At 42.8% G+C, this 72089-nt stretch overlaps 1 protein-coding gene and 1 non-coding gene across 3 annotated transcripts; both read right to left on the minus strand.

Moving 5' to 3' along the window:
- Positions 1–23251: 23251 nt before the first annotated feature.
- Positions 23252–49978, minus strand: map9 (microtubule-associated protein 9). Of its 2 annotated transcripts, none has more exons than XM_071406949.1 (14): positions 49803–49978; positions 49430–49506; positions 38607–38691; positions 37861–38421; positions 37433–37659; positions 35910–36021; positions 34257–34324; positions 33762–33832; positions 29638–29800; positions 27730–27819; positions 27263–27424; positions 25078–25223; positions 24588–24723; positions 23252–23502 (listed from the first exon to the last, which is right to left on the minus strand). In XM_071406949.1, exons 2-14 carry the CDS (start codon positions 49502–49504, stop codon positions 23383–23385), a joined length of 2016 nt encoding a protein of 671 aa, XP_071263050.1. In that variant the 5' UTR covers positions 49505–49506; positions 49803–49978; the 3' UTR covers positions 23252–23382. The 2 variants fall into 2 exon arrangements, with proteins under 2 accessions (XP_071263050.1, XP_071263051.1); XM_071406950.1 differs by lacking the exon at positions 49803–49978 and adding an exon at positions 49636–49761.
- On the minus strand, positions 24984–25059 carry trnaa-agc (transfer RNA alanine (anticodon AGC)). Its single transcript has one exon. It is a non-coding gene; the product is annotated as a tRNA-Ala (tRNA).
- Positions 49979–72089: the final 22111 nt, after the last annotated feature.

Below are 72089 nucleotides of genomic sequence, written 5' to 3' on the forward strand. Positions count from 1 at the left end.
CATATTCATAAAGTGTCTTAGGATAAGAGTGGTGATCTAGAATCAGTTTTGCTGTACAGATTAAATAGATAAAATGACGTGGACCAGGGGAACCTGATCCGAGATCAGCTCTCCCACTTTATGAATATGACCCATTTGTCCTTACTTTAGGGATTAGGAAATGTCGGCTGGATGGCATCAGGGTGTATTCAGGTGTTCCAAATGTAAGTCGTCACCGAAAATGTGTTGTGCTAGGGTGAATGTAAATCTGTCACTCAGGACAAGGACAGTGATGCTCATGAATGTGGTAAAAGCAATTTTGCTTGATATGTTATATTATTGTAAATAGGTTTTATTTGATTCAATATGATTTTGAAATATTACCATGGCTGAAAGTGTTAAATGCTGCCTGTGCAGCCCCAAATCATAAGAACATTTGAAGACAATAGACAAGAACTGTGCAGCTCAAAAGCGTAACGTTTTATTATTTTTACAAGTTATAAACATGACATTTCAGCCATCAATGGCCTAAATATTCTACTAAATCTAAATAAACATTTTGATTGTGACAATTGAATTTAACCAAGTGGCAATTTGGGATTTAAACAAACAACAAAGCGGTCATCCGACCATTCTTTTTGGTAAACAGCTGAGGGATAGGACTAGAGCAATTCCACTTTCAAATTCATAGACTGAGCTATGGATGCAAGGACTGACCATCCATGAGATCAAAATGATAACCATGTTTTGAAGCCATAGAGTTTGTTTACAAATATACTGAACAAAAATATAAATGCAACATGTAATGTATTGGTCTCATTTTTCATGAGCTGAAATAAAAGACCCCAGAAATGTTTCATATGCACAAAAAGCTTATATCTCTCAAATTTTGTTCAAAAATAACATCCCTGTTAGTGAGCATTCTCCTTTGCCAAGATAATCAATCCATTCACCTGACAGGTGTGGCATATCAAGAAGCTGATAAAAACAGCATGATCATTACACAGGTGCAACTTGTGCTGGGGACAATATTAGGCCACTCTAAAATGGGCAGTTTTGTCACACAACACAATGCCACAGATGTCTCAAGTTGAGGGAGTGTGCAATTGGCATGCTGACTGCAGGAATGTCCAACAGAGCTGTTGCCTGAGAACTTAATGTTAATTTCTCTACCATAAGCCGCCTCCAACATCGTTTTAGAGAATTTGGCAGTAGATTCAACCGACCTATCAACCGCAGACCACTTGTAACCACTTCACCTGTGGGATCATTTGAGGATATTTTGTCTGTAAAAAAGCCTTTTTGTGGCTGAAAAACTCATTCTGATTGGCTGGGCCTGGCTCCCCAGTGGGTGGGCCTATGCTCTCCCAGGCCCACTCATGGCTGCACCCCTGCCCAGTCGTGAAATCCATAGATTAGTGCCTAATTAATTCATTTCAATTGACTGATTTCCTTTTATGAACAGTAACTCAGTAAAATCTTTGAAATTGTTGCATGTTGCGTTTATATTTTTGTTCAATATACATATTTTTTATTTTATTAAATTTTTTACAAACAATGGCTTATATTTTGGGTTCTAAAGTTGAACTAAGCTCAGTTGAAGTAAGTTCGAGGCAAATTAAAAAAGAAGTCAATATATCAGAAATGTGAAAGTCCTAAAATGGATGTTACAATACCATATTTCCCCTTACAACAAACAAAAACAATCCATGGGAAGGGGATGTAATTGCACACTCCTTTCTAGACTTAAAAACGGATTTAATTGGTCCTCAACACGACCCCAAAAAATCTGCATTGCCATAGTAATGGTTAAAAGGTTATTCCGAGTTGAATTTAAATGTTTACCAAAGTTTGCTTGCTAAATCCCCTATCCTGCTTCGTGACGTACTTCTCTGGAGCGGGAAATTCTGAGTTGATTTGAGCTCTGACTAAAGTAAGCTTGGTAACTCATTAATCTTGCTTTCTGGAATAACCCTTTGCTTTCTCCCTAGTGTGGGTCCCCATATGTCTTTTCAGATGGTGATTCTGACTGAAGCCTGTTCCACAATCAGGGCAGCGGAATGATTTCTCCCCTGTGTGAATCCTTATGTGCCTTTTTAGTTCACCATTGGAAATGAATTGTTTGTCACATTCATGACAGTGGTATGACTTGTCCCGTATGTGGATCTTTAAGTGGGCTTTCATATTGCTAGCAGTGCTAAATCCTTTGCCACAATCACGGCACTGGTATAGCTTCTCTTCTGTGGGGCTCCTAATGTGTCTCTTTAGATGGTCACTCCGGTGGAATCCTTTGTCACAATCAGGGCAGGGGTATGGAGGTTTCTCCCCTGTGTGGCTCCTCATGTGTACTTGTAGATATCCAAACTGAGTGTAGCTTTTGCCACAATCAGAGCATTGGTATTGTTTCTCATCTGTGTGGATCCTCATGTGCACAGACATATCATATTCCATAGTGAAACATTTACTACAAACCTGACAAGAAAACCTAGCTCCGGCGTGAGCTTGGTGGTGATCTATCATACTTTGTTGTGACTGAAAACGCATTCCACACACACCACAAAGATGTTCTTGATCTTTTACATGAGTTTGCACATGTTTCATTAATGAACCCATATAAAGAAAAGACTTGCCACACACCTTACAACAAGAAACAGCAGCATTACTTTGACTGGGTGATTTCACGTTAGATAACTCTATAGATTTTCTAACCTTAGTATTGATACAGGAATGTTGGATTTTTACAATCCGTTTTCTCTTTGATTAAAACCTAAATGAGATCCTGCATTTTTAATACTACGGACACTTTCAGAGTTCTCACTCTGATCCTCAGAACAGTCTGGATTTACTCCAGAGAGGGTCTGAGAATCACTGGTTGGTTCGCATTCTCTGTAGTCTTCTCCATCCGGGTTCTGTTTTGATCTGTTCAATTGTAGTATTGGGCAGAGTGTCACCCTCTCGGTTCCCTTCCTTTGGGGCTTGATAGAGATGTGAGGGCTGAGTTGGGTCCTCATCACAGTCACTTTTCACGGGGACAGGAGTTAATATGAACTCTATGGTATGTGAGTTCTGCTCTTCCTCTTGACAGGGCCCGAGTTCCCCCTGTTCCTCTTTTATCTGTGTGGGCTCTGTGTCTTCCTGCCCCAGGCTGGGGCTCTTCTCCTGCTCACGGTGCTGCAGCTCAGGGGGTACCTCCACTTCAGACAGAGAGGGTGAACTGCTGGAGGTCTGGAGGAAAGGATTAAACAAAACCTCAATGCTGACATGAGGGGTATGCCTACAAGTTAGAGCTACAATCTGGGATTTAGGAATCTGTTTATGGTCATTTTAATTATTGATATACACTGCTAACCATATGTATTTGGACAGCGAAGTTAAACATCTAATTTGGGCTATAAATGGCATGTTTTCTTTGGAAGCACTGGTTCTCCCAACTTAAAAAGTTAGGAGCACAACATAACATTGAGGGCCACCAGAAAAAGAGGATTCTTTAAATAAATTGAGATATAGCCTATATTGGGCATAAATGAACTTGAGCTACTTCTGAAGCACATGTTGTGGCCTAGAAACTAACTACCCTGTAAAGATATGTTTATTATAAAAAGCAAACATTTTGAATATTAGGTTTCTACATGGTTAGGGCCCTATAAAATAAATACTTTTTTGCCCAATTCCATTTTCTCAGTTTTGTTTTTCTAGGTTTCCGATTCTCTCAATCACACTTTTTTCATAGAAAAACAACAAAAGTGAATGTTCAAAGTCCACAACTATGCCATATCAGGAGACCACTTTTGATGTTTGTGAAAAAGTTCAGTTCACATACGCTCGAACCGCGCACACTCACAGTAGCAGCATTCCTGTGCGTTGCCTCTCCAGAAAGTTGCAGGAAATACAAATCACTGATTCATTCTGTTCATGTCTTATGATATACTTGGACAAATTCATTCATCTTTTGAACTGTTTGGGCTGGAAACAATCCGTTTTCTATGTAGCCTATTAATGGTGCAACCATAACGCTAACGAAGCTGTGCTGAGTTTCTTCTCTGAGGCACTCGGAAGCAACCGTACAGCAAAGCCGAATCATTACAACAATAATAATCTGGGTGATTTTTTCCTAGGCGCACTGGTCCTCCCAAATAAAAATGTCAGGTGGCACGGCAAAATATTAAGGAGCATATGCAACCAAAATGGTTGCTCATTAGAGCCCTAATAATACATGCATAATTAACCAACTGCCGTCCACTCCCAGCGGAGAAAGGCACAGAATCCTTACATTCTAACATGGCATCATTTAGTGCACAAGATCGGCACACTCATTCCTGTCTCATGTAGTGAACGCACGCTCCGAAGCAACAGGGATTGCCTGGCTGCATGCACATACCATTAGTTATTTTGATAACAGTGAAAATACACTAAACAAAAACATAAACGCAGCACCTAAAGTGGTGGTCCTGTGTTTCATGAGTTGAAATAATATATCCCAGAAATGTTCCATACGCACAAAGCTTATTTCTCTAAAATGTGCACAAATTTGTTAACATCCCTGTTAGTGAGCATTTATCCTTCGCCAAGGATAATCAATCCACTTGACATGTGTGGCATATAAAGAAGCTGATTAAACAGCAGTGTGTATAGTCAGTGTGTATATATAGCTAGCTATTAGTAGATCTAGATTCACAAACCTATTCTACATAGTTTTATTTCTCCTTACCCGATCATTCTCGTCCTGGTACTCCACGACCATTCTCAGCTGCACCAAACATCTCCAAAGTAGCAGCCTTTAAATGTCAATTTAAAAATACATGCAATAACTGTAGTTTAGACATTTCTTTCAGTGGTCTCGTTCACGAGGAAAGAATTGCAGTCACAAAATAATAGTGATGGGTCGTTCACGAACGAGTCGGCTCTAAGAGCCGGCTATTGTAGGTGAACGTTGGGAGCCGGCTCGAATATCAGAGGAGCCAAATCTATTTATAAAAAGATAACAAAAATAAGATATGAATAATCAAAATATTTAAATTAATATAATTAACTAATTCAAAGAACGAAAAAATAAATAATAATAATATAGGCCTAAATGCTCAAGCGCACACATTCGTTCTGACTGTCTGCTCAGACTAACAGCCTCACCTGTTGTTCCTGTCAATCAGAAATGCAGTGTCAACCAATGAACCAAAGATGCGTTGAGGGAGGCCTGAGCCAGCTCACTCACAGTCACACACTTAGCAGCCGAGGAGAGAGAGGAAATGAATTGGAAGCGCAGTAGCATTTGGATGAATTTTAGTCACGTAGACAATGTTAGAGCACAGTGTAGAATTTGCCAAAACAAAATCTCATATAAAGCCGGTTCTACGAACAACCTACACCGGCATATGCGAACTGTGCACCCAACTTTGAAGCTAGCTGTAGCGGAGCTTCGAGAAACTAGCGGGCCTGCTAGTGATAGTGTTGGAGCCAGCACCTCCACACGTGGAGCTGTATCCACTCAGTCAAGTAGGCCTACTCCGCGACCCACAGCAACGCAGTCTGACAAAATGGCACCGGAAGAAATGGCAGCAGTTTTACCGGCGCCCAACCAATTGTGCTAATATGTGTTTTTTTGTGCTCTATTTGTAACTTATTTTGTACATAATGTTTCTGCAACCGTATTTTACGGCAAAAAATAGCTTCTGGATATCAGGACAGCGATCACTCACCTCGGATTAGACTAAGATTATTTCTTCAAAAAGCAAGAAGCACAAGACATTCTCCAATTCTTCTCAGTTCACATTCTTCTCAGTTCACTGGTCACGATATCAACACCAACCCGTAGCACGCGCTCCAGCAGGTATATCTCACTGATCATCCCAAAAGGCAACACCTCATTTGACCGCCTTTCCTTCCAGTTCTCTGCTGCCTGTGACTGGAACGAATTGCAAAAATAGTTGGAGACTTTTATTTCCCTCGCCAACTTTAAACATATGCTATCTGAGCAGCTAACCGATCGCTGCAGCTGTACATAGTCCATCTGTAAACAGCCCACCCAATTTACCTACCTCATCCCCTTACTGTTTTTATTTATTTACTTTTCTGCTCTTTTGCACACCAGTATCTCTTCTTGCTCATGATCATCTGATGATTTATCACTCCAGTGTTAATCTGCTAAATTGTAATTATTCGCTCCTATGGCCTATTTATTGCCTACCTCATGCCTTTTGCACACAATGTATATAGACTCATTTAGTTTTTTTTAATACTGTGTTATTGACTTGTTTATTGTTTACTCCATGTGTAACTCTGTGTTGTTGTCTGTTCACACTGCTATGCTTTATCTTGGCCAGGTCGCAGTTGTAAATGAGAACTTGTTCTCAACTAGCCTACCTGGTTAAATAAAGGTGAAATAAAAAAAATAAAAAGAAGAACAATTGTAGAAATAGGCAGGATTCATGATTTGACTTATGACTTTGTGGCTGTGGTAACTAGTGACGACAGGACAGGGATTTTTTTATCCTCCAGAATAAGAGTCCCTTTTTGGAAACTGAAAATGAATAAAAAAAGGCACAATTCTGGGAAAAATTTTACAATTATCTACCATATACTAGATCAAACACAATTATTTCTAAAACAAGCGTTTCAAAAAGTAATTGTGTGATTTTAATATGGCTAACAATGTTTTGTGTGGGGGGGGGGGGGGTGAGCAGAACATTTTAGTGGCCCCAATGTGACAGTGGAGAGGAAAAAAATATGTTTTAGAGTTAATTTCCTGCAATTCTACACATTTTGAAAGACCACATTGTAACACAGGCGACTCCTGACCACTGCAATGCCTTGGGGCTGGTGTGAATATGCCCACAAATTTTCCATTACGTTCTGAAGCTTACAAACCAAAAGAGAATGTATGGAACATTCAGTCCCTGTCCCATACATTCTCTACTGGTAATGGTTTGTAAGCTGCAGTAAACTGAACATAAAATAGAGACTAAAGTATAATATCAATAATATCAGTTTGAACATTCTCTCATCACCTTGAGAGAGATTCCAAAACAAACTACCAGGAAACTGTTTCTAATAACCTGAAAACATGAATAGACTGAACAGCAGACCTGTAATTATCATTACTTTACAATTGAAAGGGGCAATCAGGGATTGAAAGAGCAACAAATCTGCCACCCCACCACTTTTGTTGGTAAACAGCTAAGGGATGGGGCTGCTGGGCTGAAGAAATGTAACCACTCTCAAATTCAAATACTGAGCTATGAATGCAAGTACTGACCATCCAGGAGATCAACATCATAGTTTTAGCCATGTTTTGATGAAAGCTATACAATGTATGGTTAAATTACAGCATTCACGGCGGAGCTAGCATGTTGGAGTGAACGGCGGTGTGTGAGAGGCTCCTGCAACTTTTTTGCGAAATAATCTTACTTAACCTACTTTATGATACTTTTTACAACAAACGTTTCTTTCTAATACAACATTGTAACTTTCTGTGTAAAAATGCCGAGTAATAAGCGACCAAAGGACAATAAATCCACATCGGAGGCCTACTCCACACCAAACAACGAGACAGACATGGCGGAAGGCACAGGCAACAACGTGACACTTACAGAACTTACCCGGGCTTTGGGAGTACTACGTGTTGCTTTAGCTGAGGATCTTAAGGCTACTATTGCTGAACTGGACACCAAAATCGAGAGCACCATTCGAACGGTCGCTTCGCAGGGCCAGAGTATTGTGGACCTTGAGAAAGCTTCTGAATTCAACGCTGGTAGGATCGACGAGTTAGAGAAGCTATGCTCGTCACTGCAGGATAGGGTGCAGAGGCTTTCTGTGAAAGTGGTCGACCTGGAGGGCCGTTCCAGACGTAATAACCTTCGCGTTGTTGGTCTGGCAGAGGGGGTTGAGGCGGGCTCTCACCGACTTCTTCGCCAAGCTATTGAAGGATGCAATGGGATCGGATGTTTTGGCTTCGGACCCCCAGCTGGACCGTGCACATCGCGCCCTTGTCCCAGTGCCTGGACCGGGCCAACGTCCTCGCCCAGTAATCATCTGTTGTCACAGTTTCAAGACCAAGGATCTTATCCTGCGCGAGGCCCGAATGAGGGGCAACCTGTTACATAAAGGGCACCCCTTCCGTGTCTATGATGATTATGCGCCCGATGTGGCAAAGCACCGCGGCGGCTACAGAGATGTCATGACCAAACTCTACAAACTCCATCTTCGCCCAGCCTTGCTCTTCCCTGCAAGACTCAGAATTACCCCGCCTTCCGGTGAGAAGATTTGGCTCTCCTCGGTTTTGGACGCAGAGAAGTTTATCCGGGAACATACGCCAATCCCCCGTACAGGTTAGAGTGCCTTGTCATTGTGTGTTAGGGTCTGCTCATGGAATCGAATCCATACTATACCATAACGGGTGAAACCGTATTGAACGGTCTCAACAAGGGCTACCGAACATGTAAGATGCTGTGGAGGGCGGTCAGAGCTCTCAGTTAAAGTCACTTTCATTCTGGCTGTGTTCAGAGCGATGCCTATTTGGGATGCCTTCCAGGTTTGATCATTGACACTTTCGGATGAATATACTTATATTCCCCCATTTTTTTGTTTTGTTTCGTTATTTATTTTTCAATTCTTACATTTATTGTTATTACAATACCATTTATTTATTGCTTGCAGGGGACTGGGGGTGATGGTTGGGAAGGGGCAGACACAGACACCTGGATAGCAAGTTGATGTTTTGTGCCGTTCTGCCTTTGTTTTAGCCGAGGGCCGCTCTCCCGATTAGATCCCCACCAGCCCTCTGTAGTGTCTGTGTAGGTGTGCGTACATATAATTATTATTTATACTTTATAATTATTTTCTCTTAGCATTTTACTATTATGTATGTGTATATTTTAAATTAGTGTAGATTATTATTCTGGGGCATGAATGTTTGTGTATGTATATGTATGTATGTGTATATATGCATATGTATATATGTATGGGTGTGTGTGTGTATATGTATATATTAAAAAATATATATATACTTTTATATGTATTTTTTGGGGGGGGTGTGTGTGTGTATGTATGTGTGTGTATATGTATGTATGTATGTGTGTATATGTATATATATGTGTATATATGTGTATATATATACAGTGGGGAGAACAAGTATTTGATACACTGCCGATTTTGCAGGTTTTCCTACTTACAAAGCATGTAGAGGTCTGTAATTTTTATCATAGGTACACTTCAACTGTGAGAGACGGAATCTAAAACAAAAATCCAGAAAATCACATTGTATGATTTTTAAGTAATTAATTTGCATTTTATTGCATGACATAAGTATTTGATACATCAGAAAAGCAGAACTTAATATTTGGTACAGAAACCTTTGTTTGCAATTACAGAGATCATATGTTTCCTGTAGTTCTTGACCAGGTTTGCACACACTGCAGCAGGGATTTTGGCCCACTCCTCCATACAGACCTTCTCCAGATCCTTCGGGTTTCGGGGCTGTCGCTGGGCAATATGGACTTTCAGCTCCCTCCAAAGATTTTCTATTGGGTTCAGGTCTGGAGACTGGCTAGGCCACTCCAGGACCTTGAGATGCTCCTTAAGGAGCCACTCCTTAGTTGCCCTGGCTGTGTGTTTCGGGTCGTTGTCATGCTGGAAGACCCAGCCACGACCCATCTTCAATGCTCTTACTGAGGGAAGGAGGTTGTTGGCCAAGATCTCGCGATACATGGCCCCATCCATCCTCCCCTCAATACGGTGCAGTCGTCCTGTCCCCTTTGCAGAAAAGCATCCCCAAAGAATGATGTTTCCACCTCCATGCTTCACGGTTGGGATGGTGTTCTTAGAGTTGTACTCATCCTTCTTCTTCCTCCAAACACGGCGAGTGGAGTTTAGACCAAAAAGCTCTATTTTTGTCTCATCAGACCACATGACCTTCTCCCATTCCTCCTCTGGATCATCCAGATGGTCATTGGCAAACTTCAGACGGGCTTGGACATGCGCTGGCTTGAGCAGGGGGACCTTGCGTGCGCTGCAGGATTTTAATCCATGACGGCGTAGTGTGTTACTAATGGTTTTCTTTGAGACTGTGGTCCCAGCTCTCTTCAGGTCATTGACCAGGTCCTGCCGTGTAGTTCTGGGCTGATCCCTCACCTTCCTCATGATCATTGATGCCCCACGAGGTGAGATCTTGCATGGAGCCCCAGACCGAGGGTGATTGACCGTCAACTTCAACTTCTTCCATTTTCTAATAATTGCGCCAACAGTTGTTGCCTTCTCACCAAGCTGCTTGCCTATTGTCCTGTAGCCCATCCCAGCCTTGTGCAGGTCTACAATTTTATCCCTGATGTCCTTACACAGCTCTCTGGTCTTGGCCATTGTGGAGAGGTTGGAGTCTGTTTGATTGAGTGTGTGGACAGGTGTCTTTTATACAGGTAACGAGTTCAAACAGGTGCAGTTAATACAGGTAATGAGTGGAGAACAGGAGGGCTTCTTAAAGAAAAACTAACAGGTCTGTGAGAGCCGGAATTCTTACTGGTTGGTAGGTGATCAAATACTTATGTCATGCAATAAAATGCAAATAATTTCCTTAAAAATCATACAATGTGATTTCCTGGATTTTTGTTTTAGATTCCGTCTCTCACAGTTGAAGTGTACCTATGATAAAAATTACAGACCTCTACATGCTTTGTAAGTAGGAAAACCTGCAAAATCGGCAGTGTATCAAATACTTGTTCTCCCCACTGTATATATATATAACCTTTTTATTTATTTATTTTCTGATTGGGGTGTACGTTTAATTTAGAAAAATTCTTGTTTCCGATCTAACCCACAATATGTAAATGTACTGCTGTCTATGTCGGTTGCTGATGGTTCATGTTTAGACCGGCATTGCTTAGCAATATAATCTTGTGATGCTATATCTTGCTTATCTCAGGGATTGACCCAAGATGACGCTTAAGTGTGCAATATGTTTAAGTTGCAACTTATTCTCTTTAGGTTTATTAGATGCTAATTGAACACTTTAATCGCGGGAGCCTCCTCAGTTCATATGTTAGTAGAAGTTCTAGGATAGTGAGAGGTGAACGTATAGTTGGGATTTTATTTTTGTTTTACCTCTTGTTCGAGGTCGCGCCGTGCTTTTTTGGCATCGGCCAGACAATGTGTTTATTATTTTTCTTTTTCTATTTTTTTCTCTCCTATTTGTTTATGCCTGTTAAAGGTGGGTTGATCGGGGGGGTAAATAGTGGGGAAAGTAGGGGAACAGGGTGGGAAGTAAAGGTGCTTGCAGGGGGGGAGGGGCTGGTTGGATACTGCTCGGGTGTAGCTGCTACATATGCTGATCGTGATGGTTTGGTGCGCTTTCTTACCTTTTTATTGAGTTACATGTTATGCAGGCCACCATAGGACCTACAAATGAGAGGGGGGCGGGGCTCACATTCACTTCCTGGAATGTCAAGGGTTTAAACGAACCAATTAAGAGAGGCAAGGTCCTAGCCCACTTGAAAGCACTCTCGTCTGATATTATATTTTTTGCAAGAAACCCATCTGAAAAATAATTCTCATAGCAGACTTAAATGTAGGTGGGTGGGGCAAGTGTATCACTCTAACTTCTCTGCCAAAACGAGAGGCACAGCGATTCTGGTACGGAAAGGAATTCCCTTTCTACATAAAACCACTATTGTGGATAAAGAGGGTCGTTATGTGATCGTAATAGGAGAGATCCACTCTACTTCTGTAACTCTACTAAATATCTATGGGCCAAACATTGATAACCCCTCTTTTTTCAAAAGAGTCCTTGCCCTGATTCCAGATATCTCCCATACTAACCTGATCATTGGAGGGGACCTTAACTGTGTGCTAGACCAATATTTGGACAGATCCTCTACCCGGCGAACCCCCACCTCCTATTCAAGTGAATTCTTGAATACCTACATAAATAATTCTAACTTATTTGATATATGGAGGATCACTAACCCTACGGGTAGGGAATACTCCTTTTACTCTCATGTTCACAATGTTTATACTCGAATTGACTACTTTTTGGTTGATGCTAAACTACTCCCCTATACCTGTAATGTGAGGTATCATGATATTATAATCTCGGACCACAGTCCACTCACCTTCTCCCTGAGATTGGGTGACATCGTACCAAACGAGAGGGTCTGGAGGTTGAATCCTCAGCTCCTCACAGAACCAACATTCTGTGAACATCTTCAAGACCAAATTACATTTTTCTTTGATACCAACGACAACACAGAGACTTCCCCAGCATTATTGTGGGAAACACTTAAGGCTTATTTGAGAGGCTGTATCATCTCCTATCAGACTGCCAGGAGTAGCCAAAACAGGGGAAAATTGGTAGAACTGGAGGGACAAATTCACTTACTGGATAGGGAGAATGCTAGACATCCATCTATGGAGAAACATAAAAATATTACCTCTTTAAAATTTGAATATAATCAGATTCTCTCAGCTAAAATTGCTAAATCTTTTCTCTACGCCAAGCAAAATTATTTTGAGTTTGGTGACAAACCACACAAATTACTCGCCAGACAACTTCGAAAAAATGTGAGTGACCGAATGATTCACAAAGTTAAATCTGCATCTGGGGAATTACTCTCTTCCCCCAAAGACATCAATGACAGATTCCGTCAGTTTTATGAGACTCTATATACATCTAAAGCAGATCCTAACCCCTTAATTATGCAAAACTTTTTGGAGGACTGTAATCTTCCTGCCCTGAACCAGGAAGATTCTAACTTCCTGAATAAGGAAATATCTCTTGAAGAAATTCGAGAAACAATTAAATCTCTAAAGAGTGGCAAGACCCCGGGCCCAGATGGATACCCTAGTGAATTCTATAAAACATTCAGCAACATGCTCTCTCCCTACCTGCACAAAATGTTGGTTCAGGCCAAGGAGGATGGAGCTCTCCCATCTACTTTGGATGAAGCATTCATTAGAGTTATACATAAGAAGGGTAAAGATCCGGAAGAGGTAGGGTCATACAGACCAATATCCCTCCTTAATACAGACCAAAAGATTTTAGCAAAAACCCTGGCTAACAGGCTTAGCACTTTAATTGGCAAATTGGTCCATTCGGACCAGACCGGCTTTATCCCGAACAGAAACTCATTCTTCAATCTCAGGCGCCTCTTCAACATTATGTATTCTCAGAGGTTACCAAACGTGGACCTTGCCGTTATATCTCTTGATGCCGAGAAGGCTTTTGACCAAGTTGAGTGGTCCTATCTATTCAAAGTCCTACATAAATTTAATATTGGAGATGGGTTCATAAATTGGATCCAGCTTTTATATAGGAACCCCTGTGCGAGAATACTCACTAACCAATCATTGTCGCCCCGATTTAACCTTTACAGAGGGACAAGGCAGGGTTGTGCGCTGACGCCTATGCTCTTCGCCCTAATCATTGAACCTCTCGCTCAGGCGATTAGATCTGATGCAGCAATACACGGCTATAATACTAAAGATACTCTAAATAAGATTTCCCTATATGCAGATGACATTCTCCTCTATGTAACAGAACCCCAAGCTAGTATTCCAGCTATTCTTGATGTGATTAATTTGTTTGGTACCTTCTCGGGATACAGAATAAATTGGAACAAGAGTGAATTAATGCCCATACGGTTACAAAACACCTCCTGGCTGAATAAATTGGAAACAATTTCAATTTTTCTTCCAGTTCTTCCAGTTAATTAAGAAATCTTCAGAAAAATTTACCTATCTAGTAATTATAGTTACCAAACAATACTCCTTACTATTTAAAGAGAATTTCCCCTCTCTGATGCAAAAACTCAAGACAAACATACAATTTTGGAGAACTCTCCCAATTTCTCTGCTCGGAAGAATTAATGCCGTTAAAATGGTCTTCCTCCCACAACTGCTCTACCTATACCAGAACATCCCAGTATTCATACCTAAATCCTTTCATAAACAACTGGACTCAATTATCAATCCTTTCATCTGGGATTATAAAACACACAGGATAGGTAAAAAACACCTCTGCAAATCCAAAATGGAAGGAGGATTGTCTCTCCCAAATTTTATATTTTATTACTGGGCCGCTAACTTCCGCGCTGTTACGTTTTTGCTGGATGACGCACGAAGGAGTGTCACCCCTTCTCTATTGGTGCTGTGATTTTGTCGCCTGTCAATCTGGAGAGGTCACTTTATCGTAACAATCCTATTATACATAGCACAGTCCGAATCTGGAAGCAAATTAAAACCCACTTTGAGCTTAGACCAATGTCATTCATGCTCCCTGTTGCCAGGAACCCCTCCTTTGCCCCCTCTAACCTTGATAACACCTTTGAGCAATGGGGAGAGTTGGGGATAAGTACCATAGGGGATTTATATATAGAAGGGACCTTTGCTTCCTTTGAGTTGCTGAGGGAAACTTATAATCTTCCCAGAAGTAACTTTTTCAGATACCTACAAATCAGAGACTATGTTAGAAAACACTCCCAAAATTTGGGAACGCTAATGTTCCATGTTTGACGGATGCATAAAAGCATCCCCCACCTCAGACAAACTGATATCTCGTTTATATGATGCTTTTCAATCTGTTAGCACACCTTCTACAGATGCCATTAAGGCAAAATGGGAGGAAGAACTAGGGACTGACATTTCGGTGGCAGACTGGGAAGATAGCTTGGAGTATATCCACACCTGCTCCATTAACTCCAGACATCGTCTCATACAATTCAAGGTATTACACAGATTACACTATTCCAAAACCAAACTGCATAGGATATTTCCTGATACATCCCCTATGTGTGATAAATGTCAGGCTGCACAGGGTACACTACTTCACTGCTTTGCCCTATGCTCTAGCTTGTATGGTTACTGGTGTGGAATTTTTAGGATCCTCTCTGAAGTTCTGGAGACTTCAATTGACCCAGACCCGCTTCTAATAATCCTGGGAGTGTCTGATTCCCTAAACGGATTAACCAACCCTCAAAAACAACTCATCTCTTACAGTCTCATTTCGGCAAAAAAACAAATCTTGTTGTTTTGGAAAAAGAGGAAAGCGCCCACTACCAAATTATGGCTCAGCGAATTGGCAAACACTGTACACTTAGAAAGAATTAGATATATTCTGAACAATAAATTATCAACATTTGATCAAATCTGGCAGCCTTTCCTCTCTTACTTGGACCATTCGGCGCTGTGAATTTGTACTTTTTAACGCACTCTCAATTGTAATATTTTAATCCACCTTTGGGCAGCATGTGCTGGCACCGCCACCCGAGCAGTCGGGAGGGGAATAAGGGGAAGGGATAAGGGGGGGGAATAAGTGGGTTGTTTTGTACCCAGAACTCTGGGTCTTTTTGTTTCTGTCTGCTCTTTTATGTTTAGATAAGAATTGTATACCTGTCTTATACCTATACACCATTCTTGTGTGTGCTCAAGAAAAAATATTTGAACAAAATTACAGCATTCACAATGGAGTAAAACATGCTTATATTTGATGGGGTAAGACAATAGCATTTTTAGTTATATAAAATAAAAATGGCTATATACACATATCATTAATATATACATATATTATGTATATATATAATCATAAATTGAATAGTCCAAAAATGGTTGTACCACTCCCAGATTAATTAACCATTACCTCATAATTTAACTTAAATCAAACTGTTTTTAGGCTTACATAGAACATTAAAAGTTGCTTTGCTTTCCATCCTGCCTCTTCATTACCATCTTCGGACAGAAGATATGTCCTCATTTTCTTTTTTTCTCCTGTTTTGATCTTTTTGTCTTCCTTCGTGGACATTATTCACATGCCTCAGTAGGAAGCTTTTGAATTAATATTTTACCGCAGCAGTTATTCATCCCCTGTGTGAGTCTGTATATGTTTAGTTAGGGGCCACTTCCGAATGAATATTTTACCACAATTACCACAGCTAAATGGATTCTCTCCTGTGTGAGTCAGTATACTGTGTGCCTGTTAAAGGACAACTTGAGAGTACATTTTTTCCCAGTCTCCACAACTATACTGAACAAAAATGTAACCGCAACATGCAACAATTTCCCTGAGTTATAGTTCATAAGGAAATCAGTCAATTTAAATGATTTCAATAGGCCCTAATCTCTGGATTTCACATGACTGGGCAGGGGCACAGCCATGGGTGGGCCTGGGAGGGCATTGCCCCACCCACTTTGGTGACTGGCCCACCCACTGGGGAGCAAGGCCCAGCCAATCAGAATTAGTTTTACCCACAAAAAGGCTTTATTACAGACAGAAATACACATTCAATTATCTGGCAACAGCTCTGGTGTACATTCCTGCAGTCAGCATGATAATTGCATGCCAATTGTACGCTCCCAACTTGAGACATCTGTGTGACAAATCTGCACATTTTAGAGTGGCCTTTTATTGTCCCCAGCACAAGGTGCACCTGTGTAATGATCATGACATGAGTCAGGTGTCAGGTCAGGTGGAAGGATGATCTTGGCAAAGGAGAAATACTCACTAACAACATTTGAGAGAGAAGCTTTTTGTGCTTATGTAACATTTCTGTGACCCTTTACTTCAGCTCATGAAACATGGCACCAACACTTTACATGTTGCGTTTATATTTTTGGGCTGTAGAAAATGGTTTTCCTCTTTTATGAGTCTGTATATGCTTCGTTAGGTCCCACTTATAACTGGAGCTTTTCCCACAGTCACAAAAGCTAAATGATTTCTCTCCTGTGTGAGTCAGTTTATGCAAGTTTAAGGTCTGCTTGCGACTGAAGCTCTCCCCGCAGTCACCACAGCTAAATGACTTCTCCACTGTGTGAATCCTCATGTATCTGGACAAATCTCCTTTGCATTTGAAGGTTTGCCAAAAACCGTACAGGTGCTTGGTTTCCCACCGTGACAGTCAGACATGGGCCTTCAATTTACAGGTTGAGTTGTAGCGCTTTTTTGCATAAGCGACAATCGGCAGGTATTCTGGGGGGGGCAGATGTTATCTATAGCCTTAGACATGCCTGCGTGCACATAGCTGTGACAAACAACGTTTTAATCAATCAGACACAGTCAAATCTAAAAACGATACAGAACCCGGCAACGTTAGTAATGTCCCTAGGTAGTTAAGTAGCTACATGAGTATAGTCAGTGTGTGTATATATAGCTAGCTATTAGTAGATCTAGATTCACAAACCTATTCTACATAGTTTTATTTCTCCTTACCCGATCATTCTCGTCCTGGTACTCCACGACCATTCTCAGCTGCACCAAACATCTCCAAAGTAGCAGCCTTTAAATGCTAATTAAAAAATACATGCAATAACTGTAGTTTAGACATTTCTTTCAGTGGTCTCGTTCACGAGGAAAGAATTACAGTCACAAAATAATAGTGATGGGTCGTTCACGAACGAGTCGGCTCTAAGAGCCGGCTATTGTAGGTGAACGTTGGGAGCCGGCTCGAATATCAGAAGAGCCAAATCTATTTATAAAAAGATAACAAAAATAAGATATGAATAATCAAAAGATTTAAATTAATATAATTAACTAATTCAAAGAACGAAAAAATAAATAATAATAATATAGGCCTAAATATAGGCCTACACATTCGTTCTGACTGTCTGCTCAGACTAACAGCCTCACCTGTTGTTCCTGTCAATCAGAAACGCAGTGTCAACCAATGAACCAAAGATGCGTTGAGGGAGGCCTGAGCCAGCTCACTCACAGTCACACACTTAGCAGCGGAGGAGAGAGAGGAAGGACAGCTGTGAAAACAACAGCTGGAAAATGAATTGGAAGCGCAGTAGCATTTGGATGCATTTTAGTCACGTAGACAATGTTAGAGCACAGTGTAGAATTTGCCAAAACAAAATCTCATATAAAGCCGGTTCTACGAACAACCTACACCGGCATATGCGAACTGTGCACCCAACTTTGAAGCTAGCTGTAGCGGAGCTTCGAGAAACTAGCGGGCCGGCTAGTGATAGTGTTGGAGTGTTGGAGCCAGCACCTCCACACGTGGAGATGTATCCACTCAGTCAAGTAGGCCTACTCCGCGACCGACAGCAACGCAGTCTGACAAAAAGGCGCCGGAAGAGATGGCAGCAGTTTTACCGGCGGCCAACCAATTGTGCTAATATGTGTTTTTTTTGCTTTATTTGTAACTTATTTTGTACATAATGTTTCTGCAACCGTATTTTATGGCAAAAAAGAGCTTCTGGATATCAGGACAGCGATCACTCACCTCGGATTAGACTAAGATTATTTCTTCAACAAGCAAGAAGCACAAGACATTCTCCAAACACTCGACAGTGCCATCATCCCCGTTATTTGCAAGAGGTTGCGACGCAGGTACAGAGGACAAAGAGCCGGATGCCTGGTCAGGACCCGGAAAAGGCGAGTGGGAAAGCTGATGTTACCGTCAATACTACTCGTCAACGTGCAATCATTGGACAATAAACTAGACGAGGTACGATCACGAATATCCTACAAACGGGACATCAAAAGCTGTAATATCCTATGTTTCACGGAATCGTGGCTGAACGACGACATGGATATTCAGCTAGCGGGATATACGCTGCACCGGCAAGATAGAACAGCACACTCCGGTAAGATGAGGGGGGACGGTCTGTGCATATTTTTAAACAACAGCTGGTGCATGAAATCTAAGGAAGTCTCTAGATTTTGCTCACCTGAAGTAGAGTATATTGTGATAAATTGCAGGACACACTACTTGCCTAGAGTTTTCAGCTAAACTTTTCGTGGCGGTTTATTTACCACCACAGACAGATGCTGGCACTAAGACCGCACTCAGACAGCTGTATAAGGAAATAAGAAAACAGGAAACCACTCACCCAGAGGCGGCGCTCCTAGTGGCCGGAGACTTTAATGCAGGGAAACTTAAATCAGTTCTACCAAATTTCTATCAACATGTTAAATGTGCAACTAGAGGGGGAAAAAATTATAGATCACCTGTACTCCACACACAGAGACGTGTACAAAGCTCTCCCTCGCCCTCCATTTGGTAAATCCGACCACAACTCTATCCTCCTGATTCCTGCTTACAAGCAAAAATTAAAGCAGGATTCACCAGTGACTCGGTCTAAAAAAAAAAGGTGGTCAGATGAAGCAGATGCTAAACTACAGGACTGTTTTGCTATCACAGACAGGAACATGTTCCGGGATTCTTCCGATGGCATTGAGGCGTACACCACTGACAGACACTGGCTTTATCAATAAGTGCATCAAGGACGTCGTCCCCACAGTGACTGTACGTACATACCCTAACCAGAAGCGATGGATTACATGCAACATTCCCACTGAGCTAAAGGGTAGAGCTGCCGCTTTCAAGGTGCGGGACTCTAACCCGGAAGCTTACAAGAAATCCTGCTATGCCCTGCGACGAACCATCAAACAGAATCATACTACACCGGCTCTGACACTCATCTTATGTGGCAGGGCTTGTAAACTATTAGAGACTACAAAGGGAAGCACAGCCGCGAGCTGCCCAGTGACACGAGCCTACCAGACGAGCTAAATCACTTCTATGCTCGCTTCGAGGCAAGCAACACTGAGGCATGCATGAGAGCATCAGCTGTTCCGGACGACTATGATCACGCTCTCCGTAGCCGACGTGAGTAAGACCTTTAAACAGGTCAACATACACAAGGCTGCGGGGCCAGACGGATTACCAGGACGTGTGCTCCGGGCATGTGCTGACCAACTGGCAGGTGTCTTCACTGACATTTTCAACATGTCCCTGATTGAGTCTGTAATACCAACATGTTTCAAGCAGACCACCATAGTCCCAACCCCTCTTTTCCGCTACTGCTACTCTGTTCATCATATATGCATAGTCACTTTAACCATATCTACATGTACATACTACCTCAATCAGCCTGACCAGCCGGTGTCTGTATGTAGCCTTGCTACTTTTATTATAGCCTCGCTACTGTATATAGCCTGTCTTTTATACTGCTGTTTTTATTTCTTTACCTACCTATTGTTCACCTAATACCTTTTTTGCACTATTGGTTAGAGCCTGTAAGTAAGCATTTCACTGTAAGGTCTACTACACCTGTGGTATTCGGCGCACGTGACAAATAAACTTTGATTTGATTTCTATGGACCAGTTTATGCCAAAGTCTATGTCTGTAGCAAAACAAGGCCAAATTGATATTGCACTGGCTAAAATGATTGCCACCGATTTCCAGCCATTTTTGATCATGGAGGACAGAGGTTTTAAAAATTATAGCAATAGTCTAAATCCAATGTACACAATTCCAAGCAGGAAAACCCTTTCAAAATCACTTATTCCACAACTGTACGAGAGCACACAGGCGTCAGTGCGGGAAAGAGTCCAAAAAGCTACTGCTGACTGCTGGACATCAAGGGTAACCACTTCTTACATGTCGGTTACATGTCACTTCGTTGAAGATTTTTAGATGTCTAGCTCTCTTCTGGACTGCTTTGAGTTCAGCGACAGACAAACCTCAGAGAACTTGGCTTAGGAACTGTTGAGAGTGGCCAGAGAATGGCAAGTTAGATGGAAAAGTGGTCTGTTGTGTTAGCGACAATGCAGCTGACATAACCAAAGCTATGAAAATGTTAAAATGGACCCATCATTAATGTCTTGCCCACACAATCAACCTGATTGTAAGAGATGCTCTGAAGGTGATGAAGCCCACTGTGGACAAAGTGAAAGCAGCTGTGGAATACTTCCACAGGAGCACAGTAGATGCTGAAAAACTAAAGTCTACACAACGCCAGATGGGGATGCCTGAGCTGAGGCCTAAACAAGACTGTGGAATTCAACATTTTATATGTTGAAGCGGTTGCTTGAGTCAAATGATGCCATCATCTCTACCCTGGCAATTGTCAATGTACCTGTTGATGCTCTGACCCAAGAGGAGGTGGTGGAGGAGGTGTGCAGAGTCCTGTAACCCTTTGAGCAGGTCCCTGTGGAGATCAGTGGAGAGAGGTACAGTAAGCAGTTATTACTACATCATTATTTAATCCAGTATTATATATGTATATGAGCAGTAGATGAGAATGTAGTATCAGTAGACAAAACATGAACCTGAACTAATAAGTTACTGTTCTCTCTTTTCAGCTATGTGACAGCCTCAAAAATGATAATCATGTGTAAGGGTCTGCAGCGAATCACAGCCAGACCCCAGAGAGAAGCAAATGTAACCACAGAGTGACAGAGTTGATGGACACCCTATGTTCATCAAAGGACAGAAAGTTCCACAGAATGGAATATAATCACGTGCTATCAGAAACCGCTGCACTTGACTTCAGGTTTAAGAAGTTAGCCTTCAGTGATGCCAGAGCGATTGATGAGGCTCTTCAAAGAACAACCTCAGCAGCAGGAAGGGACATCCCCAGCAGTCAGCTGGCTCAGGCACCAGGGCAACAGGAAGAAGAGGGATCAAATGGAGCAGAAGCACCAGCAGTAGTGCCACAAATGTCTGCTGTTTGGATGCTGTTTGATGAGAGAGCAACTGGGGATGCAGCACGAAGGAATCCCTCAGCAGATGTCATAATGGAGGTCCGATCCTATTTAGAGGAGCCCCTCCTCCAAAGATCAGCAGATCCTCTGAGCTGGTGGAAGAACAAGGCCTCTGTCTACCCACGGCTTACTAAAGTCATGACAGGGAGACTGCATAGTGGCCACATCTGTTCCCTCTGAGAGGGTCTTCTGGAAAACGGGACAAATAATTACTGAGAGAAGAAACCGCATCAGCCCCTCGAAAGTGAGGCAGCTTGCATTTCTGAATGCAAATCTCTCATAAAAGCAAAATATGGTCAGCATTGCTGTGTGCTGCTGGTTATAACATGGCAATAAAGGAGATAAGAGGAACCAGTTTAATGTTTTAAGTGGGATGCTGCAGTTTTCTTTTTTACATTTATTTCAATTTGTGGGATGCTGCAGTTTTGCAAATTGTAATTTTTCTTTGATATGGTGCAATATTCTATTATGCTGTTCAGATTGTATTCATTTTGAATGGTTAGATTTATATGCACTTTGTTTATATACTTTAAATGCAAATGTTTAATAGCATTCTTTTTCATAACAAACCAATGCATTTTTAAATACATTGTGGTTAAGGTAGAGTATGATTTCATTTAATAATTTAAATTAGAATTGTTTTAACACCAAACATAATCAAACTATCGCAAACTGTTTGACTTGAAAAATACCAAAATATTTTTTTTAAAGAGCCGTTTGGGAGCCAAAGGACCCGGCTCTTTTTTGTGAGCTGAGCCGAACAAGCCGGCTCACTGAAAATAACCAGAATGCCCATCACTACAAAATTAACAAGACAGCTCCCACTTTTACTACCGCATCTTCTTCTGCTGCTTGAGTCAGTGGGCGGTGAGGACCATAAACATGTCACAGTGCCGCCACATGGGTGGATTTTTACTACAATGCCAGTTATTACTGGCCTAGAAATTGTAGAAATGACTGGGCAAATGAAAGTCTTGTGGCGGTGCTTTTGTGTTCGATTATCCAAATCAGTGACAATAATTCGTTTGCGGAAAGGAGGATGAAGGATGCACTTTTAAGGAATTTGAACAGGACCAAAGAGTCAAGCAGATACACTACATGACCAAAGTATGTGGACACCTGCTTGTTGAATATCTTATTACAAAATCATGGGCATTAATATGGAGTTGGTCCCCCCTTTGCTGCTATAACAGCCTCCACTCTTCTGGGAAGGCTTTCCACTAGATGTTGGAACATTGCTGTGGGGACTTGCTTCCATTCAGCCACAAGAGCATTGTGCTGACGTTGCTTCCAGGGGCAGTTTGGAACTCGATAGTGAGTGTTGCAACCGAGGAAAGACGCGCTTCAGCACTCGCGTGAGCTTCTGTGGCCTACCACTTTGCAGCTGAGCAGTTGTTGCTGCTTGACATTTCCACTTCACAATTAACAGCACTTACAGTGGACCGGGCAGCTTTAGCAGGGCAGAAATTTGACAAACTGACTTGTTGGAAAGGTGGCATCCTATGATAATGCCAAGTTGAAAGTCACTGAGCTCTTCAGTAAGACCATTCTACTGCCAATGTTTGTCTATGGAGAATGCAGAGCCATACACACCTGTCAGCAACGGTGTGTCTGAAATGGCCAAATCCACTCATTTGAAGGGGTGTCAATATATATATATATCACACAAAAGTGTGTACTGTACATACATAGTATGTATGGCTCTGTTGTGTTGAGTTTCTCCATGTATGAAGTCATGAAGAAATGTGTCATGCAAGATTACATTTCAATACAGAAAACCCAATAAAACCACAATGTACACAGAATTCCAAAAATCATTCTAATGAATTTTATACAATTTCATAAATAACACAATTTCAGTCATGATAAAAACATACAACAATCTAAATATGCAAACTCCATATGTATCAACATAAATCCATAGGCTGTGCAGGGATTATTTTCCAAAAGGCACAGTTTTACTAGGTGGACTCCAAGGGGGAGGTGGATCGTCTTGTAGAATAGCTTGTATCTGTCTCTCCTTCCTCTGTCTTGTCTGTTGGCGTTCTTTCCTTCTCTGTAGGAGAATTGCAGACAACATAGTAAGTAGCTAAATTGGCAGAAAATGTAATTTTCAACATGGCGGGTTGGGTTCAATTCGAATTGAAGTCAGTAAATTCAGAAAGTGACTTGAATTTGTCAATGTAAAAAAATATTTGTTTTTACTTCAAGCTGTCATCAAGGGTGGCGACTTTGAAGATATACAAAATATTTTGATTTGTTTAACACTTTTGGTTACTACATGATTCCATATGTGATATTTCATAGTTTTGATGTCTTCACTATTGATAAAACAAAAACAAATATATATATAAAAAAAAACATACATTTCAGAAAAAAGGCTGTAACATAACAAAATGTGGAAAAAGTCAGGGGGTTCTGAATGCTTTCCGAATACACTGTATACTGTATTTTGGTCAATGCCACTGCAACATTGCTCATCTTAATATTTATATATTTCTTAATTCCATCCTTTTACTTTTAGATTTGTCTATTGTTGTGAATTGTTAGATACTACTGCACTGTTGGAGTTAGGAACACAAGCATTTTGCTACACCGGCAATAACATGCTAAATATGTGTATGTGACCAATAAAATTTGATTTGTCATTTCTGTATAACAAAACGATTGACGATAAAGTTGCCTCCTTTACAAGGGGGTCAATAGGAAAGATTTGTGGGCGTGGTCGAGGGGAATTCCTTATTATTACGTGAATACCGACTGGGACTATAAAGCTGCTTAAATGTGGTCTGTGTGCATACACTACCGTTCAAAAGTTTAGGGTTACTTAGAAATGTCCTTGTTTTTAAAAGAAAAGCACATTTATTTGCCTTTTAAAATGATACACTTGGATTAGCTAACACAACGTGCCATTGGAACACAGGAGTGATGGTTGCTGATAATGGGCCTCTGTACGCCTATGTAGATATTCCATAAAAAATCTGTCGTTTCCAGCTACAATAGTCATTTACAACATTAACAATGTCTACACTGTATTTCTGATCAATTTGATGTTATTTTAATGGACAAAAAATGTGCTTTTCTTTCAAAAACAAAGACATTTCTAAGTAACCCCAAACTTTTGAACAGTAGTGTACATACCAGCCATTTTTCATACATCTCCAAGGCCATCCTATCCTTCTCTTCTTTTTCGTATCTCTCCTCCTCCTCTTTGATCTTCTCTTTCCGACGCTCCGTTTTCACTTTTTCATGGACAACATCCTTCTTCCTTTCATTCCTATGTAATTTCCAGGGGAAGAAAAAAAGCAATTGTATAGTTTTGATTCAATCACATCCTGTATCTATGCCAATACTGTAACGTCCTCTAGTGTAACTGACCAATACATTTCTATCTGTGATTTTAAAGAGCTTTCATCAAAGCTTGTTACTTTAAAAAAGATCTGCCACTGATGTTTGAAAAGTAATATGCCACTTAGCAGGCACATTTACCCAAGGTGACAGTCTACAGTAGTCTGCATACATTTTAATATGTTTATGTGATCCCTGCAGGAATTGAACCCACGACCTTGACATTGCTAGTGCCACGCCTTAACCAATTGGGCCACCAAGGACCACCATTTGATGCTCTCACCAATTAGAAATGGCAGATATGGAATCTCTCTTTCTCTCCTCTTCCGTCTCTTCTTTCTTCTGTTTTTGTTTATTTTCAACCTCCTTCTGTTTCCTGTATTTCTCTTTGAGAAGTTCATCATGACCCTGCTTCCACTTTTCAAAAACCTGCAGGGACATACATTCATAAAGATATGAATAAATGCAGATAATGTTTGCATAAATGCAGATAATGCATTGAGATATATTCTGTGAAGCTTAATAACTACTTAAAGGCCCAGCGCAATCAAAAATGCAATTTGACTGTGTTTTATATAAACATTTCCACACTACCAGGTTGGAATAATACTGTGGAATTGAGAAAATTATGATAATGCCCTTTTAGTGTAAGAGCGGTTTGAAAAGAGTGCCTGAAATGTCAGCCTGTTTTGGTGGGATAGAGTTTTGGCCTGACATCACCAGTCGGTAAATTAGTTATTAGACCAATAAGAAAGAGTTCCAAACCTCTATGCCAATAACACCTAGTTTTCAGCTTTCCCTTCCCCACTCAGACCCCTCCCAGAATGTTGCTCTTTGCTAAGCTTTTTGACCTGGGTACTTAACTTCTTTGATATAGGGGGCAGCATTTTCACTTTTGGATGAATTGCGTGCCCATAGTGAACTGCCTCCTACTCTGTCCCAGATACTAATATATACATATTATTATTACTATTGGATAGAAAACACTCTGAAGTTTCTAAAACTGTTTGAATGATGTCTGTGTATAACAGAACTCATATGGCAGGCAAAAACCTGAGAAAAAATCCAAACAGGAAGTGAGAATTCTGAGACTGGTCAATATTCAACTCATCGCCTATTCAATTCCCTGTAAGATATGGATCTGTTTGCACTTCCTACGCCTTCCACTAGATGTCAACAGTCTGTAGAACGTGGAATGAAGCCTCTAGTGTGATGTGGGGCCGGATGGGAGGTGTTTCAGTCATTGGTCTGGCAGAATGCCAGTTCCTGGTCATGCGCTTTCCTCATGATATTGCCTTGCGTTCCATAACTTCTACAGACATGAAGGAATGCTCCGGTTGGAACGTTATTGGATATATATGATAACAACATCCTGAAGATTGATTCTCTACTTAGTTTGACCAGATTATTCGACCTGTTATATAACTTTTTGAAGTTTTCGTCCGAGTTCGCCTGCATCTGCGCGAGCATTTGGACATGTGCACTAAACATGCTAGCAAAAGTAGCTACTTAGACATAAGTAATGGACATTATCGAACAAAACAACGATTTATTGTGGAACTAGGATTCCTGGGAGTGCATTCTGATGAAGATGATCAAAGGGAATATTTATGATGTAATTTCGTATTTCTGTTGACTCCAACATGGCGGAGAAATTTTGTTATTTTTGAGCGCCGTCTCAGATTATTGCATGGTGTGCTTTTTACGTAAAGTTTTTTTGAAATCTGACACAGCGGTTGCATTAAGAACAAGTGTATCTTTAATTCTATGTAAAACATGTATCTTTCATCAAAGTTTATGATGAGTATTTCTGTTATTTGACGTGGCTCTCTGCAATTAAATTTCGCCGGATATTTTGGAGGCATTTCTGAACATGGCGCCAATGTAAACCGAGATTTGTGGATATAAATATGCACATTATCGAACAAAACATAAATGTATTGTGTAACAGGATGTCCTATGAGTGTCATCTGATGAAGATCATCAAAGGTTAGTGATTCATTTTTTTGTGACTACTATCTTTTGCTGGGAAAATGGCTGTGTTTTTCTGTGGCTATGTACTGAGCTAACATAATCGTTTGGTGTGCTTTCGTCGTAAATCCTACCGTCCCACATATCCCAGAGAAGTTAATTGTCACCCAGAAATTATTTTATATTGAGATAAAAATGGCTGCTTCGGACCTCGAACCACAAACTGGTGCATCAGCCACCTATTAGCATACCCCGTTCAAAACGCACTTCAATATATTGTCTTGCCCATGGCACACATACACAATCCATGTCTCAATTATCTCATAGCTTAAAAATCCTTCTTTAACCTGTCTCCTCCCCTTCATCTACACGGATTGAAGTGGATTTAACAAGTGACATACAAGAAGGGATAATAGCTTTCACCTGGATTTATCTGGTCAGTCAATGTTATGGAAAGAGCAGGTGTTCTTAATGTTTTGTACACTCAGTGTATATACCTTTTTAGCAGATTCCTTTTTCTCTTCTTGTTCATAAATTTCTCTTTGCTTCTTTTTGATCACGTCTTGCTTTTCTTTGACTTTTGCTTTGATGACTTCGGTTTTCATTTCTTTCCAAGCCTCATAAGATGCCTTGGCGTCATCTATCTTAGCTTGCTCATCCTGTGGACAGAGGTAATCATGTGTTATTTGAGGATTTGCTGTTTTCTTCTTGTATCGTTTACTATTAATACATGAGGTGCTCTTAAGACCTACAGGACCTAAAAATTATTTATAATGCATACCTTGGGCGGAAAGGTAATTCTTAAAATAAATGATCTCAATAGTGTTCATTCAACTATCTGAATAATTTTTTAAAAATCTATAAATTGATTATTGAAATATTATTCTGTAAATAAATTTACACAATTGTTCATTTTAAAACAGAGAATCTTTAAACTTTTAAGATGCAGTGCCAGCATTTTCACCTTTCTCCTCTTCTCTTCCTTTAATGTTTGTTCCTCTTTCTTTGTTTGCATTGTCTCTTGCAACTTCTCCCCTTTTTTTTTCAGCCATTCCTGTCATTTTCAGAAAATGGTTATGGTACACCTCATCAAACTAAGACAAACAGTCACATTTGACAAGTTTTTAGATGTAGATACAAACATTTAGATAATTATATATATGCACAGTGATGAGGTAAGGTAGATACAGTGCATTCGGAAAGTATTCAAACACCTTTACTTTTTAAAAATGTTATGTTACAGCCTTATTCTAAAATGTATTTAATAAAGAATGTTCCTCATCAATCTATAGACAATTACCCCATAAAGACAAAGCGAACACAAGTTGTTGTTTTTTTTGCAAATGTATTTAAAATAATAAAACACAGATACCTTATTTACATAAGTATTCAGACCCTTTGATATGAGACTCGAAATTGAGCTCAGGTGCATCTAGTTTCCATTGATCATCCTTGAGTTGGATGTTTTTACAACTTGTAGTCACCGGTGGTAAATTCAATTGATTGAACATTATTTGGAAAGGCACACACCTGTCTATAGATGATCCCACAGTTGACAATGCATGTCAGAGCAAAAACCAAGCCATGAGGTCGAAGGAATTGTCCGTAGAGCTCTGAGACAGGATTGTGTCGAGGCACAGATCTGGGGAAGAGTACCAAAAAATGTCTGCAGCATTGAAGGTCCCCAGGAACACAGTGGCCTCCATCATTCTTAAATGGAAGAAGTTTGGAACCACCAAGACTCTTCTTAGAGCTGGCCGCCCAGGCAAACTGAGCAATCAAAGGAGAAAGGCCTTTGTCAGGGAGGTGACCAAGAACCCGATGGTCACTCTGACAGAGCTTCAGAGTTCCTTTGTGGAGATGGGAGAACCTTCCAGAAGGACAACCATCTCTGCAACACTCCACCAATCAAGCCTTTATGATAGAGTGGCCAGACATAAACCACTTTGCTTGGAGTTTGCCAAAAGGCACCTAAAGGACTCTGACCATGAGAAACAAGATTCTCTGGTCTGATGAAACCAAGATTGAACTCTTTGGCCTGAATGCCAAGCACCACGTCTGGAAAAAACCTGGCACCATCCCTACGGTGAAGCAAAGTGGTGGCAGCATCATGCTGTGGGGATGTTTTTCAGTGGCAGGGACTGGGAGACTAGTCAGGATCAAGGGAAAGACGAACAGAGCAAAGTACTGAGAGATACTTGATGAAAACCTGCTCAAAAGTGCTCAGGTCCTCAGACTGGGGCAAAGGTTCACCTTCCTACAGGAAAACACAGGAGTGGCTTCAGGACAAGTCTCCCAAGGACATCTCTGGAGAGACCTGAAAATAGCTGTGCAACCTGACAGAGCTTGAGAGGATCTGCAGAGAAGAATGGGAAAAACTCCCCAAATACAGGTGTGCCAAGCTTGTAGTGTCATTCCCAAGAAGACTTGAGGCTGTAATCGCTGCCAAAGAAGCTTCAACAAAGTACTGAGTAAAAGGTCTGAATACTTATGTAAATGTGATATTTCCGTTTGTATTTTTTTTAATACATTTGCAAAAATGTATAAAAACTTTTTTTCTGCTTTGTCATTATGGGGTATTGTGTGTAGAATAATGAGGGGGGAAACTATTTAATCCATTTTAGAATAAGGTTGTAACGTAACAAAATGTGGAAAAAGTCAAGGGGTCTGAATAGTTTCCGAATGCACTGTATCGTAAATTAATAATCACAACGGAGACACAAAAGATACCATTTCATCTTTCTCATATATTCTGCATAGGGCCCAAAGGTTTTCTGCTCAGGACACATGGTCAGGGAAAACTCCTGCCCCTTTTCACAATTATCACAATTATGCATATCTACAAAGTCATCCAATCAAATCCTGCCCATACCTGGTATATGGCCGCCCTGAGAGAATCTGCAGATCCGGGCTCTGCTTTCTTTAGCTGCACTTTACGATCCAGAACTTTCAGCGACCCCAAGTATTTGGACTCTGCTGTGTATGAACACACACTCTGCGACTTTCGGGAGCTTTTTGTCAGAGAACTTGAGGGCCTAAGGAAATAAAAAGAAAATAGGAATGACCAAGGTTAACCAGAAATGAAAATGATCCCCATGCATTTCTTGTAGTTATCAAATCAAATTTTATTGGTCACATATACATGGTTAGCAGATGTTAATGCGAGTGTAGCGAAATGCTTGTGCTTCTAGTTCCGACCATGCAGTAATATCTAACAAGTAATCTAACAAGTAATCTAACAATTTCACAACAACTATACACACAAGTGTAAAGGAATGAATACGAATATAAATAAATATATGGATGAGCGATGGCCGAACGGCATAGGCAAGATTCAGTAGATGGTATAGAGTACAGTATATACAGTGGGGAGAACAAGTATTTGATACACTGCCGATTTTGCAGGTTTTCCTACTTACAAAGCATGTAGAGGTCTGTAATTTTTATCATAGGTACACTTCAACTGTGAGAGACGGAATCTAAAACAAAAATCCAGAAAATCACATTGTATGATTTTTAAGTAATTAATTTGCATTTTATTGCATGACATAAGTATTTGATCACCTACCGACCAGTAAGAATTCCGGCTCTGACAGACCTGTTAGTTTTTCTTTAAGAAGCCCACCTGTTCTCCACTCATTACCTGTATTAACTGCACCTGTTTGAGCTCGTTACCTGTATAAAAGACACCTGTCCACACACTCAATCAAACAGACTCCAACCTCTCCACAATGGCCAAGACCAGAGAGATGTGTAAGGACATCAGGGGTAAATTGTAGACCTGCACAAGGCTGGGATGGGCTACAGGACAATAGGCAAGCAGCTTGGTGAGAAGGCAACAACTGTTGGCGCAATTATTCGAAAATGGAAGAAGTTCAAGATGACGGTCAATCACCCTCGGTCTGGGGCTCCATGCAAGATCTCACCTCGTGGGGCATCAATGATCATGAGGAAGGTGAGGGATCAGCCCAGAACTACACGGCAGGACCTGGTCAATGACCTGAAGAGAGCTGGGATCACAGTCTCAAAGAAAACCATTAGTAACACACTACGCCGTCATGGATTAAAATCCTGCAGTGCACGCAAGGTCCCCCTGCTCAAGCCAGCGCATGTCCAGGCCCATCTGAAGTTTGCCAATGACCCTCTGGATGATCCAGAGGAGGAGTGGGAGAAGGTCATGTGGTTTGATGAGACAAAAATTGAGCTTTTTGGTCTAAACTCCACTCGCCGTGTTTGGAGGAAGAAGAAGGATGAGTACAACCCCAAGAACACCATCCCAACCGTGAAGCATGGAGGTGGAAACATCATTCTTTGGGGATGCTTTTCTGCAAAGGGGACAGGACGACTGCACCGTATTGAGGGGAGGATGTATGGGGCCATGTATCGCGAGATCTTGGCCAACAACCTCCTTCCCTCAGTAAGAGCATTGAAGATGGGTCGTGGCTGGGTCTTCCAGCATGACAACGACCCGAAACACACAGCCAGGGCAACTAAGGAGTGGCTCCGTAAGAAGCATCTCAAGGTCCTGGAGTGGCCTAGCCAGTCTCCAGACCTGAACCCAATAGAAAATCTTTGGAGGGAGCTGAAAGTCCGTATTGCCCAGCAACAGCCCCGAAACCTGAAGGATCTGGAGAAGGTCTGTATGGAGGAGTGGGCCAAAATCCCTGCTGCAGTGTGTGCAAACCTGGTCAAGAACTACAGGAAACGTATGATCTCTGTAATTGCAAACAAAGGTTTCTGTACCAAATATTAAGTTCTGCTTTTCTGATGTATCAAATACTTATGTCATGCAATAAAATGCAAATTAATTACTTAAAAATCATACAATGTGATTTTCTGGATTTTTGTTTTAGATTCCGTCTCTCACAGTTGAAGTGTACCTATGATAAAAATTACAGACCTCTACATGCTTTGTAAGTAGGAAAACTTGCAAAATCGGCAGTGTATCAAATACTTGTTCTCCCCACTGTACATATGAGATGAGTAATGTAGGGTATGTAAACACTATATGAAGTGGCATTGTTTAAAGTGACTAGTGATACATTTATTACATCCAATTTTTAATTATTAAAGTGGCTAGAGATTTGAGTCAGTATGTTGACAGCAGCCACTCAATGTTAGTGATGGCTGTTAAACAGTCCGATGGCCTTGAGATAGAAGCTGTTTTTCAGTCTCTCGGTCCTCGCTTTGATGCACTTCTGGATGATAGCGGGGTGAACAGGCAGTGGCTCGGGTGGTTGTTGTCCTTGATGATTTTTTTGGCCTTCCTGTGACATCGGGTGGTGTAGGTGTCCTGGAGGGCAGGTAGCTTGCCCGTGGTGATGCCTTGTGCAGACCTCACTACCCTCTGAAGAGCCTTGCGGTTGTGGGTGGAGCAGTTGCCGTACCAGGCGGTGATACAGCCCGACAGGATGCTCTCGATTGTGCATCTGTAGAAGTTTGTGAGTGTTTTCGGTGACAAGCCAAATTTCTTTTGGCTTGCTTTGGCTGCGCCTTCTTCACCACGCTGTCTGTGAGGGTGGACAATTTAAGTTTGTCCGTGATGTGTACGGCGAGGAACTTAAAAAACTTTCCACCTTCTCCACTACTGTCCCGTCGATGTGGATTTGGGGCTGCTCCCTCTGCTGTTTCCTGAAGTCCACGATCATCTCCTTTGTTTTGTTGACATTGAGTGTGAGGTTATTTTCCTGACACCACACTCCGAGGGCCCTCACCTCCTCCCTGTAGGCCGTCTCGTTGTTGGTAATCAAGCCTACCACTGTAGTGTCGTCTGCAAACTTGATGATTGAGTTGGAGGCATGCATGGCCACGCAGTCATGGGTGAACAGGGACTACAGGAGAGGGCTGAGAACGCACCCTTGTGGGTCCCCAGTGTTGAGGATCAGCGGGGTGGAGATGTTGTTTCCTACCCTCACCATCTGGGGGCAGCCTGTCAGAAAGTCCAGGACCCAGTTGCACAGGGCGGGGTCGAGACCCAGGGTCTCGAGCTTAATGACGAGTTTGGAGGGTACTATGGTGTTAAATGCTGAGCTGTAGTCGATGAACAGCATTCTTACATAGGTATTCCTCTTGTCCAGATGGGTTAGGGCAGTGTGCAGTGTGATTGCGTCATCTGTCGACCTATTGGGGCGGTAAGCAAATTGGAGTGGGTCTAGGGTGTCAGGTAGGGTGGAAGTGATATGTGACTAGTCTCAAAGCACTTCATGATGACGGAAGTGAGTGCTACTGATAGTCATTTAGCTCAGTTACCTTAGCTTTCTTGGGAACAGGAACAATGGTGGCCCTCTTGAAGCATGTGGGAACAGCAGACTGGGATAGACTGGGATTGATTGAATATGTCCGTAAACACACCAGCCAGCTGGTCTGCGCATGCTCTGAAGACGTGGCTAGGGATGCTGTCTGGGCCGGCATCCTTGTGAGGGTTAACAGGTTTAAATGTTTTACTCATGTTGGCTGCGGTGAAGGAGAGTCCGCAGGTTTTGGTAGCGAGCCGTGTCGGTAGCACTGTATTGTCCTCAGAGCGAGCAAAGAAGTTGTTTCGTTTGTCTGGGAGCAAGACATTGTGGTCTGCGACGGGGCTGGTTTTCTTTTTGTAGTCCGTGATTGACTGTAGACCCTGCCACATACCTCTCGCGTCTGAGCCGTTGAATTGCGACTCTACTTTGTCTCTATACTGACGCTTAAGCTTGTTTGATTGCCTTGCGGAGGGCATAGCTACACTGTTTGTATTTCGGTCATGTTTCCGGTCGCCTTGCCCTGATTAAAAGCAGCAGTTACGTTTCAAACAATGTCATAGTATTTGAAAATAGAATGGAATATCATGTTGCAGTACTGTATAGTAGTTATTAACCTACCAATAATGGAAGATTTTTTTGCATGAAGCATACTACTATCCTATAGTTTGCAAAGTATAATATAGTTTGAGGCCATGGGTAAATAGAAAAGGAAGGATTTCCCTGCAAGATTTAGATAAATGTAGAGAAATATGGTGTTTACCTGGTGTCGATAGAGTTCTCAGTCACATGGCTGAGTCTGCTTATATGATCTGGGTGATCCTCTGAATCGTCCTGAGAAGAAGCAGCATGAATCACCTACATGAAAACTCCTGGACCTTATCACAATCATGCACTCTCAATAAGTTTTCTAATCTGTCAATTTTCTGTAAATCCCACTAGCTAAAACAGTGTGGTGAGGATTTTAAGGAAAGAGAAAGTTATAGCTCAGTTTAGTTTTAGGTTAAAATGTCCCTCAATGCAGTCTATAAAAATGACATGATTTTTACTGGATGGAGCCTTTAATGAAACCTGAAACTGTGGTTGGATGTAATTTTATACTGGTGAGTATGGTTTATTTTCCAAAATTATTACAAAGTGCGGTGAAGCTATTACTTTAGGTATACGATAGGCAATACAAAAATATCAGATTTCTTAAGTCAAATCAGATGGCATCTCAATAACAAAGCAAATTAAAAAACTGTAGTAGATTACTTACTTGATATTCTTCAAATGATGTGGAGTATTTTCCATCCTTTGCCTTGCTGTCTTCTGAAGTATGTCCATCTGTAAAAAGAGATGGAGTTTTTAGAATGTGTTGGATGTTGTCCATGTTGTCCTTCTTGAAACAACTTACACAACTAAACCCACTATAGCAATGTTTACGCAGTGTCTTTGTTTATAACCTTCTACCTGGGCACACACAATACCTATCTGAAAAATTCTACCTATGAGAGGGGTAGTAGTACTGGACCAAGTAGTACTGTTGTTAGGTTTTTACAGGGAAAGAACTGCTGTGTGAATATCGCAATGCAGGTTCTATTGAATCAAGTCCAAATTCATATTTTCAACAAAAAAAATGTAATACTGTAGCTCACAAATGCGTAGCGTGCATCAGGTAAACACGAGTCATATACAGTAGAAAACTTGACAGACTGACCAGGTGAATCCAGGTGAAAGCTATGATCCCTTATTGATATCACTTGTTAAATCCACTTCAAATCAGTGTAGATGAATGGGAGGAGGCAGGTTAAAGAAGGATTTTTAAGCCTTGAGACAATTGAGACATGGATTGTGTATGTGTGCCATTCAGAGGGTGAATGTGCAAGAAAGAAAAAAAGTGCCTTTGAATGGGGTATGGTACTAGGTGCCATGTGCACCGGTTAGTGTGTCATGAACTGCAATGTTGCTGGGTTTTTCACACTCAACAGTATCATGTGTGTATCAAGAATGGTCCACCACCCAAAGGACATCTAGCCAACTTGACAACTGTGGGAAATATTGGGAGTCAACATGGGCCAGCATCCCTATGGAATGCTTTTGACACCTTGTAGAGTCCATGCCCTGACAAATTAAGGCTGTTCTGAGGCCAAAAGGGGTTGCAACTCAATATTAGGAAAGTGTTCCTAATGTTTTGTACACTCAATGTAAATAGAGTTAGGCCAATGTGTCTGAATGTGTCGAGTGCCACTTTTTCCTCCATAGCCCTTGCTAAGTGATAATTAACGCTTCTGCATTGTGCTGTTTATTTCTAATAGTTTTCAAAACCTATGAAGATGTCCAGTGAAAGCAGATATGCTTTCACTGTTGACACTACAACACAGTACAGACTTGGATACACATTATCCTGAATGCTAATCAATAAAAATAAAAAAATCTTAAATTCGCTGCTGTTTTCCTTGTTTACAGCGGGTCATTTCATAGAGAACTGTCGGAGGCGCTCTTGTATTGCATCACCAACATTACAAGAATAAGGTTCTCAAGGTTATATGGGCGCTAGCATGGCGGCCGCTCTAAAACCTGGCCTAACTCTCTCTATATATGGCTCTGAGGTAAACACTAAGGGGAAGTTTCCAACCAGACCCAGAATAAATCTATGCCTGGACTAAAAAGCATGCTTATGAAAGAATCTCCCTTGAGCGTGCTTTTAGTAGAGTAGACTAGGTTTGGGCCTGTGAAACCAACCTAAACTTGCTTTTAAGTCTAGGACTAGGTTTAATCTGTGTCCGGGAAACTGCCCCAAATGTTTATTTCTGCTTAAATTACAGATAGCTAACAATACTTGCAGCTGGATGTAGGCCTATCGGTTGTTTTACTTTGCACACTTAAGTGCTTTTTAGCGAGCAGAAAATGTCACCCATGCTCTTCTTACCTCCACTCCAGGTGCCGTCAGTAGATTTGTACAGCGAGTTTGACTGCCGACCTACGGTTGAAGAGGACGATTTGCGGAGTATAGATGAGATGGAGTGGTCTCCTACGTGGCCCTGTGGTGAAATACAAAATTACAATGACTTTATTGTCCAATGTGAATCCGAAATGTGCATTTTTGTCGTATCGTCATTATCCAAAAGGTTGTGATAAGGGCCAGCTAATCGATGGTGCCATTGTTTTTGACTACTATTACTACATTAACATTACAGCCTTATCTAACTGATCTATATGCCGCAGATTATTATGACCTCTCCTCAAATGTGTTACGATAGCGACAGATGTTAGATAGTATAAATCGGAGTTGAAAAAGAATGGCCATTCCTCGCACCTCCGACCCTTAAGAACTTCTGACAATCTGAAAGGACTGAGACAGGTATAAGCAACATGGCGAAAATCCCACTCTGTCCATCTGCAGCAAAGGTAGAGCTACTTTCAAAATCCATATCGTTTATACCTATCCCAAGGCACTAGCAGCAGGGTCATAGAAATTGACCACTAGTATAGATAGTCTACATCTTTATTATCCCTAGTCTACATCTTTATTATCCCTACTCTTGTATAATCTACAGGTAAATGCCAAAATAAAGGAAACAAACATAAGTGTCTTAATTAGGTCGTTGGGCCACCATAAGCCGCCAGAACAGCTTCAATGCGCCTTGGCATAGATTCTACAAGTGTCTGGAACCATTCTTCCACAAGAAATTCCATCACTTGGTGTTTTGTTGATGGTGGTACATAAGTGTTCGATTGGGTTGATCTCTGGTGATTGAGACGGCCTTGGCATATCATGAAACATGTTGAGCAGTCTGTCACTGTAGCTCCTGTCAAACGTGCCCAAACAATCACCCCTCTTTCAAAGTCACTGAGATCTCTCCTTCTCACCATGGTAGAAAAAATTATGACAACTGGGCCTGCCCAGCATTTTATACATTAATTTGATTTATTTTACCTTTATTTAAATAGGCAAGTCAGTTAAGAACATATTCATATTTTCAATGACGGCCTAGGAACAGTGGGTTAACTGCCTTGTTCAGGGGCAGAACGACAGATATTTACCTTGTCAGCTCGGGGATTCTATCTTGCAACCTTTCGGTTACTAGTCCAACGCTCTAACCACTAGGCTACCTGTCGCCCCATACATTACCCTAAGCATGATGGGATGTCAATTCCACACCTGTGTGGAAGCACCTGCTTTCAATATACTTTGTATCCCTCATTTAATAAAAGTGTTTCTTTAATTTTGACAGTTACCTGTATATCTCTTTACAATTATATGGTGTCTTAGCCTGGCCCCAGGTATACTGTCTTGCCAACTCCTACTGTATGGTTATAGTCAAGCCAAGCAACAATGTCCATCCGACAAAAACAATAGGAGTTGGCAAGATGGCACAAACAAACCTGGCACCAAGTTACCCGTTTCTGGTCCAGGTCAAAGTATCAATAAGACAACATCACGTTACTCACTTGTCGACTATGACTCCTGGCAGATGTTTTGCTAGATGAAGGGGTGGGGGTGCTGGCCATTTCACCCTGGTCAATAGAGGAAAGGGAGATGGACACAGAGGAGGTGGGGGGTCTGCTAGGAGGAGTTTCCTTGTCCACGGCGACAGGCTCCGCCTCGGTTTGACTGCTCACCCTCAGGATCCTCTGCCTGGGTTTGGGTCTGGGCGGCTCATTCTCGACAACGCTGTCTGAATGGGGAAGGGATTAGACAATAATATCTAATAATTCCTAAGACTATAGCTACAAACAGATATGATAGCTGTCACGAATAAGATAATGAATCAATGTCGCCCACAAATTGTGTCATGACCATATCAAATACATCATACATAACATTGTGCATATTGATGACAGGAACAAGCTATGAATTGAAGGAGATTTGGAGAAACCTGTCAAGGATGCACATCTGTTGAGTGGCAGTGGAGTAGCTAGCTTTCCTTTTCCTCCAGTCCCCGATTCTTTGCTCTTCACACTATTTTCAGACGGCAAGGGCAATGGGGTTTCCAACAGACCACCATTAGATGGCAGGGGCAAGGGAGAATCCCAATGGCTGTTGTTCTCCGAAGTTGATTGTAATGGGGATTCTGTTTGACTTGGTTGCGAGAGTAGGGAAAGAGGAGATTTCAACTGACTGTTCTGTGATGCCGAGGATTCTGTGTAGTCTTGGTGAGGGTTTTTAAAGTGCAGTGAGGGTAAGGAGTCCGAATCCTTCTGGTCGCTGCTACCTCCAATAAAGCCGTCTGTTTGTTCATTTTTAAGTGGGTCAGGTGTTGCCAAATCTTGTAAGGGGGAAGTGGACTTTCGCGTCTTCATGAACGACACTCTCGTCGGCCTTTCGCTTTCCTCCTCGTCATCCGACAGGTTGAAGTCATTGATCTTGGCTTTCTTCTTTCCCGCCTTGAAGGTATCGATTCTCTTTTTTCTTGAATTGAGAAGTTCTTTCAACACATCTAGGAAAATATTACAAACACATCCGTCAGTAATTTGGTGGTCAACTTATAACAGTGTTGCCTAATGTAAAAGGTAGCTGGCCAATATGAACTGATATTGTGCAATAGGGGGATTTAAGAGCACTGAAGTTCAGATTTCGAGTGATCGATGTATGTGCCACTCATTAGTATGACTAATTTCTTACCATCTTCATCAAAGTCATCTGAGTAGGAGTATTGGTCAGTCTTTTTTTTACTTGCTCTACCAGAAACAGCTGCCTCCAGCTCATCCTAAGAAAGGGGGGGTGCAACTCAATATTAGGAAGGTGTCCTTAATGTTTTGTACTCTCAGTGTATTTCAAAGCACAGACCATTTTAAAACCGTTTTGTTCATAGGCTACTTCTGTCTAACGGCCAGGATAAAAAAGACGCACCTATGCGATACTGCCAAATCAGCCTTGATTAAGGGCAGGGTAGATTATGCTTGGTTTTTAATCAAATTAAAGAAAAATGGGGGGAAACCAACTGTTTTGTTATGTTTCTAAATACGAGATTCACCGGCACAAAAGGCACATCTCTCCTTCCATGGGCACTGTGTGCCATGGCTGGATAGGCTGCGCTTCCGCTCTCAAAATCCATGCCATTATCAACTGCGCTACGTTAAGACCTGCTTTTTGTGGGTCTTAACTTCTCATTAGCGCTGCTTGAAATAGTCCCTTTTGCGCTTCTTTGTAAGAACACCTCAAATATTACCACCCCTCCCACCTCAGCGCATGAGTGCTGATGTTAGACATCAGCGTTGGGGCTGGAAAATGACGAAATTGCAAAACCAACGTGCATTTGACACTTGCGTCTACTATACAGCACATTACCTCTTTTGTTTTCCTTTTTGTATATATATATATATATACAGTGGGGAGAACAAGTATTTGATACACTGCCGATTTTGCAGGTTTTCCTACTTACAAAGCATGTAGAGGTCTGTAACAAAAATCCAGAAAATCACATTGTATGATTTTTAAGTAATTAATTTGCATTTTATTGCATGACATAAGTATTTGATACATCAGAAAACCAGAACTTAATATTTGCTACAGAAACCTTTGTTTGCAATTAAAGAGATCATACGTTTCCTGTAGTTCTTGACCAGGTTTGCACACACTGCAGCAGGGATTTTGGCCCAATCCTCCATACAGACCTTCTCCAGATCCTTCAGGTTTCGGGGCTGTCGCTGGGCAATACGGACTTTCAGCTCCCTCCAAAGATTTTCTATTGGGTTCAGGTCTGGAGACTGGCTAGGCCACTCCAGGACCTTGAGATGCTTCTTACGGAGCCACTCCTTAGTTGCCCTGGCTGTGTGTTTCGGGTCGTTGTCATGCTGGAAGACCCAGCCACGACCCATCTTCAATGCTCTTACTGAGGGAAGGAGGTTGTTGGCCAAGATCTCGCGATACATGGCCCCATCCATCCTCCCCTCAATACGGTGCAGTCGTCCTGTCCCCTTTGCAGAAAAGCATCCCCAAAGAATGATGTTTCCACCTCCATGCTTCACAGTTGGGATGGTGTTCTTGGGGTTGTACTCATCCTTCTTCTTCCTCCAAACATGGCGAGTGGAGTTTAGACCAAAAAGCTCTATTTTTGTCTCATCAGACCACACGACCTTCTCCCATTCCTCCTCTGGATCATCCAGATGGTTCTTGGCAAACTTCAGATGGGCCTGGATATGCGCTGGCTTGAGCAGGGGGACCTTGCGTGCGCTGCAGGATTTTAATCCATGGCGGCGTAGTGTGTTACTAATGGTTTTCTTTGAGACTGTGGTCCCAGCTCTCTTCAGGTCATTGACCAGGTCCTGCCGTGTAGTTCTGGGCTGATCCCTCACCTTCCTCATGATCATTGATGCCCCACGAGGTGAGATCTTGCATGGAGCCCCAGACCGAGGGTGATTGACCGTCATCTTGAACTTCTTCCATTTTCTAATAATTGCGCCAACAGTTGTTGCCTTCTCACCAAGCTGCTTGCCTATTGTCCTGTAGCCCATCCCAGCTCTCTGGTCTTGGCCATTGTGGAGAGGTTGGAGTCTGTTTGATTGAGTGTGTGGACAGGTGTCTTTTATACAGGTAACGAGTTCAAACAGGTGCAGTTAATACAGGTAATGAGTGGAGAACAGGAGGGCTTCTTAAAGAAAAACTAACAGGTCTGTGAGAGCCGGAATTCTTACTGGTTGGTAGGTGATCAAATACTTACGTCATGCAATAAAATGCAAATTAATTACTTAAAAATCATACAATGTGATTTTCTGGATGTTTGTTTTAGATTCCGTCTCTCACAGTTGAAGTGTACCTATGATAAAAACTACAGACCTCTACATGCTTTGTAAGTAGGAAAACCTGCAAAATCGGCAGTGTATCAAATACTTGTTCTCCCCACATATATATATATATATGATTTTGTCATCAATCATTTGAACTCTAACATTTTTGGGCTGGCCAACTAGAGAGTCAAGACTGAGCTGGCCCTTAAAGGGCGCCAAGACACTGGGATTTTGAGTCCGAGAATTTTGGATGGAGACAACGCTTTTTAAATAGGAGTCATCTGTTGCCATATGATTGACAACAGATCATGACTGACCGACAAAAAAAAAAAAAAGGTCCCTCTTATCAACGATAATAGTTGATTTGAGTTGTACTTTTGATGGACAAAAGTGGACAATGATGTACGTCATACAATTTTATCCATGTTAATGTGTCTCCGTGGGGCCGAAACCTAACCCAGTAAGTTTGCTGTCTCCAAGGTACACATCAAACACCTGGTGCACATAAAAGTATCACGTTAATGTAAACATTCTGACAGATTACAGATCATTTAGCCAGGCCTTGCCTTTGTCATGACTCTTTTCGAGTCATTTCATGTTGAGTTTGATTAACCGAAGCTCTTCTAAACCCAAATAGTCCTCGCATTTGATACACTTTTGGAAACATATGGAACTTAACTTTCAAATCAGCGATAAATTAAATAAAAATAAAACTACTACACACGTTTATAGGGTTATGGTTAGCATTCCCACATGGCCATATCTCCCATGTTACAGCCTGTGTTTACGGAAGACAGAGGGACCACTAGTGCTAATTAGCTATCTAGCATGCTCCGAACACCTTTGTGTAATGGAAGAAGGCCGCCAGAAACGTGTGGTACCACTCAATACTTTTATAAATATCAATTTTGTGATGCTTACTGTGTACCTGTGCTTATACTGATTGTTTCAGAATTGTCAGAATTCATTGTTTTTGTGTAAAATGCTACTTTTATTTCAGCACCCAAAGAAAAGCTTAAAAGTTACACAGGACAAACATAGGTACAAGGTAAGCATTAAATAATGGACATTTTATAAGTATCGACTGATAGCGGTACACTCCGCAGACACTCATTGCAACTCCATTGAGATGTGGGCCTATAATGGAGTTGCGTTTACTAAGCTAGGCCTATACCTTCAAGCCACAGATGAAAGGTAGGCTCTCTTTGTTCTAGCCTATGACTTACCCTCATGAAAAAAATACTACAGTTTACCATAGAATACTAGAGTACTTACTACAGAATTCTGTAGTAAAGTGTAGTATACTGTAGAATACTACAGTATTATCCACTCAAAAAACACTGTAGTAAAACTACAGTAATGTACGCAAAAACACTACAGTCCAGTCAATTTGCATAAAGGCCTACCCTGCCCATTCCCCTCCTGCATATCCCAATTTGTGCCACCCATAAGTGAGAAACCTACATACATGCCAAGTGTAGACCATATATTGTGTTACCTACAGGTTATAGAAAAGAGCATAAGCTCTTTACTGTCTGTTTAGATCCCAGTCCTACCTACCTACAGGTTATGGAAAATTTGCTCTTTTAGTATTTCTCCAATAGGTTCATAAATGTTTTTTAAACAATACAAAACATACACATACAAACGACAACATCAACTACATCACCCCTGCCCAGACCCACGAGCACACACTCCCCATCTCCAGCGCACGCATCACTTTCCGCCACATGGCCTGAAACTGCACCATATTGTTTCTCTCCATAGCCCAAGTACTTTCAATATTTAAATAATAATTCATTTGATTTTTCCATTGTGTTAATGATGGCAGATTGATTTCCATGTTTTGAGTAGAGGTTGACCGATTATGATTTTTCAACGCCGATACCGATTATTGGAGGACCAAAAAAGCCGATACCGATTAATCGGCCGATTTTTTACAATGTATTTGTAATAATGACAAGTACAACAATACTGAATGAACACTTATTTTAACTTAATATAATACATCAATAAAATCAATTTAGCCTCAAATTTGGTTTAAATAATGCAAAAACAAAGTGTTGGAGAAGAAAGTAAAAGTGCAATATGTGCCATTTCAGAAAGCTAACGTTTAAGTTCCTTGCTCAGAACATGAGAACATATGAAAGCCGATGGTTCCTTTTAACATGAGTCTTCAATGTTCCCAGGTAAGAAGTTTTAGGTTGTAGTTATTATAGGAATTATAGGACTATTTCTCTCTATACGATTTGTATTTCATATACCCTTGACTATTGGATGTTCTTATGGGCACTTTAGTATTGCCAGTGTAACAGTATAGCTTCCATCCCTCTCCTCGCCACTACCTGGGCTCGAACCAGGAACACATCGACAACAGCCACCCTCGAAGCAGCGTTACCCATGCAGAGCAAGGGGAACAACTACTCCAAGTCTCAGAGCGAGTGACGTTTGAAACGCTATTAGAGCGCACCCCGCTAACTAGCTAGCCATTTCACATCAGTTACACCAGCCTAATCTCGGGAGTTGATAGGCTTGAAGTCATAAACAGCGCAATGCTTGAAGCTTTGCGAAGAGCTGCTGGCAAAACGCACTAAAGTGCTGTTTGAATGAATGCTTACGAGCCTGCTGGTGCCTACCATCGCTCAGTCAGACTGCTCTATCAAATCATAGACTTAATTATAACATAATAACACACAGAAATATGAGCCTTAGGTCATTAATATGGTCGAATCCGGAAACTATCATCTCGAAAACAAAACGTTTATTCTTCAGTGAAATACGGAACCGTTTCCGTATTTCATCTAACGGGTGGCATCCATAAGTCTAAATATTCCTGTTCCATTGCACAACCTTCAATGTTCTGTCATAATTACGTAAAATTCTGGAAAATTAGTTCGCAATGAGCTAGGCGGCCCAAACTGTTGCATATACTCTGACTCTGTGTGCAATGAACGCAAGAGAAGTGACACAATTTCACCTAGTTAATATTGCCTGCTAACCTGGATTTCTTTTAGCTAAATATGCAGGTTTAAAAATGTATACTTCTGAGTATTGATTTTAATTAAGGCATTGATGTTTATGGTTAGGTACACGTTGGAGCAACGACAGTCCTTTTTCGCGAATGCGCACTGCAACAATTATATGCAACGCAGGACACGCTAGATAAACTAGTAATATCATCAACCATGTGTAGTTATAACTAGTGATTATGATTGATTGATTGATTTGTTTTTTATAAGATAAGTTTAATGCTAGCTAGCAACTTACCGTGGCTTCTTACTGCATTCGCGTAACAGGCGGGCTCCTCGTGAGGCAGGTGGTTAGAACGTTGGATTAGTTAACCGTAAGGTTGCAAGATTGAATCCCTGAGCTGACAAGGTAAAAATCTGTCGTTCTGCCCCTGAACAAAGCAGTTAACCCACCGTTCCTAGGCCGTCATTGAAAATAAGAATGTGTTCTTAACTGACTTGCCTAGTCTAAATAAAGGTGTAAAAAAAAAAATGTAAAAAAAAAAGAGTCAAAATTGGCGTCCAAAATACCGATTTCCGATTGTTATGAAAACGGCCATTCCGATTAATCGGTCGACCTCTAGTTTTGAGTATACGTTTTTTTCAAGATGAGTTATGAGAAGAGAATCGTCCAACCCATCGGGTATCTCACTACACCCCCATATGGCATGTCTTCAAATATGCAGACAAACGGATGAACAGTACATTTACATAGTGATATTTCTGACAGCCAACTTTCTAGCTCCGCCCACACAAATTCCGGAATTTATACTATTCCCAGAAAGCATGGATTATTAATTTACACTTAAGACGTGACTGCCATTGTGCTGTAGAATTCGTGAATTTCAAATCAAATTGTATTTGTCACATGCGCCGAATACAACAGTTGCAGACCTTACAGTGAAATGCTTACTTACAAGCTCTTAACCAACAATGCAGTTAAGAAAAATACAAAAAAAGTAACAAATAAAAGTAACAAATAATTAAAGAGCAGCAGTAAAATAACAATAGCGAGGCTATATACAGGCGGTACCGATACAGAGTCAATGTACAGGGGCATCAATTAGTCGTGGTAATTGAGGTAATATGTACACGTAGGTAGAGCTAGTAACTATGCATAGATAATAACAGAGAATTGCAGCAGCGTAAAAAAAGAGGGGGTGAAGGGGCAATGCAAATAGTCTGGGTAGCCATTTGATTAGCTGTTCAGGAGTATTATGGCTTGGGGGTAGAAGTTGTTTTGAAGCCTCTTGGACCGAGACTTGGCGCTCCGGTATCGATCACCATGCGGTAGCAGAGAGAACAGTTTATGACTAGGGTGGCTGGAGTCTTTGACAATTTTTAGGGCCTTCCTCTGACAACGCCTGGTATAGAGGTCCTGCATGGCAGGAAGCTTGGCCCCAGTGATGTACTGGGCCGTACGCACTACCCTCTGTAGTGCCTTGCGGTCGAGGGCCGAGCAGTTGCCATACCAGGCAGTGATGCAACCCATCATGATGCTCTCAATGGTGCAGCTGTAGAATCATTTCAGTCTCCTGAGGGGGAATAGGTTTTGTCGTGCTCTCTTCACAATTGTCTTGGTGTGCTTGGACCATGTTAGTTTGTCGGTGATGTGAACACCAAGGAACTTGAAGCTCTCAACCTGCTCCACTACAGCCCGCCGATGAGAATGTGGGCGTGCTCTGTCCTCCTTTTCCTGTAGTCCACAACATTCTCCTTTGTCTTGAGGGAGAGGTTGTTGTGCTGGCTCCACACGGCCAGGTCTCTGACCTCCCTATAGGCTGTCTCGTCATTGTCGGTGATCAGGCCTACGACTATTGTGTCATCAACAAACTTAATGATGGTGTTGGAGTCGTGCCTGCAGTCATGAGTGAACAGGGAGTACAGGAGGGGACTGAGCACGCACCCGAGGGGCCCCCGTGTCGAGGATCAGCGTGGCGGATGTGTTGTTACCTACCCTTACCACCTGGGGGTGGCCCGACAGGAAGTCCAGGATCCAGTGGCAGAGGGAGGTGTTTAGTCCCAGGGTCGTTAGCTTAGTGATGAGCTTTGAGGGCACTATGGTGTTGAACGCTGAGCTGTAGTGAATGAATAGCATTCTCACATAGGTGTTACTTTTGTCCAGGTGGGAAAGGGCAGTGTTGAGTGCAATAGAAATTGCATCTGGTTATCTGTTGGAGCGGTATGCAAATTAGAGTGGGTCTAGGGTTTCTGGTATAATGGTGTTGACGTGAGCCATGACCAGCCTTTCAAAGTCATTCATGTCTACAGACGTGAGTGCTACGGGTCGGTAGTCATTTAGGCAGGTTACCTTAGTGTTCTTGGGCACAGGGACTATGGTACTCTGTTGAAACATGTTGGTATTACAGACTCAGTCAGGGACAAGTTGAAAATGTCAGTGAAGAAACTTGCAAGTTGGTCAGTGCATGCTCGGAGTACACATCTTGGTAATCTGTCTGGCCCTGCGGCCTTGTGAATGTTGACCTGTTTTAAGGTCTTACTCACATCAGCTACAGAGAGCGTGATCACACAGTCGTCCAGAACAGCTGGTACTCTCATGCATGTTTCAGTGTTACTTGCCTCGAAGCGAGCATAGAAGCAATTTAGCTCGTCTGGTAGGGTTGTGTTACTGGGCAGCTCGTGACTGTGCTTTCCTTTGTAGTCTGTAATAGTTTGCAAGCCTTGCCACATCCGACGAGCAGCGGAGCCGGTGTAGTACGGTTCAATCTTAGTCCTGTATTGACACTTTGCCTGTGATGGTCCGTCGGAGGGCATAGCGGGATTACTTATAAGCTTCCGGGTTAGAGTCCCACTCCTTGAAAGCGGCAGCTCTACCCTTTAGCTCAGTGCGGATGTTGCCTGTAATCCATGGCTTCTGTGTCACTGTGGGGACTACGTCATTGATGCACTTATTGATGAAGCCAGTGATTGATATGGTGTACTCCTCAATGACATCGGAAGAATCCCGGAACATATTCCAGTCTGTGCTAGCAAAACAGTTCTGTAGCTTAGCATCTGCTTCATCTGACCACTTTGTTATTGACCGAGTGCTTCCTGGTTTAGTTTTTGCTTGTAAGCAGGAATCAGGAGGATAAAATGATGGTCAGATTTGCTAAATGGAGGGTGAGTGAGAGCTTTGTACGCGTCTCTGAGTGTGGAGTAAAGGTGGTCTAGAGTTTTTTTCCCTCTGGTTGCACATTTAACTTGCTGATAGAAATGAGGTAAAACGGATTTAAGTTTCCCTGCATTTAAGTCCCCGGCCACCAGGACGCCACCGCTGGATGAGCGTTTTTCTCTTTGCTCATGGCCGTATACAGCTCATTGAGTGCGGTCTTAGTGCCAGTATCGGTCTATGGTGGTATGTAGACAGATACGAAAAATACAGATGAAAACTCTAGTTAGATAGTGTGGTCTACAGCTTATCATGAGATACTCTACCTCAGGCGAGCAAAACCTCGAGACTTCCTTAGAGTTTGTGCACCAGCTGTTGTTGACAAATATGCATAGGCTGCCCCTTGTCTTACCAGAGGCCGCTGTTCTATCCTGCCAAAAAAGCTTAAAACCCGCCAGCTGTATGTTAATCATGTTGTCCTTCAGCCACAAATCAGTGAAACACAAGATATTACAGTTATTAATGTCCCGTTGTTAGGATATACATGCTCGTAGTTCGTCTATTTTATAATCGATTAATTGTACGTTGGCTAATAGGACCGATGGTAAAGGTAGATTACCCTCGCGGCGACGGATCTTTACAAAGCACCCGGACCGTCGTCCACGATATTTCCTTCTTTTCCTCCTGCGAATGACGGGGATGAGGGCCTTGTCGGGTGTCTCGAGTAAATCCATCTCATCTGACTCATTAAAGAAAAATTAGTTGTCCAGTTCAAGGTGAGTAATCTCTGTTCTGATGTCCAGAAGCTCTTTTCGGTCATAAGAGACGGTAACAGCAACATTATGTTCATGCGAACAAACAAAATAACACGGGTTCACTAATGTGAGTGGGCCATTGCCAGAGGAGAGAGAGCGCGACATTTCAGCAGCAGGTATGAAATAATGCCAGACAACAGACAAACTAGATAACCAATTCAAAACATAACCAGCAAGAAATTGCTACAAGTTAACTACAGCTAAAGTATTGGTGTCGTTGTCGCCTTTCCACCGGCACTGTAGATAACCTAAATAATATAAACGCAAGAATTTCAAAGATTTTGCTGAGTTACAGTTCATGTAAGTATATCAGTCAACTGAAATAAATTCATTAGGCCCTAATCTATGGATTTCACATGGCTGGGCAGGGGCACAGCCATGGGAGGGCGTAGGCCCACCCACTAGGGAGCCAGGCCCAGCCAATCAGAATTATTTAAGACAGAAATACTTCTCATCGGATGGGATCAGGCACAACAGCCTTCCAGTGTCAATAATGCTTACTCGTTCATTATACTATAATAATAGTCATTAAAATTTGGTTAAAAGTCATGGAAAATGTGTATAAATCCTTAACAGTGAATAATCAGAAGTTTCTATTGCATAATGTAATTTGTGAATTTTGGTGAACATTTTCTAATGGATCGACATGGAAAAAGACAGCTCCTGTACTTTCATCCCAAGTCAAGCACTGTCTCTTTTGTATAATAAATGTGCTTATACTGGATTAAGTGTACATTTTTGTTAACTGTAATTTCGTTATGTTCCAACTTTCTTGTGCCAACATCAGTTCTTGGTTACAATAGTTTATGTTTTTTTCGAGGAGTCATTTGGATATCTTCCCTATCATATAAAAATCATTTTCTGACTCAAATAAGATTCCCTTATTAAGATAGTTCTGATGTCCAAAATATTTCAAATCGAAATGTTAAGATATGTAACTTTTAAATTGCATGTATTTGAAACTATCGACATTGGTCAGTCCATAATTACTTTTTAATTGTGTCATGGAAATACATGTATTTCCTGTTAATTTAGGGTTTCTATGCCTTTAGTTTTCCATGTGGACAAATTTATTGGTGAATTCTGAAAAGCTATCCAAAGATTGTTCCTTAAGGTTGTGTTTTTAGGAAATGATATTTCTTGTTTTTTTATAATTATGGCCTACCCCGGCCAAACCCTAACGACGCTGGGCCAATTGTGTGCCGCCTTATGGGACTCCCAATCACGGCCGGTTGTGATACAGCCTGGAATCTAACCAGGGTCTGTAGTGACGCATCTAGCACTGAGATGCAGTGCCTTAGACCGCTGCACCACTCGGGAGCCCGTATTCTTGTGGAATACGTTTTTTTTTCTGCCATATTGTTATAGTGTTCTTATCTATGAAGTTGTTCATATTTAAAAACGTAACTCCAGTAGGTTTCCTCAAGGAGAATGCCACCACTTCTATGTCAAAGATAATAAAACAAAAACCCTATAGTAAATACTACAGTAACATCAGCAAAAACACAACAGTAAATACTACAGTATACTACAATCTGCAAAAACATTACATTATTTACTATACTAGTTATTTTACTACAGTATTTATACTATAGTTAACTGTAAATACTACAGTACATACTAACGTTACAGTATACAGTGAATACTATAGTACTTATATCATAGTATACGGTAGTATTTTTTCATGTGGGTATAGGCAGTTAGGCATATAACGACTACGTTAGTCATGCGTGCTGAGCAGAGACAGTAAAAAACAGGTGTTGAACAAGCTGTTTATAGCTACCTGAAAAGTTGTTCTCCTCGACAGCTTCGGGCTTTTGGTGTAAGCCAGTGTTGTGCTGAAGTCTTTATCTGCCATTCCTGGAAATCAAAAAGTTATTTTGAGATGCCAGCCATGTGAATAGCTTAGTTAGCTAGCCAAGCTATTTTAATTTGCAAGCTACTGTAGCTATTTGAGACAAAACGCCTGGCCATACAAATCAATGTTACCTTGGTTATCTCTGGTTTTGAATAAGCTAACGTAAGCTAGCTCACCCAGCCCACTTTTATCTTTCTAGGGAAAACGTGATTTAGCTAAAAATGCAAGAAATATCCTGCTATCTCATGAAAAACAACTATCTAGCTGTATGCTAACGTTAGCTATTTAATCTTTATACCTCAGTTGGTTTGATCTTGTTTGTCAAGAAGGTAGTGTGTTGCTAAAACAACATGTTTCACAGAATGAGGGGATTCTCTTAATCTGGCCTGGGCGCCCGGGTTTTCGTAGTTTGCAGCGGGTAAAAACGATGGCATTCGTTTTGGACCAGACTGCCTCCACCCCCCCGTGTCACGTGACGGACCATAGGCCGGTTCAACGCTGGCCAGGGTATTTAACAGAACTCTGCAATTGTTGGGTCGTCACTAGTTACCACAAACACAAAGTCATACACAGTAACTAAGGAACTGTTTCTGGATCACTTCCGTGTCACGTTTTTCCTCAAGGTGGGACTTTCATAATAAAGGTTCCCTATACATAAGTGTAAAACACATTCATGCAACAATATTTCATAATAAAAAATAAAAAAACGATTTAAAGGAATACACGTACACTTAATGAAGCGCTTTGACCTATTTTACTTCCCCAGAGTCCGATGAACTTAAAAAAATAAAATATATCAATTTTTTTTAATAAAAAATATAAAAAATTATTAACAACAAATCAATACAGGAAGTACATGAGGGAACACAAGTATATATGGATAATATACAATGGACAATTGAGCTAGGGGGTACAATATCACAATATCACATTACACAAGGACCTTAAGGGCAATACATACACTTATAATTCTAACAGATTTTTTGTTAGTAGAGTATTTAATTGTCTTAAAATACAGTTTTTAAAATGTGTTTTTTTTGTTTGTAAATTTACATTTGTGAATATGAAATTTGGCCAAAATAATAAAGAAATTAATTACATTTAAAAAATTCAGCTTATTCCTATCGTAGGTAAAGAATCCAAGCAGTACATCTCTCCACAACAGTGTAAGAACTTCATAAATGTGTTCAATTATAAATCTACTGATGTCTTGCCACAGTTTTTTTTACACAAATACAATGCCAAAAAAGATGCAACACTGTTTCTGGGTGGTCATTACAAAAGGAGCAATTTGAGTTGATGTTTTCCTTAAACTTCTTCATAAAGTGGTTGGCAGGATAATATTTATGAATAATTTTAAAGGAAACTTCCTTAATTTTGTTAACAAGTAGGTATGTGTGTGGCAAAATCCAAACTTTTTTCCAACAGATATTATCAATAAATCCATTCCAATAAGGCATGACTGTAACGATTGTCGTCTGGAGAAAGAGAGGAGGACCAAGGTGCAGCGTGGTAAGTGTTCATTATTTTAATAAACAACTGAACACTGAACAAAACAACAAAAACGACAAACGAACAGTCCTGTAAGGTGACGAAAAACACTAAACAGAAAATAACCACCCACAAACAAAAGTGGGTAAACAGGCTACCTAAGTATGGCTCTCAGAGACAACGATAGACAGCTGCCTCTGATTGAGAACCATACCAGGCCAAACACATAGAAATAGAAACCCTAGACCTACAACATAGAATACCCACCCACATCACACCCTGACCAAACTGAAAATAGAAACATACAAAGCAATCTATGGTCAGGGCGTGACAGTGCCCCCACCGGAGGTGAGGACTCTGCCCGCAAAACCTGAACCAATAGGGGAGGGTCTGGGTGGGCATTTCACCGCGGTGGCGGCTCTGGTGCGGGACGTGGACCCCGCTCCACCTTAGTCTTGGCCCACTTAGGTGGCGCCTCTTGGACCCTTACCGCCGACCCCGGACCGGGGACCCTCGCGGCGGGCCCCGGACAGGAGGGAGACTCTGGCTGCTCTGGACAGGAGGGAGACTCTGGCTGCTCCGGACAGGAGGGAGACTCTGGCTGCTCCGGAGAGGAGGGAGACTCTGGCTGCTCCGGACTGAAGCCCGTCGCTGGAGGCTCCGGACTAGAGGGCGACGCTGGAGGCTCCGGACTAGAGGGCGTTGCTGGAGGCTCCGGACTGACGTCCTTCGTTGGAGGCCTCGTGCCATAACTCCTCACTGGAGGTTTCGTGCCATGGATTCTCACTGGAGGCTTTGTGCCATGGATCATCACTGGAGGCTTCGTGCCGTGGATCATCACTGGAGGCTTCGTGCCGTGGATCATCACTGGAGGCTTCGTGCCGTGGATCACCACAGGAGGCTTCGTGCCATGGATCACCACTGGAGGCTTCGTGCCGTGGATCATCACTGGAGGCTTCATGCCATGGACCATCACTGGAGGCTTCATGCCATGGATCATCACTGGAGGCTTCGTGCCATGGATCATCACTGGAGGCTTCGTGCCATGGATCATCACTGGAGGCTTCGTGCCATGGATCATCACTGGAGGCTTCGTGCCATGGATCATCACTGGAGGCTTCCTGCCATGGATCATCACTGGAGGCTTCCTGCCATGGATCATCACTGGAGGCTTCCTGCCATGGATCATCACTGGAGGCTTCGTGCCATGGATCACCACTGGAGGCTTCGTGCCATGGATCACCACTGGAGGCTTCTTGCCATGGATCATCACTGGAGTGGAGAGACACACAGGAGGCCTGGCTCTGGGAGAAGGCACAGGACTCACCAGGCTGGGGAGACATGCAGGGGGCCTTGTCCTTGGCCGAGGCACCGGATGCACTGGACCGTGGAGGCGCACTGGCGGTCTCGAGCGCAGGGCTAGCACCACTCGTCCTGGCTGGATCCCCCCTGTAGCCCGGCAAGTGCGGGGAGTTGGAACAGGCAGTTGTCTATAAGCACATTTCTCTCTTGTTGATTAGCAATAGAACGGCTAGCTTCTTCCTTTCTTTTTTTGTCACGACTTCGCATAGACATGCCAAAATAAATTATCCAATTATTATTCCAGTCACATGAAAGTTCTTATATCTTGAACAAATAAAAACAGTAATAGACTGTAAACTTGTTTTTTTCACAATCTTTCTGAAGTTTGGTGCGGAGCTCGGTAAAAAAGCGGCTGTTCAAGCTGTTCTGCGTCCAGTATAAAGGAAGTTAGAGGTAGTTTCGTGAGCCACCGCTAACAGGAATTATTAGTCCAATGACTAGAAGTCTACAGGAACAGCTAGCATGCTATCTGTTCCCATTGACTTCCAGTCATTGCGCTGGTTACTTAATTAATTAATTAGTTAGTTAATTGCTAGTTAGCAATTGCTCTAACGCTACTTAGCAACTTCCTAAAAATGGTATGCATGAGTTCATCCAACTCTGGGGAAGTTTCATTAAAATATCCCGAAGTATATGATAAATCAGAAATCAGTATAAATTGCATGATATTGAATGAAAAAATTCTAATTCTATTAGTATTGACAACAATAGCGAAGTCCCCTTAAACCTAGTATTGCAGGTTTAATGTACAGTAGATTGTTATCGTTGTGATAGTCTCTTTGTGATCTTTTTGTGATTGTCTCTAATCACTTTCAAAAAGTACTTTCAGGGAAAGTGTGTGGGACATCACTGATCCATACAAAATACTATATAATGTCAAGTGGTGGCCACTTTTCTGCCAATCAATCAATATAATTTGGGATAAACAGGGAAGTGTTATTATTATTCCATTTGGGATACTCAGAATATTGCAAGCGTACTGTCATTGTTACATGTATCTGCCTTGATTTTAAAACTTGACCGTTCATCAAGTAACTTTACTGATTATTCCAAGTCAGGGAATTTGTATTTGTTTTTATTAGGGATCACAATTAGATGTTGCCACTCTTCCTGGGGTCCAAACACACCATGGCTCTACCATTACATATAAAACAAAAGATAAAACAGTACATCATATAACATTACCACACCGCTACATATCCACAATACAAAATGTATAATACCAGTACACAACAATATTACAATGTGCGTGTGTGTAGAGTGCGTGTGCTAGCGCCTATGTGCGTATGCGTGTGTCTGCACCTCAGTCCCCGCTTGCATCAATTACCTGATGTGGAATAGAGTTCCATGTTGTCATGGCTCTATGTAGTACTGTGCACCTCCCACAGTATGTTCTGAACATGGGGATTGTGAAGAGAACTCTGGTGGCATGTCTTGTGGGATATGATTGGGTGTACAAGCTGTGTGCTAGCAGATTAAATAGACAGCTCAGTACACTTAGTCTGTCAACTCTTCTTACAAAAACATGTAGTGATGAAGTCAAGCTCTCTTCCACTTTGAGCCGTAAGAGATTGACATACAAATCCTATATATTTTGGGACACTGTAATGTCCATGGAGAATAAGAGCACCTCCCCCAGCTGCCCATTGCAGAATGGCTAGGAAACACTGTCACCACCGATATATCTATGATAATCGGTGCCATGATGGATCGCGTTGTCCAGACCATGGACCACTGGGAGATAGGAAGTCTCTCCAGCACCTTGACCAGCGCAACCGGGGTTACCTCTACCCGTCCAGTCCGGATCCAGTTCCAGTGGGATGCGTCTCTCCCTTCCCAGGGAGTATGATGGGACGGCAGCACAGTGCCAGGGGTTCCTCCTACAACTAGACTTATACCTGGCTACCGTTCACCCAGCTCCCTCGGGAAGGGAGAGAGTGTCCGCCCTCGTCTCATGCCTCTCAGGGAGAGCTCTGGAGTGGGCAAACGCCAGATGGGGAGAAGGAGACGCGGCGTTGGACCACTTCGAAGAGTTCACCTGCCGCTTCCGGGCCGTCTTCGACCATCCACCCGAAGGAAGAGCGGCGGGGGAACGGCTCTTCCATTTGAGGCAGGGGACGAGGAGCGCACAGGAGTTCGCACTGGAGTTCCAGATCTTGGCCGCCGGAGCAGAATGGAGCGACAGGGCCCTTATCGACCACTACCGATGCAGCCTGCGCGAGGACGTCCGACAGGAGTTGGCCTGCAGAGGATGCCACCATCACTTTTGACCAACTGGTGGATCTGTCCATCCGGTTGGATAACTTGCTGGTCACCCGCGAACGTCCAGAGGGGGCTCTGTCGGTTCCATCTTCCAGCACCCCCGCTCCGGTGCCCATGGAGCTGGGAGGGGCTGCGCGTAGGGAGGCTGGAGGAGGGGCCTTCACGTGCACCATCTGTGGCCGCAGAGGGCACACTGCCGGTCGGATCAGGGTTGGTCCCTCTGGGAGTCGAAGCAGCAGGCAGGGCACTCTAGCGTCACCCCAGGTGAGTCTGCACCACTCTCATCCAGAGTCCTCTGTTGTCCACCTGTTTGTACCTGTTTGTTTTCCTGAGTTTTCCCCGCATTCTCAGCATAAGGCGCTCGTCGATTCAGGCACAGCTGGGAACTTTATCGACAGAGCGTTCACCCTTAGTTTAGGGATCCCCATTATTCCTGTGGTACACGCTCTGGATAGTCGACCATTAGGGTCCGGGTTAATCAGGGAAGCCACCATCTCCCTGGCCATGGAGACGCAGGGGGGTCACGAGGAGAGAATCAGTCTCTTCCTCATTGACTCTCCTGCGTTTTCCCGTGGTACTAGGCCTTCCCTGGTTGGCTCGTCATAACCCCACCATTTCCTGGCAACAGAGGGCTCTCACGGGGTAGTTGCGAGAGTGCTCGGGGAGGTGTGTAGGGGTTTCCGTTGGTGCTACCACGGTGGAAAGTCCAGACCAGGTCTCCACCGTGCGCATTCTCCCAGAATATGCCGATTTGGCTCTCGCCTTCTGTAAAAAGAAGGCACTCAATTACCACCCCATCAACGGGGGGATTATGCGATAAATCTCCTGGTAGACGCTGCACTTCCCAGGAGTCACGTGTATCCCCTGTCGCAAGCGGAGACGGTGGCTATGGAGACATATGTCTCCAAATCCCTGCGTCAGGGGTACATTCGGTCCTCCACTTCACCCGCCTCCTCAAGTTTCTTTTTTGTGAAGAAGAAGGATGGAGGTCTGCGCCCGTGCATTGACTATCGAGGTCTCAATCAAATCACGGTGAGGTACAGTTACCCGCTACCTCTTATCGCCACGGCGATTGAGTCATTGCACGGGGCGCGCATCTTCACTAAACTGGATCTAAGGAGTGCGTACAGCCTGGTGCGTATCCGGGAGGGAGACGAGTGGAAGACGGCGTTTAGTACCACCTCAGGGAATTATGAGTACCTCGACAATGCCGTACGGGTTAATGAATGCTCCATCAGTCTTCCAATCCTTTGTAGATGACATTTTCAGGGACCTGCACGGACAGGGTGTAGTGGTCTATATCGATGACATTCTGATATACTCCGCTACACGCGCCGAGCATGTGTCCTTGGTGTGCAAGGTACTTGGACGACTGTTGGAGCATGACCTGTACGTCAAGGCTGAGAAATGCCTGTTCTTTCAGCAGGCCGTCTCCTTCCTAGGGTATCGCATTTCCACATCAAGGGTGGAGATGGAGAGTGACCGCATTGCAGCCGTGCGTAATTGGCCGACTCCCACCACGGTAAAGGAGGCGCAGCGATTTTTAGGGTTTGCCAATTACTACCGGAGATTCATCCGGGGTTTTGGCCAGGTGGCTGCTCCCATTACCTCACTGCTGAAGGGGGGTCCTGTACGTCTGCAGTGGTCGGTTGAGGCGGACAGGGCTTTTGGGCAGCTAAGAGCTCTGTTTACCTCGGCTCCCGTGCTGGCCCATCCGGATCCCTCTTTGGCGTTCATAGTGGAGGTGGACGCGTCCGAGGCTGGGATAGGAGCCGTGCTCTCTCAGTGCTCGGGCACGCCACAGAAGCTCCGCACCTGTGCTTTCTTCTCAAAGAAGCTCAGACCGGCGGAGCGGAACTATGATGTGGGGGACCGGGAGCTGTTGGCTGTGGTTAAGGCTTTGAAGGCGTGGAGACATTGGCTTGAGTGGGCTAAACACCCTTTCCTCATCTGGACTGACCACCGCAACCTGGAGTACATCCGAGCAGCTAGGAGACCGAATCCTCATCAGGCAAGGTGGACCATGTTCTTTACCCATTTTGTGTTTACCCTGTCCTACAGACCAGGTTCCCAGAATGTGAAGGCAGATGCACTGTCCCGGCTGTATGACACAGAGGAGCGGCCCATGGATCAGACTCCCATTCTCCCGGCCTCTTGCCTGGTAGCGCCGGTCGTGTGGGAGCTGGACGCGGACATTGAGCAGGTGTTGCGTACGGAGCCCGCTCCACTCCAGTGTCCCGTTGAGCGTCAGTACGTTCTGTCTGCTGTCCGTGACCAGTTGATCTATTGAGCCCACACATCACCCTCCTCTGGTCATCCGGGGCTCGGTCGGACGGTGCGCTGTCTGACTGGGAAGTACTGGTGGCCCACCTTGGCTCGGGACGTGAGGGTTTATGTTTCCTCCTGCTCGGTGTGCGCCCAGTGTAAGGCTCCTAGACACCTGCCCAGAGGTAAGCTACATCCCTTACCCGTTCTACAACGGCCTTGGTCACACCTGGCGGTGGATTTTCTAACGGATCTTCCTCCCTCACAGGGAAACACCACTATCCTGGTCGTTGTGGATCGTTTCTCTAAGTCCTGTCGTCTCCTCCCTCTGCCCGGTCTGCCTACGGCCCTACAAACTGCGGAGGCCCTGTTTACACACGTCTTCCGGCACTACGGGGTGCCTGAGGATATAGTGTCTGATCGGGGTCCCCAGTTCACTTCGAGAGTCTGGAGGGCGTTCATGGAGCGTATGGGGGTCTCGATCAGCCTCACCTCAGGTTTCCACCCCGAGAGTAATGGGCAGGTGGAAAGAGTGAACCAGGATGTGGGCAGGTTTCTGCGGTCCTATTGCCAGGACCGGCCGGGGGAGTGAGCGGCGTTCGTGCCCTGGCCAGAGATGGCGCAGAACTCGCTCTGCCACTCCTCCACTAAACTCTCCCCCTTTCAGTGTGTATTGGGGTACCAGCAGGTTCTGGCACCGTGGCATCAGAGTCAGACCGAGGCTTCTGCGGTGGACGATTGGTTCAGGCGTGCGGAGGAGACATGGGAAGCCACCCATGGTCCCCTCCAGCAGGCCGCGCTGCGCCAAAAGATCAGTGCGGACCGTCACCTGGCTCTCGACCCGAAACCTGCCCCTCCGCCTGCCCTGCCGGAAGCTGGGCCTGCAGTTTGTGGGGCCATTTAAAGTCCTGAGGAGAGTCAACGAGGTATTTTACAGGTTACAGCTTCCCCCCGATTACCAGATTAACCCCTCGTTCCATGTGTTGGACAGGGCTTTTGGTGGCTGGTCCGCTCCAGGAGTCTGAGGTGCGGGAGGTTCCTCCGCCCCCTCTGGACATCGAGGGGGCCCCGGCGTACTCCGTCTGTTCCATCCTGGATTCGAGGCGTCGGGCGAGGGTCCTTCAGTACCTCGTGGAGTGGGAGGGATACGGTCTGGAGGAGAGGTGATGTGTTCCGGTTGCGGATGTGTTGGACCCTGAACTGCTGCGGCAGTTCCACCGTCGCCGGCCGGATCGCCCTGCGCCTCGCCCTCCGGGTCGTCCCCGAGGCCAGTGTCGGCGCACCCCTGGATCCGCGCGTCAACGGGGGGGTACTGTCACGACTTCTACCGAAGTCGGCTCCTCTCCTTGTTTGTGCGGCGTTCGGCAGTCGACGTCACCGGCTTTCTAGCCATCGCCGCTCCATTGTCATGTATCCATTTGTTTTGTCTTTTTCCCTGCACACCTGGTTTTCATTCCCCAATCACACTACATGTATTTATTCCTCTGTTCCCCCTCATGTCTTTGTGTGCGTTTATTCCGTGTTTTATTTCACGAGGTATGTTTATTTGCTTGTACATATTATTGTGACTGTTTGCACGTTTTGCACTTTGGCATATTGGCTGGAGGTTTTCGACACAGTAGCGTCCGTCTGTTGGTTTCTCCTGCCTTAATAAAATGTGCGCCTGTTCACAACTCTCTGCTCGCCTGCACCTGACTCCACTCCCAGTACGCACATCATTGACATCTACAATGTAGAAAATAGAACAAATAAAGAAAAACACTTGAATGAGTAGGTGTGTCCAAACTTTTGACTGGTACTCTAGAAACAGACATACATTTTTTTATGTTAATTGATCATTAGACATCATTTGACAATCTTTTAAAATTAAGTTAAGGTCAGCATGGTAGTTTGTTCCACTCAACAACGCTGGTATACTGTATAAAAAGGTGTTCTTACCAGATAAACTCTTACATTTAACAGAGGCAATATCAGAATCTCTGGCTCTGGTGTTATATTGGTGGACATCTCCAATAAAAGTAAAATAATTTGATAGGTTAGGTACCTGGGGGCTGAGTCAGTCACAGGAGGTGGGTGGCACCTTAATTGGGGAGGACGGGCTTATGGCAATGGCTGGAGCGGAATAAGTGGAATGGTATCAAATATTTCGCTCCATTCCAGCCATTATTATGAGCCGTCCTCCTCTCAGCAGCCTCCACAGGAGTCAGTAATAATAAAGACATATATTACCCTTTACTCTACAGAAAGCCAGCTCAGCTGATTAAAATGCTCGACCTCCAGATAAACTACCTAGGTTATACTAAATATACTTTCAACTAACTTTACAAAGGGAACCACTGAGAGACAGTGGGCAGAACAAGCAAGGAGGTGTGCAATTTATGATGAGCATGAGTTAGTAAGATCCTATTGGCATATTTTAGCATGTATTTGCATATTTCCATTAAGGAACTTGAACAACGCAATTTTTTGAAACTTTAGGAAAGGGTCAAGTGTAGAAAACTTACTGCACTCTATTCACAAATGATTTTAGTTCTGGGAACAGAAAACTGTACTGAGATTGGATGGATGTTGCATCTAAGAGAAAATGTGCAGAATGTCGGCCCAGTTTCATCTTGCCTCATCTTCTCCCTTTGCCTGCCACTGGACTTTCTCTGTGGAAGCCTCCACCGGATGCTTCAGGTTTTTACCTCATCTGACACATCTGGATTTCCCCCTTCATCTGTGGTTATACCCTGTCACCTTTGTACAGTCGTGGCCAAATGTTTTGAGAATGACACAATTATTAATTTCCACAAAGTTTGCTGCCTCAGTGTCTTTAGATATTTTTGTCAGATGTTACTATGGAATACTGAATTATAATTACAAGCATTTCATAAGTGTCAAAGGCTTTTATTGACAATTACATGAAGTTGATGCAAAGAGTCAATATTTGCAGTGTTGACCCTTCTTTTTCAAGACCTCTGCAATCCGCCCTGGCATGCTGTCAATTAACTTCTGGGCCATTTCCTGACTGATGGCAGCCCTATCTTGCATAATCAATGCTTGAAGTTTGTCAGAATTTGTGGGTTTTTGTTTGTCCACATGCCTCTTGAGGATTGACCACAAGTTCTCAATGGGATTAAGGTCTGAGGAGTTTCCTGAACATGGACCCAAAATATCTACCTGAGCCACTTAGTTATCACTTTTGCCTTATGGCAAGGTGCTCCAACGGCTCTCGTTGGTGGTAGAAAGAGTAGACCAAAGCGCAGCGTGGAAAGTGTTCATGATTTTAATTTAAAAAAACACTCAAACAAAATAACAAAATCGAAACCGCACAGTTCTGTCAGGCAACAGTAACTAAACAGAAAACAAGATCCCACAACCTAATGGTGGGAAAAAGGTCTGCCTAAGTATGATCCCCAATCAGAGACAACGATAGACAGCTGCCTCTGATTGGGAACCACACTCGGCCAAAAACAAAGAAACAGAAAACATAGAATATCCCACCCGAGTCACACCCTGACCTAACCAAACATAGAGAATAATAAGGATCTCTAAGGTCAGGGCGTGACATAATGCTGGAAAAGGCATTGTTCGTCACCAAACTGTTCCTGGATGGTTGGGAGAAGTTGCTCTCAGAGGATGTGTTGGTACCATTCCTTATTCATGGCTGTGTTCTTAGGCAAAATTGTGAGTGAGCCCACTCCCTTGGCTGAGAAGCAACCCCACACATGAATGGTCTCAGGATGCTTTACTGTTGGCATGACACAGGACTAATGGTAGCGCTCACCTTGTCTTCTCTGGACAAGCTTTTTTTCCGGATGCCCCAAACAATCGGAAAAGGGATTCATCAGAGAAAATGACTTTACCCCAGTCCTCAGCAGTCCAATCCCTGTACCTTTTGGAGAATATAAATCTGTCCCTGATGTTTTTCCTGGAGGGAAGTGGCTTCTTTGCTGTCCTTCTTGACACCAGGCCATCCTCCAAAAGTCTATGCCTCACTGTGCGTGCAGATGCAATCACACCTGCCTGCTGCCATTCCTGAGCAAGCTCTGTACTGGTGGTGCCCCGATCCCGCAGCTGAATCAACTTTAGGAGACAGTCCTGGTGCTTGCTGGACTTTCTTGGGCGCCCTGAAGCCTTCTTCACAACAATTGAACCGCTCTCCTTGAAGTTCTTGATGATCCGATAAATGGTTGATTTAGGTGCAATCTTACTGGCAGCAATATCCTTGCCTGTGAAGCCCTTTTTGTGCAAAGCAATGATGACGGCACGTGTTTCCTTGCAGGTAACCATGTTTGACAGAGGAAGAACAATGATTCCAAGCACCACCCTCCTTTTGAAGCTTCCAGTCTGTTATTCAAACTCAATCAGCATGACAGAGTGATCTCCAGCCTTGTCCTCGTCAACACTCACACTTGTGTTAACGAGGGAATCACTGACATGATGTCAGCTGGTCCTTTTGTGGCAGGGATGAAATGCAGTGGAAATGTTTTTTGGGGATTCAGTTCATTTTCATGGCAAAGAGGGACTTTGCAATTAATTGCAATTCATCTAATCACTCTTCATAACATTCTGGAGTATATGCAAATTGCCATCATACAAACTGAAGCAGCAGACTTTGTCAGTCTCAAAACTTTTGGCCACGATTGTAGAGGGTTCCTCATGAGAGGATTCTGAATGTCCTAAAAAAAAGTTTTCCGCAGTTCTGACATAACAAACTGTCAATATAATATGCCACTCAATGGCTATAATATACTGTACATAAGGAAAACCACAAAACAGATTATATCAAGACAGATGGCAATACAGTCTACTACTTATATACTAACCCTAAGTGCCTTTGGAAAGAGTTCACACCCCTGGACTTTTTCTACATTTTGTTGTGTTACAGCCTGAATCAATAAGTATTCAACCCCTTTGTTATGGCTTGCCGAATTAAGTTCAGGAGTAAAAATGTGCTTGACAAGTCACACACTAAGTTGAATGGACTCACTATGTGCAATATTAGTGTTTAACATGATTTTTGAATGACTACCTCATCTCTGTACTCCACACATACAATTATCTGCAAGGTCCCTCAGTTGAGCAGTGAATTTCAAACACAGACTCAACCACAAAGACCAGAGAGGTTTTCCAATGCCTCTCAAAGAACGGAAGACATTTAATATCCATTTGAGCATGGGGAAGTTATTGAATATCCATTTGAGCATGGTGAAGTTATTAATTACACTTTGGATGGTGTATCAATACGCCCAGTCACTACAAAGATACAGGTGTCCTTCCTAGCTCAGTTGCTGGAGAGGAGGGAAACCGCTCAGGGATTTCACCTGGAGGCCAATGGTGACTTTAAAACAGTTTAATTTCTGTGATTGGAGAAAACTGAGGATGGATCAACAAAATTTTAGTTACTCCACAATACTAACCTAAATGAAAAGAAGGAAGGCTGTACAGAATAAAAAATATTCCAAAACATGCATCCTGTCTGCAATAAGGCACTAAAGTAAAACTGCAAAAAAATTGGAGAGAAATTACATTTATTCCCTGAATTCAAAGTGCTATGTTTGGGGAAAATCGAACAGAACACATCACAGAGTACCACTCATCATATTTTCAAGCATGGTGGTGGCTGCATTATGTTATGGTTGTGCTTGCCACTGACAAGGACTAAGGAGTTTTTTAGCATAAAAATAAATGGAATAGAGCTAAGCACAGGCAAATCCTAGAGGAAAACCTGGTTCTGTCTGCTTTCCAACAGAGACAAATTCACCTTTCAGCAGGACAATAACCTTAAACACAAGGCCAAATATACACTGGAGTTGCTTACCAAGATGATATTGAATGTTCCTGAGTGGCCTAATTACAGTTTTGACTTAAATCCACTTGAAAATATATGGCAAGACTTGAAAATGGCTGTCTAGCAATGATCAAAAAACAACTTGACAGAGCTTGAAGAATTTTAAAAAGAATAATGTACAATCCAGATGTGCAAAACTCTTCAAGACTTACCCAGAAAGACTCACTGTAATCACTGCCAAAGGTGATTCTAACATTTATTGACTCAGGGGGTTGAATACTTACGTAATCAAGATAAATACATTTTTTACAAATGTTAGACATTTTCTTCCACTTTGACATAACAGAGTATTTTGTATAGATCATAGACAAAAAATTACCATTTAAATCCATATCCACGTTGTCACACAACAAAATGTGGAAAAAGTCAAGGGGTGTGAATACTTTCTGAAGGCACTTGTAGGTTGCCATGTATTGACATTGTTAATTACACACGCAAATCTCAAATTAGGATTTGGCCTATATTGCACACACATTGTGCAATATGGTCCATGAAACTTATTATGTGAGTTGTTAAGCAAATGTTTACTCTTGAACTTTTTAAAGCTTGCCATAACAAAGTGGTTGAATACTTATTGACTCAAGACATTTCAGCTTTTCATTTTTAATTAATCTAAAAAAAATTCTAAAAACATAATTCCACTTTGACGTTATGGGGTATTTTCTGTAGGCCAGTGACACTAAATTTCTATTTAATACATTTTAAATTCAGGCTGTAACACATCAAAATGTGGAAAAAGTCCAGGGGTATGTATACTTTTTGAAGGCACTTAACATCACTATACTGAGAGCGTGTCAGATTCTAAAATGATATATCTTTGTGTTTTTTTTACATTTCACTCATGTCCTTGCGTGCCCTTATAATGCACAACAAGCAATGAAGAAGTGAATCCCAGCCCGGGGTTAAGTTTTTAAAAACAAGCCAAATCATAAAAAACTTATCTGGACCCTTCTATAACATGCCATTCACATCAAAAATATATATACATGTATATATAATTTAGAAATAGGAAAATTCTCCTTTAATATGATAACACATTTTAGGTAAGTTCTGTTTGACATTAAGGGAATGGTCTCTTGTAAACAGTCCTTGCACATCACTGGAACATACCTATGAAAATTAATGAGCCTCGTAAGGGAACATTCTCTAAAGTTGTTGGAACATTTGTTGTTTGTTGGAGAGCAGCTTATTAGTTGAATCATGCATGTTAGAATAAGTCTGGTACAAAATCATGTCGTTTCCAGGAAAGATGGTGGCCATGCCTGAGGCAGACTTCTGTGATAAGATGATTTGTAAATGGAGATACCTAGTCAGTTGGTTAAACTGCCTTGCTCAGGGGAAGAACAACAGATATTTACCTTGTCAGCTCAGGGATTCGATCCAGCAACCTTTCGGTTACTAACCCAACACTCTAACCACTAGGCTACCTGCCTGTGATGGTGTATGATGATATGCATACCTCCTATACAGTGTCCTTTCACAACCTTGTTGACCAAGTGTGACCTGTTTTTTGTCAGTGCACCGTGTAGATGAAAGATCAGAATGTATGTAGATCGTGAAAGTATGTACGTGGACTTTACCATAACCATTCTTTAGCTTTCATTAGAGTTATATGATCATTTTTGTGTCAACCAGGGAAGTACAAAAGGTAATATTTAAGCTCATTTTGAAATTGCAACCCTAAAATATGCTTACAGTATAGTATGTTCAAGTTTTGGTCTGATCTCACTCTCAATTATCATTTTGATTAATGATATACTATTGAAAAAGTATAGTATACACCTCGCTCTAGGTGAAAAAAACTCTAGTACACTGGTGAGCATCCAAGAGGCATCCAAGATCACCCATGTGGTGGAATTAATAATATACACACATTGAATCTTTACGGTAAGAATACAAATACCTCATGAGCTTAGTAAAACTGTTTACCCATCATAAACCAAAATATAAGGTTGAGTCTTTGAACGCATGTTTAAACTAACATTTTGAACTCAGACTCAGATCCTGCATCCATTGCTCCCTCTTTGAATTTGAGAGTACATTGCCCCAGCCTCATCTATATAAAAAAAAGTTTGCCAATAATGTTTGTACCCTGTTTTGTGCTTCTACCATGTTGTGCTGCTGCCATGTTGTGTTGCTACCATGTTGTTGTCATGTTGTGTTTCTACCATGCTGTGTTGTCATGTGTTGCTGCCATGCTATGTTGTTGTCTTAGGTCTCTCTTTATGTAGTATTGTGTTGTCTCTCTTGTCGTGATGTGTGTTTTGTCCTATATTTCTATTTAATTTATTTTTATTTTTAATCCCAGCCCGTCCCCGCAGGAGGCCTTTTGCCTTTTGGTAGGCCGTCATTGTAAATAAGAATTTGTTCTTAACTGACTTGCCTAGTTAAATACAGAATCTTTCCAGATCCTTGATTACCTTTGTCTGCTCTTATGTACTGCCCTCTTCAATTCAAACGTCTAGGTTACTCTTGTTACCCTGGCTCTCTGAAGGAGAGAATGAGACGTCACCCTAGTATGGGATGCGCCTTCTTGGTGCGTCATTTTATAAGTCATTGTAAACCACACCAGAATGGCTGCTTCCGCTGTCAATTACTCCGTAGTGATTACTTCATACCAGCCTATATTTGGTGTCATTGGTATGATGATTTCCTCCTTTTAATGGAGTAATTGTAGTCTAATCGGGTGATATAAGATGGGACACACTCTTTTCATGCCATTTCGCCCTGTGGGCGGTGCTATACGTCATGATAGGCGTGGGTTTCGAAGTGCAAGGACTGTCCGATGCGTGTCCACGTCCTCCTCATTCATAATTTCCCCCCCCGATATCACTATGGTGGGTTTATATTTTATATTAGATTACGAATCACCTATATTACCACAGAAGGGGTCCGTTTTCAGAGCTCTCTGCCCCATCCCCAGCTACGTTACAAGGCGCTTTGTCGCCATAACCTATGACTGGCCAGTAGGGTAGAGACACACAGTTGTCAAGAGTGGTGGAAATGGAAGAAGAACCAATCTCTCCTAGTCCACAAGGTGGCGTCCCACCCATTCAGATGGCACGGGAGGCTAGCTGTCTGCTCCAACCAATGATGTGCATGCGCAGTGTTGCCCTGGATCATGAGAACAGTGACGACATGCTATTGTTGATGCGGCTATTCCAGCTCTGAGTACTAGCCACTCACCTGGACGCATCTCGCAACCTAAGCCGGTTGAAGAGCGGTCGAAGAGCGGTATTAAATTGAAGGAATAGATCCAAACCTCAAGCTTATCGCCTGTGGAAGGCGGGGATTCCAGCAAGGCGCTGATTTCACTGGCCTTGTCAGTTGTGATTGTAGATCATTCAATCGAAGTCGCGAAAGTGTGACTCCCCACAATATGTTTTACCTTGTTTACCTCTTTGAGGGAAGAGTAGTTATAGTCATAAAGTTACGTTTTTTCTGGCACCAAAATACTTTTATGTGGAGAACTCGCATGTACTCAAGATCAGACAACATAGCAACTATTGCATAATTCAATTACTGCCAACATACTTCCAATTACTGCTAACATTAAGGAAAAGGCAGTCTAGGATATAGTCAGAGGATGTAATAGAAAGCCTGCAAGGTTGTTTTTCCTGTACAAACTGGGACATTTTTATAATGGACCATACCCTTGAGAAGTCAGTATCAGCGGTGACTGCGTATATCAATTTCTGTGAGGGCAAAAATTGTGAAATGCTATCCAAATAACAAGCCTTGGATTACTGTGAAGCTTAAACAGACACTTCAGATTAAACAGACAGCCTTTTCTGCTGGGAACCAAGAGGAAGTGAAAACCCTGCAGAGTATAGTAAAACAACAAATTGACCAGGTTAAGGACAATTACAAAAAGAAAGTGGAAACCATGTTCCATACAGGGAATCTCAGGCAGGCCTGGCAGGGCCTGGCAATCCCCACCAGGCAAGCCAAGAACAAAACTCAAGGGAAAAACATAAAGAACGAGGAACAGTTTGTCAATGAACTCAACACTTTTTACTGTAATTTTGATTATCTAGACGAGCCTGCAGACATCTTTTGCACTCTTTAACAGCTCCCTCTCAGAACACATGGTTGGTTCCCATACTCTGGAATTTGAGACCCTACCAGTTCCAAAGAAGAACAATCCAGCAGAGCTGAATGACTATTGTCCTGTGGCATCCTTTTTCTGGACTTCTCTGCTTTAAACTGCATGCAGACTCACCTTCTCTGTGACAAACTCTGCATTTAGAGCTCAGTGACTAGGAGTAGACATCCTATCACACATGTGGCCTTCCTTTCACCTTTATGCATTTCCCCCATTTCCACTCATTCCAACAAGTAAGGGAAGAAAAGTGGGATACCCAGATTCATATCCCACATGTTAAACAGAGATCTGTTGCCTCGGGATCAATCTGGCACCCAGACCCAGGCAGGTTAAAGCTAAGGGTCTCGCCCCTGAACTGGAATGACTGACAGAGTGGGCTATCCCTTTCTCAGAGATTTTCACTATTCAGAGTGCGAGAGCACCTTCTACTAGGACGCTATAGACTCTCAAATGGGGATTATTTGGTGTAGGACTCAGTGTCAGGACCCGTTTAAGTGTTCTATCGGAGTTACATTACTATTTTTACTGGAGCTATTCGATAAAGGCCGATCGTCATCCACTATGACGGTAGATCTTGCGGCCATATCGGCAAGTCATGTTGTTATTGATGGGTTATCCCCCAGTAGCCATGCACTGGCATAGGTTCTGTCAATCAAGACTGCTCTGTTACTGCCTTTGGCATTGGACATGTGCATAGGGAATCTAATGGCTTTATTCATGAATCGATCATGCCTGCTTTGGAATCTAAGGTAATATTGAGGCCTAACCCGATGTATCAGCCTATGATTATTACATCCCACTATAGGGCTAGAGTTATAGAGGTTGTGGTGTTTTACCCTCCTCCTTTTCCATCGGTAAGAGAGCATGAGAGAGAGAGCAGACTTCACACACTGTGCCTAGCTAGAGCATTACTTTAAGGTCCATATATCCATCTTTCAAGTGAGACATCACCCCAGTTAAGGTTTTATCATAGTCCAAAACGTGTACGCTTACGCACAGCATTGTTCTAGAATATTGGACTGTTGGCTTTCATACTTTTCAAATTCTCAGCACAGCTCAAGCTATTTGTCCAACTGTCAGCACGAATAAATAAAGGACATGTTTGTTAGGAATTTTGGGGAGGTGCACATTCGGGCTAGGCATCCCCCTCAGATGGTGGTCTCAGATCCGTGTAGCTATGTCATAAAGGGGCGCAGGACAATCATGTCCTAGTGTCTGTGGACTATGATTTGCGCTTTAGCCTCACCCAGCCCGGTTGCACTGTAATGTTTCAGAGAAAGAAAGGCGAATGAGGTTATTTCCACTGTCACTGTCTTATATGGAACACACTCTTTTTACACCATTTCGCTGGATGGTTGGTGCTATACCTCATGGTGGGCGTAGCTTTCAGCGCCCATACAGGTGCCACACAGCATCGAGCCGAGCACTTGCTCAAGTACGGATCGTGGAATCTATTTTCAACTCACTGCCTAACTACTGTAAGTCTAATGGATGTTACTGTTTCATCAGGTAGCCACAAAGATGAAGTAATTTTTTTGTAATTTTGTTTGCTATTTCATGCAGCCACAGAATAGAAAGAAGCTAAACAATTATTTTGTATAAGAATATCGCATTGTTTAAATTTCAGATATATCATTCATGCATAGTAATGAGACTGGGTGTGTAAGTATGGCTCCAGGATAATACGGTAAAGTTGTATGTAAAGGCCATCAAACAAATTAATAAAGCCAAGGTCAAGGACATCCGAGGAAAGGTAAGGCTAGGCTCAGTCTAAACTGGAGAAAGACAGCTCATTTTGGGGTTCATATAAACCACAGAGACTGTGTGTGGGATAATAGCATGGGCATGTCCAACCCTGCTTGTTCCCTCGACCTTGCTACCAACCACCAATCGCCTAAAGAGCCCATACAATGTATCACTAGACAACCCACAGGCAGGAATCAGCAATGAATCCCAGTAATGAGCCATCTATGGCGGAGGGGTCGCCCAATCGCCCAATTTATTACTCCCGCCCTGGAGAGAACACCATGATACACAGGGTACCAGAAGGGCATATAACATGGACAAACTTCCAACACATGTTGTGCTTCCGTGAGACTGTATAGTCTGCATGAAGCCCGGCCCCCTTATGGGCACCGGCAATGGCTGACATAGTACCCTGTTTTCCGTAACAAAACGCAGGGGAACTGTCGTCACAACAACCTTTTTGTGGAGTGGCACAGCTACTCAGGGTCTACTTCCTTATCAGAGGAGCACGCAAATCCTGCTTTCTCTACTCCCTCCAACTACAGGAATTTAAAATAGGAATGGGGTTGGAATCGTGGAGGGGGGATGCTAGTAAGCTTCATTCACCGGAAGTTATGCATGCTAGTCGGCTTTAGCCAGGAGGCTCTTTAGTCTAAACTAGACTAGCTAGCCTCATTGACTGCAGCTCTGTCCGTTTTAGAACGCCATGTGATTTAGCGCCATGTGTACTAAATAAGAGAGCTACTCAAGAAACAAAATTGTGGGGAGGCAGGAATAGCTACTAGTAGCTAGCTCACCTGTCTAGCACGCTATGATGCGTTTGTTAGCAAGTGGTCTTGAAAGTCTACGTAGGACCGGACCAGGACCAGACACTTCTGGGAAGAGGCAAGCTGTGCTTAACCAAGGCAGACACAGGCGGGGGGATACCCACAGAACCTGGCCACCCTCTCTCTTCGAGTAGCCTCCTGTAACCGGTGACAGAGTGTACAGGAGCCAGGAGACATTTGACCATACCAACAACCAAAACCATCTCCTCGTCCTGCAACTCAGACGAGGTACGACTGAAGTCACTATCGGAAACACCAAGCCCCCTAAAGAATGCTACATGATTGTCAAGAGAACCTGCACCGTGGACTAGTAAGAGAACAGTGCAATCCGTCCCCTAGTCTCACACCTGTACTGATTCGAGGGCAGCCTGCGCCTGAACCGACACTTACAAGACAACCAACATGTGTGTCTTTTAATTCATTTGAACTTGGTCACGAACCCAAACCGGGCTTGTTAGCCTTTATCGTTTCGGTCGCGTTAGCCATCTTACTTATTGCTTTAGCCAGGCCAAGCAATTAAAAAAATAACTAATTGTCTGTGATTAGGAAACTTGAGTACCATACAAACTTCAGCACACAACGTCCAGGGGGTGAGCACGCTCTACCACTAAGGGACAGTTTCATGTTCCAATTGTTTGTTTTAGTAGCGTTAATTGTTCCTGTTCACACAGAGGTGAAGAGCGAAATATTTTTTGGGAAATTAATCCGAGCATCACGCTTATCACCTGTGGAAGGTGGGACCTCCAGCGAGGTGTGGATTTCATTGACCTTGTCAGGCGTAATTGTAAATCTTTCAACTGAAGTCACGAGAATGCGACTCCCCGTAGTATGTTGAACCGAAATTGACTGACTGAAAGAGAACAGCCTTGAGTTCCAGCACATGTATGTGAAGATGTGCCTGTGTACCGCTCCACAGGCCACTTGCCATCCGGCCCTCGCACACTGCACCCCAGCCCCGTCCATTGTTATCACACAACGACACAGAATGGGACCTAACAGCACCCCCACTGCTAGAAAGAGGTGTGCCATCCATGGAGAGACAGCTGACCAGCTTTTGGCAAAATGTTACCTTGTCTTTGAAAACAAACCGTAACATGTTCTGTGTCACGTTGCTATTGGAATGTGGAAGTACGCGTTTGCAGATCTACTGACACACATCAATTGCCCTGACGTATACTCTGGATTAACTGTTTGTAATATGTAAGCATGCGAAAGGGTAGCTTCTTTAGGCATCTGTTTAGACGGCGGAGGTCTAGGATCTGTCTGAGACCCCCACCATTCTTTGGAATCAGGAAATATTGACCGTAATGTTCTTCACTCGTTTTTGAGGGAGGGATCATATGAATAGCTCACTTGGCCATTAGGGAATCTACTTCCCGTTGCAATAGCTTTGCGGTCTGCTGTGTTACCGTGGAGACCATGACACCACTGAACCCTGCTGGCCTTTTTGCGAATTGGAGCATGTAGCCCTCTGTAACCATACATGGCACCCAGAGTGCTCTGCACGTGCTATGCTACTCTCCCCACCAGAGTAGAAGGAGATGACAGAGTTATTTGATCTACCATTCTCCCAGTCCCAACAATGGGTTGTGTAGGGCTCATTATAATTTTCTTCTGCGTGCATTTGCGAGGCAGAGAAGGAATATGTGTGAATGTGCGTGCTTGTGATAAACGGGAGAACTTTGCTTATATCTACTAATATACACTATTCTGCCTGTCTAGTGGGGCAAACACAACTGTACAGGGTGCATAATTCACATTTAACACTTGGGGTATGGTACATACTGAACTCACTACCTGTGGTATGGGAGAAGGAATTACCGATTCTAGAGAGTGAGGGGAGACTGACTGGCTGCCTAACCACGCTTTCTTTAGCTGTGGAAAAAAACTATTTTATTGGCCCAGTTGCCCTGTCCCTTGAAGTTCTCAAAATGGGATGGCAATGCAGAGAAACCTTCCCTAGATACACTCTCTTCTTGGCCGCACAGCCCTCAGGCTCTTGGCCTCTTACTCGGCTGGTAGCCGCATCCCCTCTGGTTCTTGGGTCTGAACCTCTCTCGGGACCATCTTCACCCTGTCACCTGCTGGGGTCCGGCCAGCTCCTTGCTTTCTGGGCAGCGATACTTGTGCGCTGAGCTGGATCTCTAGCGGGAACAATGGCGGCTGCAAAGCTGGGAGAAACTGTTGTTGTGAGGGAGGACACTACCACTCAATGGTGTTCTTTAAAAATATATATATATATATTTTCATAACATCTGAACATAGCACAGGTTCCAATCTAAGTGCCAATGCCGTTTATCAAACTCCAGGCGGTGCTATGGTCAGATGACATGAAAATATAACTATTTGGCCACGCATATCAATGGTGGGTTTGGCGTAAAACAAAACAGAAGCATATGCAGAAAAGTAGCTCATACCTACGGTAAAATATGGTGGTGCATCTTTATGTTAGGGAGCTATTATGCTTCCATTGGTCCTGTTTAAGTACAATTTTATAAATGCCGAAAGATCAATTGTTCGTTTGACATGGTGTGGGATCTTTTCTCTCTCCCTGCTGTAGATTCTTTTTTGTGCTTTTTTTGTGTTTAATAAGTGTCCCTACTTGATATTGTCCTTATACATTTTTTTTATGGATTCAACGACTCCTGTGCCGTCACCTAAATTTCTGCCAACAGTTACTCTTTTGACAAA

The sequence above is a fragment of the Salvelinus alpinus genome, chromosome 6 (genome assembly GCF_045679555.1).
Source record: "Salvelinus alpinus chromosome 6, SLU_Salpinus.1, whole genome shotgun sequence".
Lineage (NCBI taxonomy): Eukaryota > Metazoa > Chordata > Actinopteri > Salmoniformes > Salmonidae > Salvelinus > Salvelinus alpinus.

Excerpts from the sequence above, each read along its gene's own strand:
- map9 (XM_071406949.1), bottom strand. The coding sequence starts at position 49,504 with ATGGCAGATAAAGACTTCAGCACAACACTGGCTTACACCAAAAGCCCG. Across the intron at positions 34,325-35,909 it reads TGACGGCACCTGGAGTGGAG|ATGGACATACTTCAGAAGAC; the intron begins GTAAGAAGAGCA and ends CTCTTTTTACAG. Across the intron at positions 29,801-33,761 it reads GAGAACTCTATCGACACCAG|GCCCTCAAGTTCTCTGACAA; the intron begins GTAAACACCATA and ends TTATTTCCTTAG.